Source organism: Hibiscus syriacus, unplaced genomic scaffold (assembly GCF_006381635.1).
Source record: "Hibiscus syriacus cultivar Baekdansim isolate YM2019G1 unplaced genomic scaffold, ASM638163v2 tig00110339_pilon, whole genome shotgun sequence".
In the NCBI taxonomy this organism is placed as follows: Eukaryota; Viridiplantae; Streptophyta; class Magnoliopsida; order Malvales; family Malvaceae; genus Hibiscus; species Hibiscus syriacus.
Genome location: NW_024062692.1, coordinates 495,433 through 567,521, shown reverse-complemented (window position 1 = coordinate 567,521; position 72,089 = coordinate 495,433). Strand labels below are relative to the sequence as shown.

Sequence of the window (72,089 nt, the reverse complement as noted above, 5' to 3'; positions counted from 1 at the left end):
CAAGCACCCACATAGAGCCTCACCCGCATGATTAAACAACATGAGTGACGGGGACCCTTCCTAATCTTGAAACTAGCAGAAGGCGAGCCATTAACTAACACTGATGTAGACACCGTTGAAACGCAGAGCCGAATCCATTTCTGCCATCTTACACCAAAACCCATCAATTTCATAACAAGGTCTAAAAAGCCTCAATCTACTGAATCATATGCTTTCCGAAAATCTGCTTTAAACACTATGGCCTTTATTTTCGTTTTCTTCAAATCATCCACAAGCTCGTTAGCGATAAGGGAACAATCAATGATCTACTTTTTAACGGTGAACGCAAATCGCGTATCGCCCCCCGACATCCCCAATGCACCCGACTAGTCGCTTTGATAGAACCCGAGATAGAATTTTGTTGACACTCCCCACTAGAGAAATTGGTCTAAAATCGTCGATGGACTCGGGAGAACTCTTCTTTGGAATCAGATTGATGTAAGAGTGATTTACTGATTTATCTAAAGAACACCACTGTGAAAAGAGGCCAGAGACTCCATAATATCATACTTCAGGTGACACCAAAACTTCTTAAAAAACTCAAGGTTGAAATCATCTATACCCAGCGCCCGAGCCCGTCAGCCGAACTAATGGCGCCCCAAACTTCTTCTTCTGAAAAATGAGCCTTTTAGCTTCGACTCGTCCCAGCATCTAGTTTCTTCAGTGGCACATTGAGCTCACAAATTGGGATCGTATTGATCTCATTATAGCTTTCCTGAAAATGATCATTAAATATCCTGGACAGCTGCACCTGATCTTTTATCACCAAGTCACCAACGCGAAGCATGGAGATGAAATTAGATTTGGCCCTCAGAGAGGAAGAGATATGAAAAAAATTGTGTTCTGGTCACCCTCTACAAACCATTTGAGGCGCGATTTCTGCCACCACTCCCTTTCGTCACGACGATATCTCGCCCAGAGCTTGCTTTTCAGAACACGGATTTCCTCTACTATGCCAGTGTTATTTGGATCAGACAGTAGACGATTCTCCAGCTCTTCAATTTCTCCAGCCCTTAATAGTGGGATGATTCCAATGACCCTCAACTTACGACACACCTTATTCACCAGATTCACGTACTCAGCATTGTCAGTCCAGTGAATAAACCATTTAAAAGTGCTCCGATGACTAATAAAGTCGTCCACCTTAAGTTGCACTGGGTTGTAATTCGATATACTTCGGGGCAATGTGCATTGAATTAGCTGAGGAAATCCCAAGAAGACATCAGGTGACACAAGAACCCTATCCAGATGACTAGTTATGGTAACGTCATCACAATGTCGTTTTGTCCACATTATCACAAGAAACCTATACAATTCAGTTCCTAAAATTATGTTGTTTTGGGCATTGAATTAGCTGAGGAAATCTCGAGAAGACATCGGTAGCTTGTTTTGGGCATTTATAAATACAATTTTAATAGTATCTATAATTTTATTTCCATGGCACTTCTATTATCATATAACTTTAATAATGTGTGCTCATAGTTATGGATTTTAATCCAACACATGTTTTGTGGCCGCCTTTTGTCTAAAAATAAAGCTAAATTAAGTTCCCAATAAACCCAACAAGAAGATTGTTTAAATGTTATTTTGATATTTCACTACAAGAAAAATACCCTTTAATGACGCGCATTGCGCGTCATCTATGGGTGCGGATGACACACACAAATGCCTGTCGTTGAAGCCACCGACATGAATTTTTTATGACGTGCAATTGTGTGTCATAAATCTATGACGTGCATTTATGACGCGCATGTATGACTTACATTGCGCGTCATTGAAGCCCCTGTCATAAATTAAGATGACACACATTTGTGCGTCATAAATTTATGACAAGCATGTATGACTAACATTGCGCGTCATTGAAGCCCCCGTCATAAATTAAGATGACACACATTTGTGCGTCATAAATTTATGAAACGCATGTATGACTTACATTGCGCGTCATTGAAGCCCCCGTCATAAATCTGCTTGACATATATTTTTGTGTCATAAATATATGGCACGCATGTATGACTTACATTGCGTGTCATTGAAGCACACATCATTAAAAACGATGACACATTCGTGTGTCGTGATTGTATTTCGTAAATTATATATATATATATATTGTAGATTGACAAATAATCAAACTAAATCACATTTAATGCCTCATACTACTAAATATATATATATCATATTATATATAAGCAATCCATTTGCATACAATATATTCACATTAAGTTATCAAAAATATTGTAATCATATGTCGATACAAAATATCACAGCATAATAAAGTTCTTCTAATATGCCATCGCCATCCGGGCGTGTACACAAAAAATAATTGAAAATAATTGTAACAGTTAAAACTAGTTGTAATATATTGAACAAACACATTCCTAATATGCACATTAAACTTATGAAAACACCTTCCTTGGTCCAGTATATTTATGCACAAACATGCACTCATGTTTCAACAAACCAAGTGACAGCTTACTTTTTGAAACTCTATCATATTTTTCAGCAACTTTGTATTCTCAATTCCAATGGAGTTGAGGCTTCCTGATTCTAGTTGTGTTTCATCAACCATCAAGTTTGAGTTCAAAAATGTTGTTTCCAACCAGACTCTTACGACTTAACCGATACTGCAAAATGAGCTCCATCATTTTTACATCATAAACTGGTTACTAGAGTTTTAGAACAATATTAAGGTGCAAAGGTACATATTAAAAACCAGAAACATATTGACTATACCTCTCCAACATCAGGCTCATCATTTTCCTCAATGTCATCCACATCTTCAAGCTCTATCTCAAATATGCCTTTGTTGAAATCATCTTGTAAAATGGCATCCCATCCGATCTCCACCTATATGAAACTCCAATAAACTCACCGGCACACAAAGCCAACAATTCTTTATTCCAAGGAAAATTCAATTCACTTACATCTAGTTCTATCAATCGGTCCACCACAACCATAAGCATTGTGCTTCCAACGAGTTCTCCAATTTCACCACTCTCTAATTTTAACATGTTCTCCACATATATCACAACCGCCTACATAAAAAGTGGATAAGCTTCAGATTCAATGTTCTTAACAAGTTTCAATAATAAAAATAGGCAGTTGCAAGCACAAAAGCAACAAAAGCATGATATAATTGTTTAGGAAATTGCATTGAAGAACTTTACTAAAACTAAATCGAACGGTGTCTTACATTGTCATCCATTTGGGGACTAGAATCGAATGAATACGCACAAATCATAACAACAATGACTTTAAATGACGGTATATACTCTGACCAGAACAGAAAAATACATAAAAATTTGATGATAAAAGGACATCTAAATTTCCTACTGAGAAAATTCAACTTACTCGGTTCTTGTGATAAATTGTTGGCATTACTTGCAGAACTACAGTCAATAATCTCAAGGGAGCAAGAGGGACATAATCAACCATAATGTTGGTGCAAAACAAATTAGACAGGATCACATAAGATGGATATGAAGAATATACAACTAAAATGCTTAAGTCGATATAATAATGTATATGTGAAGTGTATAGATACTTGTATGATCTACATCACAAAATTCAAATTTACAAGCAATTACATCAAATATCAAAGATAAAACCTGCCTACTAAGAAACAATATAGGGTATCGACCATAACAAAATAACAAACTTCACCTTTCGTGTCTTTTTCTTCTTGCCTTCGTCAATTTCTTCACTCTCAACATATGATACTTTCCTGACTGACTTACTAGAAGTACGAATTTCATTGTGTCTTCCCATGCTTGTTGCCATATTAGAATGAACATTAATTTTATGATGATTTCCACTTCTTCGTGTCATACTCTTGAAATCCCCATTGCTTTCACTGTTAGAATCCTCAACTGAGTAATCCTTCTCATCAAAAGACAATCTCCCTCTTCTTTGTCGACTGGAGGATTTATGTTCTCTAGTGGGTTTTACATTATTACGCCCAACTTTAATATGTTGCATGCCCATGGGTTTCTTTTCAAGATAAGAATCGTCTTCACCTGTAACATCTATTTCATCACCATTACTATAATTTTCTTCCTTAGAATATTCACCATCCCAGTCTTTATCCTGTTTAAGAACTAAATTAGTGGGGAGAAACATCAGGCAAATGATAAGGCATAAGCAACACAACCATCAAGGGTCAAGCTTCATGACCAACTAAGAATATAATTTATTATGGATAATCTTAATTATGGCCCTATAATTGAATACTATTACACAGTAGTATTCATCACCATTTCCAGTAGAACAAAAGAAGAGATTGTGAAACCCTGTTTTTTACATTCTACAAGAGGAAGAAATTCCTAACACTTAACCCCAGCATAGTAACGAATATGTTCTCTTACATGGTACAATTAAATTCATAGTATTAAAAAGCTCCATCTTTAAGTGGTTAAAATAGTTTCTTTTTTTACCAGAGGGTCATGACAGCTAAAAGTTAAAGTAAAAGATTGTCAAAAACATAATTTACACTTATCAAGCAAATACTTATGTCGACACTCGATCCCTAGTCCATGTAACATCAATCTACATGCTTCAAGTCCTATAATTCACATTCTAATATTTTCCTGGTTATCTTTCCCTTACGCCAAAGAAAGGATTGGATAAAATATGACTTTAGAAAAATTCAAATGTGAAGGAGAATAACATAAAAATCATAAAATTAAAACTAGAACAAAAGAAGTTGAGAAGTAAAACTAATTTAATAACCTTATTCCCTGCATGAGAACTTGCAAGTCCATAGTCAGGCTCAAAATCTGCATCATGAGGATCATATTCTGAAAATAAAACATCAAAAACTTGGCATCTCAAAATCAAGGGAACAAAAATATTGTTGCATATTTAATGGCTAGGATTATATATAGCCAATCAATAAAAAAAACATTGATTTATTAAGTCTTAGTGACTCAATAAGAAATGTTGTACTAAGAAATAAGGCAACAAATGAAGACAGGAAGGGAAGGTGTATTACTATCTTCTTCCTCATAATCTGCATCAACATCAACATTGTTATCGTCATCATCTTCATCATTGTAGTTACGGTAATTTAACACTCTTGAACTCCTGGACATATTGCTCCCGACAAAAACATGCTTTGAATGTGGTCTAATATTTAACCCAGTAGAATTGCCAAAGCCTCTATGATGCATTGTATCACCTTGCTCTTCCCCATCATGTTCATAGTATTCATCAGATAACATCTCATCTGCTAGGACATCAAAGTGACCCCTTTGAGTCTTGCCAATATCTTTTTGTGCCTCATCAACATCCGATTCTAATCTAGCATCCCTGTCATCTGATGAATAATACACTGAACCTTCCAAAATTCTTATGGTCTGATTTTGACTCCAAAATAGAATCAGATCCACCATGGCGATCCATAGACCGACGGTCCTTCCAAAAATTTAAACCCCAATTCCCGGGTACTGTTCTTTTTCCTACTGGCTGAAAATTAGAATTTAAAATACCAGCCCCATTATCAGTAACTATATCACGATGCAGCCTACTCTGCTCAAAATTTGAAATGCCAACCACGTCGCTTTGATATTGTGCATCCATGTTAATACCAAATTCTCTTTCACTATCAGTCCCGTCTATGTCCTCATTCTCTGCTGATCTCAGAACCCGACCAATGTTTTGCCCATGCCTTTTCTCTTCCAAGACACCATGTGAGACTGTTTCATTTGAATAGTTCCTAAAACATGCCATCCTCTCACATTAAAATCCAAGGCATATAACTCCACTCTTTAAAAACTTGGCAAAAAGATTAGGGAATGCAAAGCAGCTTCACAATCTTTGCTGAGAACCTGGATAGTCAATCAGCCAAATGCCAAAATTTTAGTCCTTCTGAGATAAATCAAAACACACAATTGACATAGGAATATAAAGGGAAGTGGACAACAAAAGTAAGGTACTGCTCAAAAAGAACTTCGAGACAAATGAAAATATAATCTTTCACGAAATAATACAATTTACTAAGAAAACGACAATCCCTACCCAGCTGAATAATTAAACAATTCAATGTCCAACGTTGAAACTCTTTACAGTTTGCAACATTTTCTGAGCAACTACGGACGTCAACGAGAAGAACTTAGTTAAATGCAAATTGAAAGTCACTATTGACGTTGCAAGGAGTGAAAGACCATATGAAAACTTCAAAACTCTTTACACATAACTGCAAATTTCACATAACAATTACTCAATTGTTTCAAATACAATTCTAAAGAACTAAGAAACACATAACTAGGGACAAGAAAGTGTGAAGTCAAACTTAATGAACTCAAAGTCACACACACTTGTTAAATGAATTCGAGCTCATGGATGAACTTTCTAACCAAAACTATCCACAAAATCAGAAAACCCTAACCCGAATAAGGAAAGAAAAGCCTGAACTGAACAAGCCAAACAATAGATTGGTCACTCCAAACACGAAAATGAAAAAAATCGAAAACTAGATACATTGATTAGCAAACCCTAAAAAGATTAGTACAAGCAAGAGTTCACAATCCAAGCTTCTAAATCCGCATCCTCGAGGATAAAATATTAAAAATTAAGAATCGCGTGCAAAAGAAACCCGATTATTGATCAAAAACAAAGAAGCTGACCTCTAAGAAAATAAAATGAGAGCTTTTCGGCTAATAAGGAAAAGAAACCATTGGGTATAATTGGAAAAGATGTGCAAGTTAACAATCACGAGCACCTTTTAAATCGTCGGGAACACTAAACACAATCGGCCGCCAAATATTTTGAAAACGAAGAGACCATTTTCACTCGGGTCACGTTGACGATGGGGTCGACATGGACGTACTCGTTGAAAAGAGAAGTTTTAGTGTGTCCAAAGAAACGGTTCCAAAGGGGAGGAAATGGAGGTCGGTGTTGGTCAAGAAAAGGAAAGCGATTTTAGGGGAAGATGAGGAGGAGATGTGGGACGAGGCGGAGGGAGATACGGTGGCGCGGTGGAAGAGACAGAGATAATCTAGTTCTTTGGAGGCGGAAATGGGCGGCAGAGGCTTGGATTTAAACTTGGGCGTAACAAGAAGAAGATAATCAGGATGAAAAGCAGGAGATAAAATGAGAGAATGAAAAGAGTAGAAAACATTAGACGGGGAAGAAGCGGGAAAGGATGAAAGTAATAGGGGAAATTAGAATACGACTCCTAAAGATGACACACAATTAAAAAGTGTACTCCGTGTTTTTGTAAATTTTTTGGATTATGACTATTAAGACACACATTATTGTAAGTCATTAATCGTTCAGATTTTAAAAAACATGACATTTCTTTTATGACACACATGTTTTGCAAGTCATAAATTAGCGTGTGTCATTAAAGGTATATTTTCTTGTAGTGTTTTTAATAGGATAAACTACATTAGATACCACTGAACTTTAAGTCATGTATCGTTTATGTCACTAAAGTTTTAATTTCTCAAATTATAGCACTGAAGTTTTGTTTTAACTTCAATTATGCTAATGGATCGTTAAATTTTAACAACACGATGGCATGAACATACTTTTTTGTCATTGTTATGATGTGGACAAAATGACATTGTTTTGTCGATGACTATTATACCCAAAACAACATAATTTTAGGCACTAAACTGTATAAGTGTATATATTTTGCCATTGAACTTTTAAATAGTTCCATTTTGGCACTACAATTTTTTATCACCGTCGGCAGCTAATCATCTCCCGTCACCTATAGTCTTTCGTGATAAGACAGGTACCAAAATGTTCGTATTTCACTCCTGTTTCTTCTAATATGGTTAGTTTTCCACGAAACTTGCTCAAAATCGATGAAAACTCACTTAGAAGTTCGACGTGCTAATACTCTGATCTCTTTCAATGACTGTCCGATAAGGCTAGTGTTGAGGTATGTTGTTCTTCTTCTCGAACTAATGCTTCTCACTATTCGGATTTTCGAACAACTCCATCAAATCTTGGAGAGTCTCAACCTAAAAATGGTAGATTTTTTAAAGTGGATTTCTTGGAAATTCAATCCTATGAGAAGAAAGATGAGTGAAATGTGAATGTTTTGGTAATGATCTTGCCACATAAGACTATAGATGATGAGCGTTGATTGGCTACTGATGGAAACCAAAAAATTGTAATGCCAAAAATAAAATTGTTTAAAGTTTAGAGGTAAAATCAATACACTCATAAAGTTCAATGCCTAAAATGATGTCGTTTTAGGCATCAATAGTCACACCAAAACGATGTCGTTTTGTCTATATCATCACATTATTTGGATTATAACTGTTCAATGTCATAATTGAAGTTAAAAACAAAATTCAATACTATAATTAAAAAAAATTAAAAAAATCAAAAGTTTAGTAATATAAACGATACATTATCTACAATTCAATGGTATCTTATATATTATATCCTTTTAATAATGTCTACGTACAATCACATTAAAGTTGAATAACACAAGTTTAAACTTTAAAACACCTAATCTTATATAGGTTGCGTTTATAATTTCGTACAGTTTATGAGTTTTGAGTCCATTTCATAGATGGAGAAAATTAATATATAAACAAACAAACAGTTTGTGATCCATAAAATTATGTAAACATAAAAAGAATGGAATTTTGGGAATCTATATTTTCAACAAAAGAGGCATTAGATGAGTAAATCATGGTCATCCACGTGTCAAAGACCCAATTCCCCTGGAAATCTGGTTCATTCCAGGATTGAAACCCAAGCATCCAAGGAGGCCTTGCTTGTAAGGTAAAAAGGTCTTCTTCTTCATCTCCTCCGAGACAGCCCGGTTCGCCGTGTAATGCAACTCGTGAGCCGAAACCGCTCCTCTCCGGGACACCGAACCCGTACCAACAGTTGACCGGAAGCTTGCGTTTCTTACGTCATCGGATTGATCTTTCCTCGACAAAAGAGCATATTTTCTTAGTGGATCTTTACTTGCTGCTCTCCCTTCCGATGCACTTCGGAACAGAAAAAGGTCCTTCAGCTTCCACTTTCGGTTCGCTTTTGTGAACGAAATGGACGAGAGAATGGAAGATACATAAGAAGATTTATGATTGCTTGCGCTGGAATCCACGGTTTTCTGGGAATTTGATGAATCTTCTTCTTCTTCTTCTTGCCCCAACGTGAAGTCGCATGCTCTTAATGGAGACAATGATCTTCTTTTCTTATGAACGGAGTTGCAGGCTGAAGAAACGGCACTGGACATGTGTACTTTCAACAAAGGCCGGATCTTTCCGCCATCGAAAAGCTCATCGGCGGACAAGAAAGCTCTTTCCAATGGCCCGCTGAAGTTGAACTCGAAATCTTTGCCATTATCATCATGGTGGTTGCTCCTAGGAGTTTCGTCCCACTGAGAATTGGGATAGAGAGAAGAAACATGAGTGGGACTGGTCGGAGCACTGAGGAAGAAATTGCCAAAGCGTTGAGGAGTTGAAGGAGCAGTCATGAACGGAGATGAACATGTGCTGTCAAAGTTGAAATCCACCGCCGGGACTGGAGCCACCGTTTCCATCTCCTTTAGCTTCTTGGGTTCTTAAAATTCGACCAACATGAACACAGAAATCAGAGGACTCTTATAAGAAAAAGAAGAAGAAGAAGAAGGAAGGAGAGGCGAAGGAGCGTATATTTGACCAAGTCCGAAGGGGAAAATTGGTTGAGTTATGACTAGTTATACAGCCGCCTTTATAGTCAAGAATTCCATGTGATGAATTTATTAACATTAAGCCTGGATTTAAATTGCAGCCATGAAATATTTCAATCTTTTATTACCTATTAAATAAACTTGAAAATTATCAACTAATTTGTTCAAGTAGTAAATAGCTTGATATCGGTTAAGTTTTGAGTTCGAGATCTTATGTATATAGAAAATTTTAATTGTTTTCTATTAAAAAGTTGTCAAAAGATCTTATGTATGCAGAAAATTTTAGTTCTTTTTTCTATTAAAAAGTTATTAATAATTTAAATTGTACGTTAAAAATAATATTAAAATAAATATTTGGTGTGGATTTACGTCCTTTAAAAAGCCCTTAAACCCTTTGCTCTCTGGTTGTTTCATTCAATCTTTAAAGTTCCATCAACTATGTAATTTAGTCCTCGCTATCGTCAAGCCCTTGATTGGATCATCGTGCGGGATTTCGAAATTGGAACATAAGTCATGATAAGCATTTTATGCCCTAGACGATCTTTGGAATGTGTCGTCCCCCTTTGAGGTGTTCCCTAAGCGATGTTACAAATAATACAATCCTTGATTATTAGGATTCTGACCGGTAACATAATTGGAAAAACCTCACCAACAATAATTGTCTAGGGACTTCCGTTATTAGAGTTGTAATCATCATTTTTCTCTTAACATACTTCATTACAAAAACCAAAATCGGTCAAGCCCAAACCTCAAAACCCTTCAAACCCAAACCTCAAGTCCAACTACCCAAACCCATTTTACGACCGATCTAGAGCCCAAAAGAACAAAACCCGACCCGGCCTAGCCTAGCTAGGTAGTTGCCTGAGCACCCCAATCAATAGCTTACCATTCCTGCAAAAATCATCTCCAACACTCCACACTACCCTGCAAAAGCAACAGAGAAGAAAACAAAATATCAATCTTTTAAATGCTATGTAAACGGGTATACAAAAGGAACCCATGCAAAAAATAGAAAGTGAACTCTCTCTCGGTTCTGAAAAAAAAAAGAACACTGTAATTTTTTTTGGAAGCAATAAAACAACAACTACATTTTAAGGTTTTTTATCCTTTTTACTTCGAATATCATTATCTGATTTTATTTTATTTATTTATTACATGTTTGTTTCGGGTACCAGCAAAAAAATGGTGACTAACCCTTGAGTTTCATTTCAAATAACAAACAAAAGACAAAGGTTCGTTAAATCGAATGATAACAATAAATCGGATTTTTTAACAGCAAATGTCAACCATTTTTTTACAGCAAAATAATACAAAGAAATAAAAGAAAATGGTTTCAAAGATTACCCGAGTCGTTCGTGTCGCCAGAGTCTGGAGGGGAGCCGAAGAGTCGGGGCTTTTTCCTTTGGATTTAGGGCGGTTTTCGACGTTTTTAGCCCCAAGTAAGGGCTAAGGATGGTTGATCTGGGCTTGGGGAGTTTCTTGGGGGCATTTTGGGTCGATTTGGGATTTTCGGCCATCGTGTGTGACGGGCGGAGCGGCGGCCGGAGGCGGCCGGACGACAGTGGGCCGACCGAGGTTGAAGGGGAGAGCTTCTCCCTTTTTTTTCTTTTTTTCTGTTTGGTTGAAAATGAAACAAAAAGAAGGATAAATAGTATTTATAAAAGGAATTAATGGTTTAATCGTGTTTTATCCCTATACTTTGCGCGTGTTTTTGCAGTTTGGTTCATGAAGGGACCAAAACTAATATTTTTCCTCTTCTGTGCATGTGTTGTTATTTTTTGGATTATTCACTATTTAGTCCCTATAACTTTAGTGTGTTTTTATATTTCGATCATCTGTAGGGACCAAAATTGTAATTTTCCCTTTTCTTGCATGTTTGTATTTATTTTGGGTAATTCTCTGTTTGGTCCCTTTAAGTTAACCGTGTTTTTACACTTTAGTCATTTGTAGTGACCTTTTAATTTTTTTAATATATGTGGATCAATTTTGTAATTTTACCTTTTTATTTTGACAGATTATTTTTAGGCTTAAATAATGGTTTATTTTCCTTTAAGTCCCTCTAATTTCATGCTTGTTTTGTATTTTTGTCTTTAATCTATTTTTTATTTTATTTCGATTTAGCCCTTGTATTTTTAATTTGTTTTAATTTAGTCCTATTTTATGTTTAATTTGTTCCTATTTAGTTTAGTAATTTCACATTTATGCAATTATGTCCTTATTTTATGTTTATTTTATTTTTATTCTATGTTTTACTATTTTTTATTTATTTATTATTTTTTATTTTTTATTAAGCTTATTAAATGTTTCTTTTTTTCATAGTTTAATTTATTAGATTTAGTTTTAAATTAGATTAATATTCGAATCAAGTTTAGCAATTAGGATGACACTCTAGCTTAATTAAGGAGCAATTCGAGTCGAGTTTTCGCAAAAGATGCTCAATTACTCGAATCAATTGCTCGATTCTAAAATTAATTAATAATTAATATTTTCTAAAAAAAACTTTAAGTTTAATAATTTAGATAATAATTAGGTTTTTAATTAGCCCCCTAACTTTAGAAATTATCATTTTAGGTCCTTAAGCTTTTAAGTCTTTTAGAACTCGGTATTTTTAGATCTTGACCTTTTTAGTCCCCGAACTTCGAAAAATGTATATAATTTTTGAAGGATTAAAAGAAAATTTGACTTATTTGATATTCAATGAACTCTTGTTTTACAATTTGCTTTTATTTTTAGCCGGATGAAAAGGCCTACACTTTTGAATTTTATTCAACATTTCTTTCACATTTCTACAATAAAAGAAAAGAGAAAAACATTTTCAAACATGACAATCTCGAGTGAAAAATGTCTTGAGGCTAGTGAGACTCATTCTGCCTTTATCGTAGAAAAGGAAAAAATGATGAAGCATTTCTTAAAAGCAAATAATCTGAGAGATCATAAGGACTAGAGGATAGAACTTCTAACACTTCATTGTGACATTGTCAGAAGCAGATGATCGTCTTAGTTGAAGGTGGCACACATCCCACCTCATAGAAAAGATGAAAGACAATCATGTTAGAGGAATTAATCACTTCTTGAGTGTTCATCTGGTGGTGGCCTCATGAAAGGAAGCCCTCAAGATATTCGATAACATTGTTGATTAGATACACAAGAGTGAAACCATTCGAAATTAAAATTTTGGCACGAAGAGAGCCATTAGTACCCATATTGGGCATTACCAAAACCAGATGTCGTTAAGATAACAAGATTCGAATTAAACAGACATGACAAATAAGCCTGACCGATTGGAGTTCCAAGGGCAGAATGAAAAAAAAACAGAGCTTACCTAGAGAAACCATTCACGCTTCAGTTGGCAAATGACTCTTGAGAAACAATTCTAACTGGAAAATAGAGTCAAAGACGTGTAAGGTGCCCAATCATCTACCTAATCGCAACGAGAATTTAAAGGAGGAAGCACTTCTTTTAGAATCGTGTTGAAGAATCAAGACAAAAGATAGAAGATGATAGGGACATGATTGTTCCAGGTGATTAGTTTGACCATGCTGATGTTGGGGGCAGACTCCATACAAGAGTGATCAAGTGAATGAAGATTGAGATCTCTATTTGGAAGTCAAAAAAGGGTTACTGATAAACATTTTTGCATATAAGAGAGTCATAAATTACATGTAGATACATATTCTATTCACATTTCATGCATCAAAGCATATCTTTACAGATTTTTCAAGAAAAAAAGAAAAGGAAAAATCAGAAATCAAGCCTTTAATGAAGGGAATTATATTTCGAATGGTAGAACCTCAAGAATTGAGGAACTCAATCCAAGAATAATCATTACTTTGATGTGGGGGCACGTTACCCAAAAAAACATAATATTTTCAAAAGAAAGATTTTAAAGAAACAAAACATGATTTTCTGGGGTTTCTTGATGATGGTTTTCAAAGATTTTTTAAAAGAAAGCTAAGCTCAATTTTTAGGGGTTCCTTGATGATAACTAAGAAACTAAGCTTGATTTTCAAGGGTTTCTTGATGAGTAAGTCCTTCGGGCCATCAGTAAGTCTTTCGAGCATGATGCTTAAATCGTTCATGTCATCTATAAATCTTTTGAGCAAGATGATAAGTCCTTCGGGCCATCCATAAGACATTCGGGAAGAATTTTTCAAAATGAGTTTTTAGAAACTAAGCCCGATTTTCAGGGGTTTCGTGATGATTTTCTCCAAAGAATTTTTAAAAGAAGCTAAGCCTAATTTTTTAAAAAAATCTAAGCCTAATTTTTAGGGGTTCCTTGATGACAACTAAGAAACTAAACTTGATTGTCAAAGGTTTCTTGATGAGTATGTCCTTCGGGCCATCAGTAAGTCTTTTGAGCATGATGCTTAATCTTCTATAAGTCTTTCGAGCAAGATGATAAGTCTTTCGAGCCATCCATAAGACCTTTGGGTAGGATGTTTTCAAAATGAGTTTTTAGAAACTAAGCATGATTTTTAGGTGGTTTTTTTATGATCATCTCCAAAGACTTTTTAAAGGAAGCTAAGCCTAATTTTTAGGGGTTCCTTGATGACAACTATAAATGAAAGATTTTAAGAAACTAAGCTTGATTTTCAAGGGTTTCTTGATGAGTAAGTCCTTCGGGTCATTAGTAAGTCTTTCGAGCATGATGCTTAAATCCTTTGGGTCATCTATAAGTCTTTAGAGAAAGATGATAAGTCCTTCGGGCCATCCATAAGACCTTCGAGTAGGATGTTTTCAACATCTCTGATGCTTGATTCACAATACTTCGAAACAACAACGCCCCACCAGAGGGGTTCACATTTTCTTTGCTCGATTCACAACATATCGAATCAACAACGTATCACTCGAGGGATCAACATTTCCAGTGGAAAGATCATGATAAGAAGAACCCATAACCAGAAGAAATGAAGATGAAGACTCAACCAAGAGGACAAAGCAAAGATGACATCAATTACAGTAAGGACTCTATGAATTTCAAAGAAAGAGAAGAATTGGCATTCCCAGTGAAGAGTTCATAGTGTGTCAAAAAGAGACCAAGATGAAAAATGGTGCATTTTTATCTTTGATTCATTCTCATTTTACAGCAATGAGCAAAGAGGGGCAGTTGTAATCACCATTTTTCTCATAACATACCCCATTACAAAAACCAAAACTGGCCAAGCCCAAACCCCAAAACCAACAAACTTTTTCAAACCCAAACCTCAAGCCCAACTACCCAAACCCATTTTACAACCGACCCGGAGCCTAAAAGAACAAAACCCGACCCGACCTAGCCTAGCTAGGTAGCCACCCGAACACCCCAATAAACACCTCACCATTCCCCTTCCATACTCCATACCCTGCTAAAATCATCTCCAACACTCCATGCTACCCCTGTAAAAGCAACAGAGAAGAAAAAAAATATCAATCATTTAAATGTTATTTAAACGAGGTATAAAAAATGAACACATGCAAAAAACAAAAAGAGAACTCTCTCTCGGTTCTGAAAAAAAAAAGAACACTGTAATCTTTTTTGGAGGCAATAAAACAACAACTACATTTTAAGGTTTTTTATTCTTTTTACTCCGAATATCATTATCTGATTTTATTTTATTTTATTTTTTCTTGTTTGTTTTGGGTACTAGCAAAAAAAGGATGACTAACCCTTGAGTCTCATTTCAAATAACAAACAAAAAAAGACAGAGGTTCGTTAAATCGAATGATAACAATAAATTAGTTTTTTTAACATCAAATGTTAACCATTTTTTTATAGTAAAATTATATAAAGAAATAAAAGAAAATGGTTTCAAAGTTTACCCGAGCCGTTCGAGTCGCCAGAGTCCGGAGGGGAGCCGAAGAGTCGGGGCTTTTTCCCTCAATTTTAGGGCGGTTTTCGACATTTTTAGCCCCAAGTGAGAGCTTAGGGGGTTTTTTGGGTCATTTTGGGTAGATTTGGGATTTTTAGCAACCGTGTGCGGCGAGGCGTGGCGGCCAGGCGACAGTGGGCCGGCCTAGGTTGGAGGGGAGAGCTTCTCCCCTTTTTTTCTTTTTTTCTGTTTGGTTGAAAATGAAACAAAAAGAAGGATAAGTAGTATTTATAGAAGGAATTAATGGTTTAATCGCGTTTTACCCCCAATATTTTACGCGTGTTTTTGCAATTTGGTCCCTGTATAGACCAAAACTAATATTTTGCCTTTTCTGTGCATGTGTTATTATTTTTTGGGTTATTCATTGTTTAGTCCCTATAACTTTCGCATGTTTTTACATTTTGGTCACCTGTAGGGACCAAAATTGTAAGTTTCCCTTTTCTTGCATGTTTGCATTTATTTTGGGTTATTCTCAGTTTGGTCCTTTTAAGTTAACTGTGTTTTTACACTTTAGTCATGTGTAGTGACCTTTTAATTTTTTTAATATATGTGGATTGATTTTGTAATTTTGCCTTTTTATTTTAACATATTATTTTTAGGCTTAAATAAATGGTTTATTTTCCTTTAGGTCCCTCTAATTTCATGTGTGTTTTGTGTTTTTATCCCTAATCTATTTTTTATTTTATTTCGATTCAACCCTTGCATTTTTAATTTGTTTTAATTTAGTCCTATTTTATGTTTAATTTGTTCTCTTTAATTTAGTAATTTCACATTTATGCAATTAGGTCCTTATTTTATGTTTATTTTATTTTTATCCTATGTTTTACAATTTTTTATTTCTTTTATTTATTTATTATTTTTTATTTTTTATTGAGCTTATTAAATGTTTCTTTTTTTCATTGTTTACTTTATTAGATTTAGTTTTAAATTAGATTAATATTCGAATCAAGCTTAGCAATTAGGACGACACTCTAGCTTAATTAGGGAGCAATTCGAGTCGAGTTTTCGCATAAGATGGATGATTACTCGAATTAATTGCTCGATTCTAAAATTAATTAATAATTAATATTTTATAAAACACTTTAAGTTTAATAATTTAGATAATAATTAGGTTTTTAATTAGCCCCCTAACTTTAGAAATTATCAATTTAGGTCCTTAAGCTTTTAAGTCTTTTAGAACTCGGTACTTTAAATCTTGACCTTTTTAGTCCCCGAGCTTCAATTAATGTTTTAATTTTGACATAATTAAATAAGTTAAATAGAGCCTCCATTTTAGATTAGATTTCAAGCTAGTCTTTTAATTTAGGGGATAATTCGAGTCGCCCTTAGCGTAAATGCTCGAGGGACCATCTTAGTTATTTGATTCAATAATTGGTTTAAAATCAAATATGATTAATATTAAAGCCTACATTTTTAGGTTTAAGCTTCTAGGTTCTTTTAATTTCATGATTTGACATCTTAAGCTAGAAAAAGCCTTTAATTTACCTTAGTTTAATTAAGATTAAATAAAAATTTGTTTGATCACATTCTATTTTCAAACCTAAGGCAATGTTCACTCATTAGGGAATTAATGGTACATCTCTTGCAAGTATGCTCAGGGGGTGACTACTGGTGATTCCCGAAATAGGTCAACAACCTTTTCAAAGACCGCATTTACGATTGGGAGCAAATCCTATCGGTCTCAATAAACGAATACCATTTTCAACTTTGCATCCGGAATTATTTCAAATTAAATAAAGATCGAATTCAAAATTTTCGATTTCAAAAACTATAGTTTAGGCTTACCCCAAGATGGTATTTATAGCCACTAAATTCCTAGAGATAAACATAGAAATTAAAACAAAAATAATTCCAAATATTTTTTCAAATTCAAACTTCAAAATTAAAAATAAATCTCCTAAGATATCTCTGTCTGTCGACCTTCTAGAAGGTACTGACAAGATCTTCTAGAAAACTGCTGTTGACTAGACCTTCTAGAAACTGTCACGTCAGACCGTGTCATACCTAGAGTCGTGCCCTTATCTCCAGTCGTGACCAAATAATAAAAAAATGCAGAATGCACCGTTTTTACTACTAATTCTGGAAAGTAAGATCATACACGAAAATAAGCATAAAACAACCAAATAGTAGCAATAAATCCATAAGATTGAAAATTTAGCAAACAAATATTATTGATTTAGAGCACTTATCACTGATCCCACTATCAAAGAGTTAGCTGCAACTCCTACTAAACAAGAACCTTTATGCATTGATTTTCTCCAAGGCGAAGCTCCATACCAATTAAAAACTGGCCTTATTCATCTCCTCCCTACCTTTCATGGATTACCAAACGAGAATTCACATAAACATCTCACAGAATTTCACATGGTCTGTTCCATCATGAAACTACAGGGAGTAAGTGAGGACCAAATCAAACTTAGAGTTTTTCCTTATTCCTTAGCCAATTTAGCTAAGGAATGATTATTTTATTTACCCTCAAATTCTATTACCACATGGGCTCAAATTACTCACCTTTTTCTTGACAGGTTTTTCCCTGCGGCGAAAGTAAATGAGTTACGAAGAATAATACTTGCAATCAAGCAAATAGATGGAGAGTCACTCTATGACTACTGAGAGAGATTTAAAAAGTTATGTGCTAGTTTCGCACAACATGGGTTAATTGAGTAAACACTCCTTCAATACTTTTATGAATGATTAACTCCCTTGAAAATGAAGATGATCGATGCTACTAGAGGATGAGCTTTAGTGAAATTGACTCCTATTGAGGCTAGGGATTTAATTTCCACGATGGGCTCAAATTCTCAATAGTTCTGCCCAACTAATTAACCTTGTAATACCCCAAATAATAGGAAAATGATTAAATTGAAAGGAATTAAAATATGGAGGACTAAATTGATTAAGTGATAAAGATGAGAATGAGTGGGAATAGTAGGCTATACTAAATTATAGTGAGGAAAGATTTAAAAGGGCATTTATGGGTATTTGGAGATAAATAAATTTTAAATTCATTTATTATGGTAGATATATATATATTAGAGAAATAAAGGGAGGATGAAAAAGGAAAATTAAACACTCTATTCTTCTTCCTCTTTCACATGAAAAAACCTTCAACCCTAGCTAAAGGTAAGTTTTCAAATTCATGATTTATTCCTTCAATTTTTGTTATTTATCAAATCCTTATATATGATGGAAGATTAACGAAGGTTTAGATAGGATCAAAACAAGGAGATAAAGGAAATAAAAGAGATTTTAGAAAAATGAGTTTTATCATGAGAAGTTAATATATAGAGGTTTGGTGAGGTTTGTTGGTAAAATTGACTTGTCATTAAGGTAAATGAAAGATTAGAAGCATTGGTTGAGTGAAATTACAAATTAGAAATTGTGGTGTGATTCTTAGAATCAAATGCTCTTGAGGCATATTGGATGTTTTAAGTGTTTAAATGAAGGAAATGAAGTAGGGTTAAGTAGAGAAGTGTTATATAGTATTGGTAAAGGAAAATGAAAGGAAAATTGGCCAAAGTTGGGTAAATTTCGGATTAAAAACTGGAACATTTGGGTAGGGGTATCGGTACCTAATGAAGTGGTACCAATACCATAGGCAAAAATTAGGCTAAATCGTCTGAAAAGTATCGATATTGATTCAATCAGTATCGATACCTAATGAAGTGGTATCGATACCATGGTGAGGGTATCGATACCGGGTAACATCGAACCTAATTTTGGTATCGATACCATATAGGGGTATCGATACCATATACATAGTATATGGTATCGATACCCTTAATTAGGTTCGATGTTACCCGGTATCGATACCCTCACCATGGTATCGATACCACTTCATTAGGTACCAATACTGATTGAATCAGTATCAATACTTCTCAGACGATTTAGCCTAATTTTTGCTTATGGTATCGGTACCACTTTATTAGGTACCGATACCCCTGCCTAGATTTTCCAGTTTTTAACCCGAAATTTACCAAACTTTGGCCAATTTTCCTTTCATTTTCCCTTATCAATACTACATAACACTTCTCTATTTAACCCTACATTCTTTCCTTCATTTAGACACTTAAAACATCTAATATGCCTCAAGAGCATTTGATTCTAAGAATCACTCCACAATTTTTAATTTGTTATTTCACTCAACCAATGCTTCTAATCTTTCATTTACCTTAATGACAAGTCAATTTTACCAACAAACCTCAACAAACCTTCATATATTAACTTCTCATGATAAAACCCATTTTCTAAAATCACTTTTATTTTCTTTATCTCCTTGTTTTAATCCTATCTAAACCTTCATTAATCTTCCATCATATACAAAGATTTGATAACTAACAAAAATTGAAGGAATAAATCATGAATTTGGAAACTTACCTTTAGCTAGGGTTGAAGGCTTTTTCACGGGAAAGAGGAAGAATAAGAGAGTGTTTAACCTTCTTTTTTCATCCTCCCTTTATTTCTCTAATATATATATATATATATATATATCTACCATAATAAATGAATTTAAAATTCATTTATCTCCAAATACTCATAAATGCCCTTTTAAATCTTTCTCCACTACAATTTAGTCTAGTCTACTATTCCCACTCATTCTCATCTTTATCACTTAATCAATCACTTTCCTATTATTTGGGGTATTACAAATCTTTCCCTTAAGAAAATTCGTCCTCAAATTTTAAAGAAGTACCTGAAATAAAGGGATGTGGAAACTTCTTTTTCATATCCTCTTCTCTTTCTCAGGTAGCCTCTTCCACCTTATGATTCTGCCAAAGTACTTTGATTAATGAAATCATTTTACTACACAATTCCTTGGTTTCCTTAGCCAAAATCCGTACCAGTTCTTCCTCATAAGTCAAATCTGCTCGAATTTCTATCTCTTCCGGAGTGAAAACATGTGAGGGATCTGATATGTACCTCCTAAGCATCGATACATGGAAAACATTATGAATTTTGTCTATATCCGAAGGCAAATCTAACTGATAAGCCACGGGTCCAACCCTTTTCAATATCTCATATGGTCCAATAAATCTCGGACTCAGTTTTCCTTTACGCCTAAAACGTAATACCTTCTTCCAAGGCGATACTTTCATAAATACTTTGTCTCCCACATGAAATTCTATTTCTTTCCTTTTTAAATATACATATGTCTTATGGCAATCTGAGGCTACCTTAAGATTACCCTGCACAATCTTCACTTTCTCCTCCATATCTTTCATCAAATCCGGCCCGATTAGATCTCGATCTTTCAATTCAAACCAATTTAATGGTGTTCGACACTTTCTCTCATCTAGAGCTTCATACGGGGCCATCTTTATATTGGATTGATAACTATTATTATAAGCAAATTCTGCTAAAGGTAAATATGTTTCCCATGATCCCATAAATTCAATCACACATGCCCTAAGCATATCCTCCAGTTAGAGTTTAAAATGCATAATGAAGTATTATAAATATAAATGGAGGTAACAAATTAAAAGAAAGAATCATGGCAAATGGTTTTGATAAAGGGGAAATGACATATGTTTGAACACCAAAGGTTATTTATTATGTCATTACTCACTAAGATATACTTATCATGTGTATTTCCACGTGTAGGTAACAGCAGATATTCATCAAGTAAGGAGTGAAATCGTAACCGCAGACATCATCTACTAAGGTTGACTCGCCAGTAACATTAGGACTTTAATGACCCTTTTTGGAACTTATTTGGCATGTAATCAAATATAATATAAAAATATTTTTGTATTATGTTCTAATGATATTGTATTTATGATGTTAATTATGTGAAATTTAGTTTGCAAGAAAATTTTAAAGGGTTTTCAAAACGAGTATACCGTATTTTAAGTAATGTGACATTCGTATTTGTATACGTAACCGTATATAGAATATGGGTGTTACAAACCTCCTCGAAGGGTTCATGAGATAAGTGCATCTTTCTTAGAAAGTAAGATAGATAAATTAACTAAAGTAGTCAACTCTCTTGTTGCAGGAAATATTGGAACCAATAGATTATGTGGAATATGTGCATTACTTGATCATCCAACAGACGGTTGTCTATTGATTCAAGATGACACATATACTCAAGTTAATGAGTATGGAACTTTCAAGGACCTCCCCAAAGGGCTTATAATCCCTACAACAATACTTACAAACCAGGATGGAGGGATAATCCAAATTTTAGTTACGCTAAAAAAAATCAAGGCCAAATCAAGCTTATCAATTAAGGCCACCTCCACCACCCTAATAGTCACAGAAGTCATCATTAGAATCAATCATCGAGATGTTGGCTCTTTCCTAAGAAAAATTCCAGATTCGTACTAAAGCCCACTTCCAAGAGATAAACAAGAAGATAAGCCAACTGGCTCAGACCGTAGGACGTTTGGAATCAGAGGGTAAACTTTCATCTCAAACCAAAGTAAACCCAAGGGAGAACGTCAGTACTATCACTTTTTGGAGTGGTACAGTTGTTGTGCCACTTGTTCTAGAAGATGAAGCAATCCAAAAAGAAAAGAAGACCATTGACTCTTGATCCCAAAAGAAGAAAGATGAGTTACAAACCAATCCAACACCATCTCCCTATGTTGTGCCACCACTTTTTCCATCAAGGTTAGTAAAAAGGGATAAAAAAGCTGAGGAAAAAGAAATATTATATGTATTTTGAAAGGTGGAAATCAATAGACCTCTCCTTGAGGTTATCTGAAATGTTCCAAGATATTCCAAGTTTTTTAAGGACCTTTGTACAACAAAGAGGAAGTTTACCGGGAACGAGAAGGTAAATCTGGGAGAACATGTCTTAGTTGTATTCAAATGAAAGTTGCCACCAAAACTGAAAGACCAAGGTATGTTCGCAATACCCTGAAAAAATTGGTAAAGTTGGGATAAAGCGAGTCACGTGTGATCTTGGCGCCTCTATTAACGTCATGTCTCTCTCTGTTTATAATATCATTACTAATGAGCATTAGAAGGATACAAAAATATCAATTTATATTACCGACAGATCTGTCATCTACCCAGAAGAATTCTTGTAAAATGTGTTGGTAGGTAAATGACTTAATATTTCCTGTTGATTTTTATGTAATTGATATGGAGAATGATTGCACCAGTACTTCTTCCGATATTCTATTGGGGCGTCCCTTTCTAAGTACAGTGCAAATAAAAATTGACGTGAGAAGTGGAACTTTAACCATGGAGTTTGATGGTAAGATCATTAAATTTGATGTGTATAAGGTAATGAAACACCCAAATAAAGTGGCGAGCATAAATTATGTTAATATTATTGATCATTTGGAAAATGAGTTTGTAGAAACTAATGTATATTTTGATCTATGTAGGGAGTTAGAAGATTACAGTGAGGAAATCATGGAGTTGGAAAATTTATTTAATGTTTATTCTGATTTACGTTTGATTCTTTCTAAGTCTAAAGTTTTGCCTTCTGTTTTGCAGGCACCTGAGATAGAACTGAAACAAATGCCGAAACAATTAAAGAATTTCTTTTTAGAATAAAATGATATTTCACCAATTATTATTTCGAATAAGCTTTCAAAGCTAAAAAAGATCAGAATGAAAACCTATGAGAATGCCAAATTCTACAAGGAGAAAATAAAAGAACTATACGATTGTAAAATTTCTCATAAGGAAGTTCTTAGTTACAAAAAGAGTATGAAGTGGATGAAGTATTTCTCTTAGAACCTATAGTCTGAACCAGGTCGTCGAGCTAACGACGTTAAACAAAAGCCCTTTATGGTAGGCAACCCATTTTCAATTCTGATTCTTTAATTTATTTTTATTTTTAACATTTTTATTTAATAATTTATTTCGTCCAATTTTTCTATTTTTTTATTTTTAGAACCCAATATTTTCAATCAAACTTAAACAAAATTTTTTCTAAAATTTTCATTCGAACAATGTGAAATGTGGACCCGGGAGCAATAGCAATCGCGCAAGGCATTGGAAAATCTGTTCCAAAGCCATGCGCACAGTTTCATTAAAAGCGGTGCACGTTAGCATTTCCCTATGAACGCTGGCGCATTTTAGCTAAACCCAAACACACCATTTTGCCGCCCATGCATGTTTCTTATATATCTGTCGCCGCCTATACATTTTCCCACTCTTTCTTTTCCTTTCACTGTATGCCCCACCTTTATCTAATCCATCCTTATAACTCTTATCCTAATCATATTAACCCTATTTTTAATTTTGAAACCAATTTCACTCCAATTAAAACATTTTTCCCCATGTGATATTATAATCAAAACCATAGATCTTTTCTTCCCCAAAACGTTACCCCCTTTTCTGTCAATCACCGTCGTCAGGCTTACCGTCGCTCTCCATCGCATCTATCGCTTTTCTCTTCAAACCAACCGACGTGTTTTTACCCAATCGCTATTGTCTACGATGGTACGCACGAGAAACCAACAAAAAAATGATGTCGTACCACCGTCAATCGTCCTCGGTGGGCATCGCCAGCTCAGCGTGTCGGCTTTTGTTGAAGTTCCCAGTGATTCCGAGCCACTTCCGTTGCAACCTACTCCTCACCCGACGTGAGACCGAGGTCACGCACCAAACAATCCACCTGCGTCATACCATTCGACGTTTACACCCACTGAACTGAGCATTGTTCACCGTCCATCTCCATCGTGCTCATCGTCTCTATTATTCCACTCTATGCCAATCATGGCCACTTCTTCCTCACATCCACGACAGTCGGTATTCCCTCGTGTTCCATGCATTTATCGGGTTAACTTAGGTTTCTGGTTTGCTCGGGCTTTTGAAATCATTATTCGACCCAATCACCCGCTTATCCTTGGCTCTTATATTAATCATTTAGCTTCCAGCATTGCTAATTTTGATGTTACAAGGTTTACTTATGCTTTTTCCACATATGCCTTGGATGAGCGATGCTTGGATTTAATGAGCTTACTTACAGGAACCTCGAGCGCACTATACTTTGTTCCACTTGGTGTCCTTACTCCTCGCAACAAGCAAGTCTTTGTTCGTCACAATACAACACAACCGCCACCTGCAGCACCCCACTCAGACATGCAAACACAAATGGATGAGGTATACAATTGTCTCAACACCATTGAGACAAACATTGTTGAAATCCTTTCATATCTTCGTCCGAGCGCCTCCCGCCACGACTGTGGTTGTGGCTATGATCGACAGTAAATCCAGGGAGTACTCTATTCTTTATCTTGCATTTTAATTTTATGTTTTGGGACAAAACGCCTTAAGTGAGGGGGAGTAGAGTCTAAGTTGAATTTTCGTTTTTCTATCTCTATGTTTTTATACTTGCATGTGTTGGTTGGATTTGCAGAAAGTTCCATTGAATTTCTTTGTCCTGTTGAATGTTTTTAGCATGTCATGCTTGTTTGGGAACACATAATTGTTTAGGTTAAGATATTCTTGATAGCGGATAGCTTGCGTTGTGATCAAGTTGGATTTCTTGTTATATTCCATGATTTCGTTGGTTGGATTATGCTTAGCTCAATGCATAAAAACACTTTGGTGAGATTTGAGCCTTTACGAGCATATAATTTTCCTCTCATTTTGTTGGATTGAGTGTGTCGAATTTGATATTGGCATTCTAGAACCTGTATTTTAAATACTATCGAGATTACACACGAACACGATGCTTAAAAATGATTTGGGCACCTTAGGATTAACCACTCTGTTTTCCCTACTAAATTGCATATCCATGCATTTTCCCCTAGTTAACCATTTTTGAGCCTATTCTCATTCTTTGTTTTTATCACATTTATAAACCCGAGCCTTTTTATTTTATCCCTCTTTTTTACCCTTTTCAGGACAAGTGAACAATTTATCCGGTGTATGATCATGCTCCAAAAATAGAAGAATTTTTGTGGTGTTAAAAAGGAAGTCATGTGCAAAAGAAAAAAGTTCTTTGTTTTCATCTTTTAAAAAAATAGCAGTTAAAAAACAGGAAAAAAATAAAAACAGAAAAAAAAAACATGAGAAAAAGTGGAAAAATAAAACAACAACAAAAGTGTAAAAAAAGTCAAATTCAATTCGAAAGGAAATGTTTTGTTTGATGGTTTGTGTCTTTTTATCTTGTTGTACTTAGTCGATTGATGGAGTTGAACTTGTTATTTGTTAGTTCATTGTCTTGAATTTTAGCCATATTATTAGCTTTTTGTTTCACCTTTACATAAGCTCTGTTACAACCAATAAAAGACCCTTTGATTTATGCATCTTGTTCTTATTAGTAGTGGAGATTTGATTTACTTGCAGACCTATGGTTATATCGTGTCTGTTCTTACGTTTGAGTGTTTCCATACCCCAAGCATATTGAGTGATTTAAGTGAATCCTGGTAAGGTGTTGAGTTAAGTAGCATTGAGATTGATGAATGACTGGATGTCATAATTATATTTACCTTGTTCCAATTAGTGTTGTTCAATTGATTGGTGTCTTGACTTGGATGATTATTGTGGTCTCTACTTACATTGTTTCCTTTGATGTGAGACTTGGCAAAGAAAGGTAAATGAAATTTTTTATTGATTTGATTAAAACATGCTTGAGGACAAGCATGAGATAAGTGAGGGGGAATTTGATGAGTGTTCTTAATTGATAATATTTGCTCGTTAATTCTTCGATCTTATAGATTTATTACTGCTGATTTTGTTGTAATGTGCTTATTTTTGTGTAGGATCTTATTTTTCAGAATTAGCAGTAAAATGGGCGCATTCTGTAATTTTTTTATTCGGTAACGATAGGAGACATGGGCAGGACTTTGGGCATGGCACATTCTAAAGTGGCAGTTTCTAGAAGGTCCAGTCAGTAGCAGTTTTCTAGAAGATCTAGTCAGCATCTACTGGAAAGTGGACGGGCAGAGATATCTTAGAAGATTTATTTTTACATTTTAAAGTTTGAATTTGAAAAAATATTTGGAATTTTTTCTTTTAATTTCTGTTTATCTCTAGGATTTTAGAAGCTATAAATACCTCCTTTGGGTAAGGCTCAGAACACACACTTGTTTTTAGATTAAGTAACTTTCAGAGATATCGGTTTTTATAAAACAAATTCTTCTTTCGTTTTCATCTTTATTTTCTAATTTCAAGTTTTATTTTAAACATGCTAAGTATGACTTCTGTCATGCTTAGCTAATTTTCTCATAAGATGAAAGGCTAAACGATGACTCAATTCAATATGTGAGAATTGAAAAGCTCTTAACATCTTCATGATGTCACTCTCAGTTTTCTGGAAACTTGGATAGGTAATCGATCTATCCTATAAAATCAAAACACTTTCATTTCAAAAAGTCGACGTTGGTTTGGATGTTGTTCTGATTAAAGGTTGGGAGGAAAGATCGGTGAATAGCAAATCCGACTTCCTGTGAACACACTTAGCGGCGGTCCACTAAGGGAAAATGAGACCAGGTTCGATTCTCATAGAGACAACATAATCCGAGTAGGGCTTTTCCTAAACTAAAACTGTTTTTGCACTAATGACGATTGTCGTAGTTGGTTCAATTAAAAGTTGGATTTTCAAAGGTTGGCTTTGGGAAAATCAGTTACTAAAGTAAAAAGCAAGTTACAAGGAAAAGGGCCTTGTAGACTGTAACCAGCATGAATCCCGAAGTAAAAATTCATTTTCGATGATCAGAAACAAATTGAGTTAAAGCGAGGATTGATGCTGCTTTTTACCATATTTATTCTCAACTTTACATTTTCTATTTTCTTTATTTTCACTTTAAATTATTTTTTTCTTATTTAATCTTTTTTATCAAAATCCCATTTTATTTTCTGCATATCGCCTGGTCAAAGCAATTCACACTGAAATTTGAGAATTTTTTAAGTCCATGTGAATCGACTCGTACTTCTCTTTATTATATATTTTTTTCTTATATATTATTCAGAAGAATAAATTTATTTTGACATCAAAACGACAGTTGTCACACTCTCTCCACTCCTATCTCTTCTCTCTCCTTACGAACAATGAAGATCTAAATATTGATCTATCGTTGTCTAATTATTTTCGTCCAAATCAGAATGAATGAACCGACAATCGTCACAACCATATTATTCCATTCAACAAATTAAAAAATGAGAAGGATGGTGAAGTCTTGGGTGTGGGCGATATTGATAGCAGTGATGCTCCAGTCCTTGCTGTTGTTTAGAAACAGAGGATGTTGCAAGGATCTGGAACTAAGAATGGGTCACTGGTGGGATGGTGGCTGCTAGTCAGGAGATGCAAGATGTTAAGGGACCTCAATTGTCGTTTACGGATGTTGTGGCAGGGGAGTCGGGTAGAGCGGTTGCAACGATGGCTGGTAAATATGTTGGGATGAAGTAGAGTTGAAAGATGGAGATATTGAAATTCCGGCCTAATGGCTCGTCGTCGATGGTGAAATTCACTGTGAGAGTCCATCATCAAATTGATTGTAACATGGCTAAGTTTGGGTGATAATGTCGAGGATGTTATTGACTTGGAAAATTAAGGCAATGATACTTCCCATACTGATACATTGTGGTGGAATAGAAGTAAAACTAGAAAGAATAAAGATAAAGAAAGTAATAACGTGCATAGCTCTTGGGATAATGAGTAGGTGGGCCTGAGTTATAGGCCTAATGCCACTAAAGTTTATAGGTTTGCGGCTAATGAACCAAGGTTGAGAAGTAGGCAACGTACAAATGGAAATAACAGGCAGTTTTTCGTGATCGTATATAGTTCGTGGGTGATTGTAGCTCCTACACTTTAAACGGTGAAAGACACTTATGTTAGGGTTAGTGATCTAAATGAGATAAGATAGATTACGAACTATTTGAGTTTCATTCGATCAATATTTAAATCGAATAGACTCGATTCGAGTTCCTAACGAGTCGAAGTAAGTTATTTGATATTCAACTCGAAAAACTCTTAGCAACTCAAAAAAAATAATATATTAAAATTTTAATTTTTGAAATTAAATTATTAATAGTATTAACCTTTATATGTTTTTTATAATAATATAATACAAGGCTTTCATGTAAGTATGATTCATGTTTGAACTCAAGTTCGAGCTTGAACAAAGCTCGAGCTTGAGCTTCAATCGAACTAAGTCTAAGAATGTTTTCAGTTCAAGTTTTTCAAGCTCGAGTCGAGCTTCAATTTTTTATTTCGAGTTCGAGTTAAGCTTGACAATTTTAAGCTCACAAACTTTCGAGTCGGGTCAAGCTCCACAATACTCGAACTTGTCTCGACTCATTTACAACCCTAATTAGGATCGTGAATAATCCTATTTACATGTATGAAAAGAGTAGTGGTCAAGAAAGCTTATGTAGATCAGATTTGTTGAGCATCATTGTTTCTTTTAACTCTATATTGATTGAGACATTGAAAGGGTTGACTAGTGTTGGATAAAAGATGATAACAGAAATAAACAATAATAATAATAATTTATGGCTGATTCGAACAGAAAAGAAAAATAAAGATGATAAGAAATCATTTACTCATCAATAGTCATGAAATTGCATGAATAGAGACGTACAGTTTCCTCAAGATAGATTTGTTCGTTCTTGCGGTGCTAGAGAATATTTGTCTACTGTCTCTCAAGATACAACAACGAGATAAGTACAACAATAACACAACTCTAAAGGTTAGCGAATTGTAACCTTGCCTTTTTATATCACTGAAACTGTTTGAAAGTAGAGAATCTTTTTGTGTGTGTCTACATTGTAGTTTTATGCGATTTAAATATAATATTCACATTGGAAATTTATTGGAAAGCTTGCATAATGGAACAACTAGTATCCGAGAATCAAGAAATCATTAGTGTATAATATTCTAGTCTATTAATTCATGATATTATCGTCTTGAGAATTAAGTTAACAATTACCTAAAATAATGCCTGAATTAAGTAGAAATTAAATTTAATTTAATTTTGTCTTTTTAATTCCAAATACAATTTAATAGATACGTTCTAATTTGAGGAAAGGAAAAAACGGATTGGGCTAAAATATTCGTAATCCTTTGAGGAAAGGAAAAAACGGATTGGGCTAAAATATTCGTAATCCCCTAAAAGGCCTTATCAATTCGAAAATTTCGCATTGTCTATATCGTGCGGTTCGCACCCAACCCCAGTTGGGATAAATTCAAACCGATTTGCACCCTCATACGTCTACACACAAAATAGAGTTTTAACTTATTCATTAAATAACCCTAAGTTGGTTTGTGTATATAATCATATCACACACTTGGTATCTCACCAATGTGGGATATAAGTTTTACATTTTCCTCCACATAATTCACAAGTAGCTTATTTTGAGCATCAATTTCTCATTCATCATTCAACTATTTTGAGCATATGATATAAGGTTGTAAATGTCTCATGGAGTAGAATATAAAATAAAAAAAATCCTCAAAGTTTCCAAAAGTCCATTTTTTCCAACAATCTCCCACATGAATGAAATTGATGATTTAATCAAAATATTAACTTGGTGTGGTGATAAAATCTATGATCGATAGTTGCATAGGATAGGTAGACATCAATCCTAGAACCTTCTCTTGTGAAATTATATTTACTTTACTAGTTGACCAGTAGACGCGATGTTCTTGAACTATTATGTTGTTTATATGAATGATGATATACATCATACAACTATCTCTCCGCCAATGTTTTTCTAATTCTCATGGATATGTTAATATGACCGTGAAAATCTCTTAATTATGCAAGAGTTTAAGAGAACTATGCCCTAGTAGTCTTCTTGAAACGATCTCATTTTACTCTCACATAGGAGACTTACGTTATTCATCTCATTGAACACACAATTGTTGTTAAAACATTGTTTAATTATCTTACTTTTCATCATTATTTACATCATAGGAACATACTAGAGATAGGAATTCTCACAATGTCCTCACAAGGTCTATGCAAGTAGGTTGTCCCTTTGAACCTAGATATTGGATCTTCAATCAACTAGGTTAGGTTTTCTTTACATAGCACCTTTAATATCCATGGGCTTTAGTCTTATTCTTTTCGATGTTTTATCAACTTGATCTCAATTCAACCTTTTGGTTAACGTATCTGTAATATTATTTTTTTATTTTAAAAAATCAATAGAGATAACTTTATATGATATTATTTGTTTATTAGGATTGTGGTCTCGACTTATCGTTATATATCATATTTTGTGCTCTACCAATTGTTGTTTGGTAGTCACAATATATACATATTGTGGAGACAAACTTTGGTCATTCTAGAATATCTTCTAAGAAACTCCGTAGCCATTCAACCTCTTTTCCCACTTTGTCTAGTGCGATAAACTCATATCCCATTGCGGATTTAGTTATAATCATTTACCTTTAGGATTTTCATGACACAATTGTTCTTCCTACGGTGAAGACATAACCATCTGTGCCTTTAATATCTTGAATATAATATATCCAACTGACACTTGAGAATCCTTTTAACACAACATGATCTTTAAAATAATACAATATGTAGATTCGAGTATATCAAAGATATCACAGTACCCTCACAATCACTTTCTAGTGATTTTTCTCTAGATTGCTTCTAAATATTCTTAAACTTCTCACGATGAAAGCAATATTTGATCTAGTACAGCTCATAAGGTACATTAAACTACCTATGACCCTTTCATAGTTCACTTGGTTAACACTTTCATCTTTTATTTTGAGCATATGTTGACTCATATCTATTGGAGTTCTTGTTATACCATAATCATCCTTGTTAAATCTCTTAAGAATCTTGTCTACGTAGTGTGAGCGAGTTAATATGAGACTTTTAAAGGACCTATTGATTTGGATGACCAAAATCGTATAAGCTAGTCTCATATCTTTCATGTTAAATCTTAAGTTTAACATGTATTTGGTATGTTTTACTATTTTATTGATGCTTCCAACAATGAGTATATCATCAACATATAAACATATGATTATATATCCAATGTCAGTAGTTTGGCATACACACATTTGTCACACTCATCAATTTTGAAGTCATTTATCATCATGACAATATCAAACTTCTCGTGCCATTATTTTAGTGTTTGCTTAAGTTTATACAAAGACTTCATTAACCTACAAAAAAAAAATCTTGGCCTAAAACTACATGACCCTTAAGATGTTCCATGTAAATCTCTTCATTAAGATATCCATTTAGGAAAGTTATTTTAACATTCATTTGATGTACTTCAAAATTCTACAAGGCGACAATTGCAAGTTAATTTTGGGGTATGTGGTTCCCCTGGCTTCAATGAATTTCCCACTATTCGAATATTTAAAACGACACTCCAATCCCAAAGCTAAGATCTTATTTAAAAAATATTAAAAAATAATAAATTAATTGAATAAATTTGATGATATTTATAATAAGTCATATCACTTGGTGAATGAGTTTATTAATAATAAGTCATATCACTTGGTGAATAGACTTTTCAACAAATCTCTTAATGAAAGGTCTTAACTTTTTTATTTATTTCCTCTCATCTATAAATAAGTTAGTTGAGTCACTTCTTAGAAACAATTTTTTAGAATTTCAGAATATGAAAACACTTAAAAATTTCTTCCATATTTGTTTTTTCTGATGATAGAGAAAGATAAGATTGTGTTCGACTGATCACCACAGTTGTGCTTACTGTTGGAATCGTTTGTTGTTGTATCCTGAGAGACCGACATCTAATGTTACTCAAAGCACAGAGGAGAGGACGAATATGTCTTTAGAAAATTGTTCATAGAGACCTCAACAAAATTTATCTTCTGTTTATCTGATCTTGCTCATTTGACTTTCGTTCCTCCATTTTAATTTGTATTTATTTTTCTTCGTTTAATTTATATAATAATATAGGTTTATTATTATCATTATTATTTGACTGTTTTTAATCTCGGTTAACGTTTTTTCCTAATAAAAAAATAAAGTGTTTGTATTTAATCTAGTAACATTGTAAATATGAGAATAAATCACAAGCAAATAAATTTTAAAAATAAATCACGTGATAATCAAGTAAGAATTATTTAAAGTTTGAATTCAAGATGTTAACATAGAACCGAATAATAACACTAATATTTTACCATTACATGATTAATTGAGTTAATGATTATGCTTTGACGTTACTTGATTTATTATCAATATACAATTAAATAAATAAAAAATGGATTCTGAATTTTCCCACGTTGATCACGTGGAAAATAAGAATGAAATGTAAAAAAAATCCTAGTCCATTTTGTCTTGGTTTCCTGGAAATGGGACACGTGGTTTGGTGGTGCAATTTAGCACGAAAGCCACCCAACTCCCTCAACCTTTTACCAAATAAATTCAACCCTTCCCCCTATCTCATCTTGGGATTATCCATTTCATCATACCTTGATTTAAATAATTATTCTAGTTATAAAATTAATATTTTTAATTTTAATTTAATCATAAAATTATATTAATATGAAATTTAATTATTTTAAACAAATAGTAAAATATTTTAGGGTAAAGTTTACATAGAGTCAGTAAACTATACTAAAATGATCTTCATGATCACTAAAGTTTTAAAAAATACAAAATGATTATTAAACTTATCAAACTATTACATGATAGTCATTGCACATTATAATATAGTGATAAATTTTGATAAATTTAAAGATTATTTATAATTATTTAAGAAGTTTAATGATTATTTTTTAAATCGTAGAATTTCAATAACCAAAAAGGTATTTTAATATAATTTAATGCTCATTTATATATTTTATCTAATATTATAATATTATAAGATAATATATGCTCAAAATTTTTCTTAGCAATTGACAACGTACACATGCTTTGCAAATACAGTTGCTCGAATATAAATTCTCTAAAGAAAATAATATTTATTTTTATTATTGAAACTACTAAATAAATTCAGTAAATTTTAAATGAAATAGACTAAGGCTAAAGAGATGATTATATAGATTAAAGTGGTAATGAATATAGGTGTAAATGAACCGAGATTGAACGAAAAAGATTATGTTCGTGTTCATTTATTTATTTTTAAAGGTGTTCATGTTTGGTTTGTGTACGTTTAAATTTTTATTATTGTGTTCGTGTTAGTTTATTTATTTTTGAAGGTGTTTGTATTTGTTTGTTTATTTATCTTTCACGAATATGCTCGTTTATATGTTCATGAACGTGTTCGTTTAGCATTCACAAACATGTTCGTTTAGCGTTCATTTGATTTTATGAATTAAAATGAGTATTGATATTAATTTACATAGTTGAAACGTTAATCTTTATTTTTCTTTTGAACATATATTTTTTCTGAAAAGGGGAATTTTGTATTCAAAATGGGTGGAATGCAAAACTAAACAACGTCATGAGTCTCGTTAAAAAACCTCCCTAGACCTAAAGGGAGGGAAAAGAGTGCACAGTTGTTAAAATAGGAAACCTACAATAGTACAAGGCCGCAATCAAACAAGCATACACACGAGCAGGGTGAAGAGCCAAACCCCAGCTTTAATACTGCCTCAACAGAGCACATAACTTCTTGCAGTAGAACATAACATCTTTGTTGTGCCCATTCTCACTGTCAGACTCCCAGAACTGCAGCTACTATCTTACAGTAGAACATAACATCTGTGTTGTGCCCAAACCCGAAAAGCATTTTTTGGACTTCCATGTGCATACAGCAGCCATCAGCGTAACAAATGATTGTCACTGAGGAAGTAAATTGCGTACAAAACATCATGGATAATTCCAAAACAGAGATATTGATAAAAACACCATTATGACAGCCAGAAATAACCATCCGTGGTCCAAGGTGATGTGCGTTTGACGGGGAAGACTCAATGGAATAACACAGAAGAACCAAATGCACCAACAACCAATGAATTAAAACAGGAGGCAGTATCTACAAATGCACTCTATAAACAATGCGAGGATTACTCATTCATAATTTTTGCAACTCGGGTCGTCGGTAAAACTCCTCCACACTCAAAATTGCATATGGCCACTTGAATTTACACCATGGCCCAATCCTGCACAAAGCTAATTCAAAGAGTTGATTTTCACAGCAAGGTTTGCCGTTGAACATTATGTTGTTCCTATATAACCAGACAGTCCAGATAAACTCGAAAAATGCCATATTCCAAATAGGCCTCGAGTCCCTTTTTAGGGATGGACTTGTCGAAGAGTATAGTAGAAAGCCTTTGATGCTTTTAAGGGCAACCAAATTGAATGACCATCGAGAGTTCCACTTATTCCAAACTCTCCACACCACTCTACAATGACATAATAGAACTAAAAGAAATGAGAATGCTTAATTTCGCAAAAAGAAAGAAGTTTTTTTCACGAGGTACAACTCAAAATTCTTAGTTATTTATTTTTACTGACTCGACCATAGACCAATTCCCTTTTTTATTTGGGAGTATTGAATACGCCCATAATTCTGAGCTTCATGTTACTCTTCCCAAGAGACATGTCATGTCAGATCTAGGACATCCCGATTCAATTGAATGGGATGACAATTTCTCATTCCTAATCTGTAAAATAAGAATTTCGATCAAATCACGAATCGTAGTATATTAGACCCTCTAATTCTTTAAGAGGTTTATCTAAAAGATTGACGATATAACTAGGAAGACGCTTCAAATACCATACAAGAGTTACTGGACATGCCAACTTTATGTATCCCATTTGATATCTTCGTATCCGAGAATCATCAAATTCAACTTTACATTGTTCACAAAATTTAGGGCCCTCCTTTTCATTTCCAATTACTCGATAATTTCCACAAGCGCAAATTCCACTTTTTATAGGTCCAAAAATTCTTTCACAAAATAATTCAACCCTTTCGGTTTATTGGTTTTGTAATGAAAAGTATAGGGTTTTGTCACCTCTCCAACGGTTTCTCCACTAGGTAGGATTTTCCTGGCCAAGCACTTATTTTTTTAGGAGAAATTGATCCAATTTGAAGTTGTTGATGTTTATATCGATCGATCATAGAAGAAATTTTTTGATTCATTCCGATTAAGCTTCCTTCCTAATCCTTTATCCTCTTATACTAAATACATTGCCCTGGGTGGATAGCGGGAATCGAACCCAAGTCTTCTAAATTATATAACAATTCAAATGCTTATCAATTAATCAAATTACAAGTTATTATCAATTATTAATTTATAATATTTGTTATTATATTAATTAATATAAATTAATAATATTTATATTAATATATTTCGATTTATAAATCTATATTTCTATATAAATAAATCTATATTTCTATATAGTATTATTAAGTCTCGCCACATAGCACACAAAGGTGGGAATCAATATTGCAAACTCCTCGCCTGGCTAGTTTCGAGATAGTCGGAACCCTTGAAAGTATTAATCTCCACACAAAGGCCTCGACCTTTGGCGGAGCAAGCTTTGCCCAAACCAATTTCCAGACAGGGTCTTTGTCCAACCCTTCACACACTATACTGTTATAAAAGCTGAGTTGAGTATAAGCCATCAACCGATCCTTTCTAAATTAGATGATCCGAGATCTCAGCACCTCCTTCTCCATCAATAATCACACACATAAACTCATCCCAAATAGGGATTTCCCATCCGAATAGAGATACACACAATTCAATGTTCTAGTGCCACGCACCGTTTACCTTAGACCCGAAAGCATTTATCTTACCCGGTTTCCTGACAGATGTAGAGAAGACCATAGGAAATGACTCTTTTAAAGATTTCACTTCGATCCAGTGGTCATCCAGGAATTCCACTAACTGACATCTCCAACAGCACACCAGGTATTTTCCAAAAATGTTGCATCTTCAGGCAAAGACGGCCTAGCGATGTTTTGCCACATCCAGGATGATATCCTCGCATTCACTAGCCAATGAACCAAGGAATTATGGTTAAGCTCATACTTCACCTTGATTACATGTCTCTATAAACTGGTGAAGTTCAAACCAAACCTCCATAACCATTTACTCAGTAAGGCGCGATTCTTCGGCTTTAAATTGAATAGACCTAAGCCACCAAACGCCTTAGGCTTGCACACTTGTTCCCATTTCACCCAGTGGATGGGTCTTTCATAATTCGAGCCCCATAAGAATATCGAGATCAATTTGATAAGGGTTATGCGATCACCAAAGGAAAGGAGTTTCCCTTTCAACCATCGAGTTTGGACTGGAATTTTTCCAGGATCGGGTTCCACAACTTAGCAGTATTTCGATGAAACTCCAGAGGAAGGCCCAAGTATTTTGTGAGAAATGAATCTGCACCACATTTTAGAAACGCAACCCACTTCGAACATTGAGACTCATCCACCCCTATTCCATACATTTTCGATTTCGACATATTAAGGGAGAGCCCAAATGCTAACTCAAACACCCTAAGGACCCTTTTTATGTTTCCTACCATTGCAATGTTCGCTTCCAAAAATATTTCAAGGTTGTCCGCAAATTGTAAATGAGAAACTCTCAAGCTCGATTGCCCGACTTTAATTCCTTGCAATAAACTGAGGGTCACCGCTTTCTGTAGCACCCCATTCAACGCTTCACCCATCAAGTTAAACAAGAGAGGAGACAGTGGGCATCCCTGCCGAAGACCCCTTTTACTTCTAAAGCTATTTGAAGGAGCTCCAGCACTGAAATGGAAGCGGTCGAAATGCACACTCGGATCCAGCTCTGCCATATTTTGCCGAATCCCATTTTCTTCAAAATTAAATCCAAGAAAGCCATATCTACTGAATTGAACGCTTTCCAAAAATCGGATTTAAACACAATAGCCTTCCTTTTGCTTCGGCGCACATCGTCTATGATATCATTGGCGATCAGCGAGCAGTCTGAAATTTGTCTCCCGGGAATGAATGCAAACTGGCACTCCCTAATTAGCTCACCCATTATGCCTTACAATCTTCTGAAGAGCACCCTAGCAACAATCTTGTACAAACTGGTAACTAGAGAAATTGGTCGAAAGTCTTCAATGTTCACAGAGTTGGATTTCTTGGGAATTAACATGATGTGTTGAAATGTCAAAGCTTGGAAAATGAAAATTGGTTCAAGTTAGGCACCTAATAATGCAATGTCAAAATTAGGTGCAACAATGTCAAAATTAGGTGCAATAATGTTTGAAAATTAAATGGGTAAATTATAAACTTTAGTCACTAAATTTTAGGGTATTTATAAGATTAGTCCTTAAGTTTCAACTATAAATACCCTAGAATTATCATTGTTTTCTCCTTGGTAGATCGAGAGAGGTTGTAATTCCTATTTTCTCATAGTGAAATTCTTCTACCGTTGCCCGTGATTTTTACCCTAAATATTTAGGGGTTTTCCACGTAAATTTTGTGTCTCTTTTATCTTTATTTTTATTTTCTCAAATTATCAGTTGCGATTTTGCTCTATCCGATAGTCGTCTTCCGCAACAATTGGTATCTGAGCTAGATTAGAGTGTGTAATATCTGCTTATTGTCTTTGTGATTGCCACCAAAAGGTGGATCCTCCAACATAAGAAAGTAAGAAGTTATTACTCATTCTTTGAAGGTTCCAGAGAACTATTCACGATAGTGAAATAGTGGGAGCTATCCGTAAACGAAGCAATGGCAACGAAATTTGATATTGAAAAGTTCAATGGGAGAAATTTCTCATTGTGGAAATTGAAGATGAAGGTCATCCTAAGGAAAGACGGGTGTCTAGCGGCTATCAATGAAAGGCCGGTGGATTTCGCAGATGACATCAAATGGAACGAGATGGACGACAATGCTATGGCAAACTTTCATCTAGCATTAGCAGATGAAGTATTGTCAAGCATCGAGGAGAAGAAGACAGCTAAGGAGATATGGGATCATCTCATCAAACTGTACGAGGCCATATCGCTGCACAATAAAATTTTCCTTAAGAAGAAATTATACACTCTCCGTATGCCAGAATCTACTTTAGTGACGGAGCACTAAATACACTGAACACCTTATTTTCTCAGCTTACATCCTTAAGCTGTAAAATAGGAGAACAGGAATGTGCTGAACTTCTACTTCAAAGTCTACCGGATTCGTACGATCAACTCATCATCAACTTGACAAACAGTAATGTCACCAGTCTAGTCTTCGATGACGTTGCAGCTGCTGTTCTACAAGAATAAAATTGGCGCAAGAACAAGGAAGACAGACAAGTAAATCTGCAACAAGCAGAAGCATTGACAATGATGAGAGGGAGATCAACAGAACGTGGCCAAAGCAGCAGTCATAAACATGGTAGATCGAAGTCGAGGAGCAAGAAGAATTTAAAGTGCTACCACTGTAGAAAGAAGGGTCACTTGAAGAAGGATTGTTGGAGTCTAAATAAAAACTCCAATCCACAAGGCAATACCGCAAACACTTCAGATGATGGAGATGCTCTATGCTGTGAAGCGTCAACCACCGTGGAAGGCAGAAAAAGATTTGCAGATATATGGCTCATTGATTCGGGAGCGACATATCACATGACCTCAAGAAGAGAATGGTTCTATCATTATGAACCTGTCTCAGGAGGATCTGTGTATAGTTGCAATGATCATGCCTTAGAGATCGTTGGTGTGGGAACCATCAAATTGAAGATGTATGATGGAACAATTAAAGTTGTTCGAGATGTGCGGCACGTGAAAGGTCTGAAGAAAAATTTATTATCCTACGGATTGTTGGATAATAATGCTAGCAAGATTGAAACACGGAAAGGAATCATGAAGGTGTTCCGTGGAGTGCTTGTGGTGCTGAAAGGTGAAAAGATAGCTGCAAACTTGTACATGCTTAAGGGAGAGACATTGCTAGAAGCAGAAGCCTCTGTTGCCTCATGTAGTTCAGATTCTGCAATGCTATGGCATAAGAAACTTGGACACATGTCAGAACAAGGAATGAAAGTCCTTGTGGAGCAAAAGCTACTTCCAGGCTTAACAAATGTATCACTTCCTTTGTGTGAGCATTGCATAACAAGTAAGCAGCACCGGTTGAAATTCAACACATCAAATTCTAGAGGCAAAAGTGTTCTAGAATTGGTTCACTCTGACGTATGGCAAGCACCAGTAACGTCCCTAGGTGGAGCAAAATACTTTGTCTCATTTATTGATGACTACTCCAGGAGATGTTGGGTGCACCCTATTAAGAAGAAGTCAGACGTGTTTTCAACTTTCAAAAACTTCAAAGCACGGGTGGAACTTGATTGTGGAAATAAGATCAAGTGTTTCAGAACAGATAATGGAGGAGAATACACAAGCGAAGAATTTGATGACTTTTGCAGGAAAGAAGGCATCAAAAGACAATTCACAGTGGCGAACACTCCTCAACAAAATGGAGTGGCAGAGCGGATGAACAAAACCTTGTTAGAAAGAACAAGAGCAATGTTGAGGGACGCAGGACTAGAAAAATCATTCTGGGCAAAAGCAATCAATACCGCCTGTTATTTGGTGAATCGAGCTCCATCAACTGCAATAGAGCTGAAGACACCAATGGAGATGTGGACTGGTAAACCAGTTGATTATTCAAACCTCCATGTATTTGGAAGTATTGTGTACGTGATGTACAACGCCCAAGAAATTTCAAAGTTGGATCCAAAATCCAGAAAATACAAATTCTTGGAGTATGCTGATGGAGTAAAGGGGTATCACTTGTGGGATCCCACTGCCCGCAAAGTGATCATTAGCAGGGATGTTATCTTTGTAGAAGATAAGCTACAAAGAAAAGAAGACAATGACAGCGCTGAAAAGTCAGAGATTACACAGATACATGTAGAAAAGGAGTTTGAACAAGGAGATTCTTCTGAAGCAGAACCAGCACATGATGAACAAGAACCAGAGAGTTCTGAAGCTCCAACAACTCGTCAATCAGATCGTGTGAGAAGACGTCCCAATTGGCACTCAGATTATGTTATAGAAGGAAATGTTGCATACTGTCTTTTAACAGAGGACGGTGAGCCATCAACATATCAGGAGGCAATAAACAGCTCAGATGCTTCACTATGGATGATGGCGATGCAAGAAGAAATCGATGCCCTTCATAAAAATAATACATGGGACTTTGTGCCACTACCACAAGGAAGGAAGCCAATTGGCAACAAATGGGTTTTCAAAATCAAGCGAAATGGTGACGATCAAGTGGAGAGGTATTGTGCAAGACTGGTGGTCAAAGGATATGCTCAGAAAGAAGGTATTGATTTCAATGAAATTTTTTCTCCTGTGGTTCGAATAACAATAGTTCGAGTAGTCTTGGCAATGTATGCTACATTAAATTTACATCTGGAACAGCTAGATGTTAAAACAGCTTTTCTTCATGGAAATCTTGAAGAAAAGATTTATATGCTCCAGCCTGAAGGTTTTGAAGAAGACGAAAAGAAGAACTTGGTTTGCAGGTTGAACAAATCTCTGTACGGTCTAAAGCAGGCGCCGAGGTGTTGGTATAAGAGATTTGATTCCTTCATTATGTTCCTTGGATACAACAGACTTAATGCAGACCCTTGTGCTTATTTCAAGAGGTCTGGTGATAACGATTTTGTATATTGCTGTTGTATGTGGATGACATGTGGTTGCAGGACCCAACAAAGATCATATTGAAGAATTGAAGGCACAACTGGCTAGGGAATTTGAAATGAAGGACTTGGGATCAGCAAACAAGATTCTAGGGATGCAAATTCACCGAGACAGAAGTAATAGGAAGATTTGGCTTTCACAAAAGAATTACTTGAAGAAGATCTTGTCACGATTCAACATGCAAGATTGTAAGCCAATTTCTACCCCTCTTCCTATTAACTTCAAATTATCCTCCAGTATGAGTCCTAGCAGTGAAGAAGAGAGGATGGAGATGTCTCGAGTACCGTATGCATCAACAGTGGGAAGTTTAATGTTCGCTATGATATGCACAAGACCAGACATTGCACAAGCAGTGGGAGTGGTTAGTCGGTACATGGCGAATCCAGGCAAAGAGCATTGGAATATTGTAAAGAGGATCCTAAGATACATCAAAGGGACCTCAAATATTGCATTATGTTACGGAGGATCAAACTTACTAATCAATGGGTATATAGATTCTGACTATGCAGGGGATTTGGATAAAAGCAAATCTACTACAGGATATGTGTTCAAAGTTGTTGGTGGAGCTGTAAGCTGGGTTTCAAAATTGCAGTCAGTTGTGGCTACGTCCACAACAGAGGCAGAATATGTAGCAGCTACACAAGCCAGTAAAGAAGCAATTTGGTTGAAGATGCTATTGGAGGAGCTTGAGCACAATCAAGAGTATGTCTCTCTGTTTTGTGCCAGTCAAAGCGCCTTGCATCTAGCAAGGAATCCAGCATTTCATTCAAGGACTAAGCACATACGAGTTCAGTATCATTTCATTCGTGAAAAGGTGGAAGAAGGAACGGTAGATATGCAGAAGATCCATACCAAAGACAACATAGCAGATTTCATGACGAAGGCGATCAACGCTGATAAATTTACCTGGTGTCGATCCTCTTGTGGCCTGTCAGAGACGTAAGTAACATGATGGTACAAGGTAGAAAGAATGGTGTGAAGATATGATTGTTCCAATCAAATCTTCAAGTGGGAGATTGTTGAAATGTCAAAGCTTGGAAAATTGGTTCAAGTTAGGCACCTAATATTGCAATGTCAAAATTAGGTGCAACAATGTCAAAATTAGGTGCAATAATGTTTGAAAATTAAATGGGTAAATTATAAACTTTAGTCACTAAACTTTAGGGTATTTATAAGATTAGTCCTTAAGTTTCAACTATAAATACCCTAGCTCATTTAGCTTCAAAATCATCCCAAAGCATTCTAGCTTTCTTCCAATACTAGAGAGATTTTAGAGAGTTTCTTGAGAGTTGTTTTCTCCTTTTTATCTAGAGAGAATTATCATTGTTTTCTCCTTAGTAGATCGAGAGAGGTTGTAATTCCTATTTTCTCATAGTGAAATTCTTCTACCGTTGCCCGTGGTTTTTACCCTAAATTTTTAGGGGTTTTCCACGTAAATTTTGTCTCTTTTATCTTTATTTTTATTTTCTCAAATTATCAGTTGCGATTTTGCTCTATCCGATAGCCGTCTTTCGCAACATGATGAACATTTGGTTAAATTCTTCTAACCTCAAATTACCACTGTGGAACTCCTCGAAAAGGTTGAGTACCTCATCTTTTAACACATGCCAAAAGTTTTGAAAAAACACAAGATTAAATCCATCCAGACCAGGAGCACGCAACCATCCACTGACTTTATTGCAGTCTGAATTTCTTCCTCTGAGAAAGGGATCTCGAGTAATCTTCGGGAAGACGGGCTAAGTTTCTTTAGTGGCACATCCAGCCTTTTAATTGGAATGGTCTCAATTTTGGTGAAACATTCATGGAAAAATTCTTTGAAAGCATTAGAAATCTGTCTGGTATCCTTGATCAGTGAATCCCCAACACGAACTGTAGAATGCGTTTCTTCCTTCCCCTGGCAATCGCAGTGAGATGGAAGAATTTGGAGTTCCTATCCCTCTCCTTCAACCACCTTAACCGGGATTTTTGAAGCCACTCCCTTTCCTCTTTACGGAATCGCTCCTATAAATTCTCCCTTAAGCCTCGGATTTCATTTACGAGCCCACCATTAGTATTTGAAAGCAAAATGGAATTTTCAAGAGCTTCTAATTCGCCTTCAAGCTCCGCAATAGACTCTGATTCTGTTTCGCTCTTCTCTTTATGCCAATGTTTGGTAGCAGTCTTAACCTCTGCCAACAACGCTCCCACGTCTTTGCCTTTGTACGCTCGCCCAATAGACTTAATCAGTTTCACATATTCCATATCATCCGACCAATGAGAGAACCATTTAAAGTATCCCCTACCCCTCGGTTCAGTGACCTCTTTCAGCAAAATCGGGTTATGGTATGAGATGTTTCGCGATAAAGTGCATTGTACCAATGTTGGAAGGTTACAGACAATTTCAGGAGCAACTAAAAATCTATCCAACCTGCACGCAGTTGGATGTTCCCCGCCTCTCATCCATGTAAATGGACTTCCATGACAGCAATGTCGACTAGTCCCATGCTTTGAATAAAGTCAAAAAAGTCTGCCATTAACCTGACATCATATACAACACCCACTTTCTTTTCACCCTGCTTAACAGTGTTGAATTCTCCTCCGATGATAGCTGGTATCCCTAATCCATCAATGAATTCATTGAGTTATACCAAGAATGCTTCTCTTTATCTATAAACGTTTGGAGCGTACACGTTCACTACCACAACATTCATCTGTAGGGTAGGACAAAACCTTCAAGCGCCAAAAATCTGCAATTCGGCGTAATTGTCTTTACTAAAAAAAAATCTTTATCCCATAAACTTATTAAGCCACCAGCAGCTCCCTCGGATGGCACTATTGTAGCTTCGCTGAAATTCCTCCATTTAATCCGGTTTAAAAATAATGTTATTTATTATGGACAATTTTGATTAATGTATGAGAACTGTCGTAACCGGTTTTTGCCCGGGCACGAAATTTTTACTTGGCGGAAAAAATATAATGAATAAATAAATGTTTTTGATTTTAAAAAAATATTTTGGTAGTCGCCATTGACCTTTTTGGGTTAGGTAGGTCAAATAAAAACAATCTTTTAAAATAGTTTTAAGAAAACATAATTTAAAAAATAAACTGATCTGCGTATAACCAAAAAAAATTAATAAAAAGGGATTTGTTGTCGATTACGTTTAGGGAAAGATTAGCACCCCTATAACGCTCAAAATTGGTACTTATTAATTATAAATTGTCTCTATTATTAGAAATTTAAGAATTCAAAGATATATTTAATTCATAATTTTGAAATTTCAAATTTATTACTATAATTTTAAGAAAAATATATTAACTTTTATATTTTTATAAATAAGATATTTATTTACTTAAAAATATCAGAAAAAGACTTCTAGCTACTTTAAGACAGTCATTTTCTTAATATTAAAAAATAAATAAATATTAAAATATTATTATTTTTTCTAAAAGTAATATAAAATTAAATTTATAAATAGGATTTTTATTTAATAAAACAAATAATAAATAAATAAATATTTTTATATATATATATGACTAAATAATAATAATAATAATTAAATATATTGAAAATAAACATATAAAATTAAAACAATAACTAAAATAAATGAAATTAAAACTATAATATTAAAATATAAAAAGTAATAAAACTAGTAATTAAATGAAAGTATTAAAATTAGTGACTAAATTATAACATTTTAAAATAAAGTGCCCTAATTCATAATTAATCATTTAAAATTATAGGGGCTAAACATGCTATTTTACCTTATTATTAATTTAATGACTAAAATAAATATATAAAATTCGGACATCAAATTCAATTAAATTAAAACATGCTATTCGGGATTAAAATATAAATTATTAAAATTAGAGCACTAATCTATTTTTTACCTAAAATTATCTATTATTTTATGTAAAGGACTAAAATACATAAAATTAAAATTATGAAATTGAATTAAAAGTCCCAAGATTTGATTTCGGTGACTAAAATATAAAATTACAAAGTTGGGATGGAATCGGGTATAATTAACCCATAAGCGAAATTACACAAAGGCCCTCACCAAAACTACGTCGTTTTGGTGAGGGTATTTAAACCCTATTATAGCCAGCCTTAAGGCCAATTTTTTCATTTCTTCTCTTCTCCTTTCTCTCTAAGGGAGAGAAAAAAATTTCTCTCTCGCCTCTCTCTAAGATTCCCTCACCGGAGGGAATCCAATCGCCAGCCGATAGCCATACGCCGCCGTCGATCCCACCGGCGACGGTGGCCGGAAAATACAAAATTGTCCCAAATGATAGATCCGAGCGATCTATACCCAAATCCGACCCTCATTTATCCTAAAAAGCTAGGGATTTTTGCAAATCTGAAGAAATACCTTTGGTATTTCAGTTTCTGTGGTGGCGCGTAGAGGAGCGTGGTTACTCCGGTGATGGCGTGGCGTCCTCAGTAAGTATCTCTCTTATTATTTTTCCTGATATTTGGTGGTTTTGGTTGTTGTTGGTTCTCTGGCTTGCTTCGTGTCTCTCTTTGCAGGTTCGGTCGATGGCTTTATAGCCATCACCGGCGCTTGCTTCGGACCGGATAATAAGGCAGAGTTTGGTGAGTCACCAAACCTAAAGTGGTGACTCACCCTAAAGCTTGAAACGTGGGCGGCTGGCGTTGATATTTCTGGAGTCTTCAGTGGGTGTCGTGGCAACGAGCGTCAGTAGCGTGGAGCGGTGGCAGTGAAGACGGTGGCCGTGTGGCCCTAGGGTATCATAACCTTAGGGTTTCTGCTGGGATCATCTTGACCGTTGGATCTAAACCAGATCCAATGGTGGACAAGGAGAGGCGGCTGAAGCTGAGATGAAAACCTTAGTTGGGTTTTAGGGTTTCTGGTAGGTTTGGGTTGGTCTGTTTGGGCTCTTGTAAATGGGCCTCGGGTTTGGTTGGGCTTGAATTGTAATAATAATAATAATAATAATAATAATAATAATAATAATTATAAAATAATTATAGTAATAAATAAAATAATAATATCAATAATAATATAAAAACAAATGGATGAAAAAATTAGTATCTTCAGCTGCCCCTCTTTGCTCATTCTTGTGTTAACAAGAATAGAGCAATGACGAAAAGATAATAAGTTTTTTTATCCATTTGACTTCACTTGATTATGATGGCAATGTTGAACAGGTTCTTCTTTGGGATTAGTTCTTCTCATTATGAACTCTTCTATTCTTCCATTGAGGATGACAATTTATCTCCTTCTGTGATGTAATCTAGCAAAAAGTTGAACAAATTCTTCTTTTTCAGATGAGTTCTTCTCATTATGAACTCCTTCTGAAAATGCTGATTTTTAAAAGAGGGGTTGTTAATTCAACTTTAATATGATGAATTAAGGCAAAGTTGAACAAATTCTTCTCACTATGAACTTCTTCTCCTTCTTCATATGAGTTATTCTCATTATGAACTGTTTCGAAAATGTTGATGATGATCTATCTCCTTCTGCGATAGAGTCATGCAAAAGGTTTAACAAGCTCTTCTCATTACTTCTTCTTCCTCTTCAGATAAGTTCTTCTCATTATGAACTTTCTCTGGAAAAGTTGATGCTGATCTATCTCCTTCTGTGATTGAGTCATGCAAAAGGTTGAACAAGTTCTTCTCATTATGAACTTCTTCTTCTTGTTCAGATAAGTTCTTCTCATTATGAACTTTCTCTAGAAAAGTTGATGTTGATCTATCTCCTTCTGTGATAGATTCATGCAAAAGGTTGAACAAGTTCTTCTCATTATGAACTTCTTCTTCCTCTTCAGATAAGTTATTCTCATTATGAAATTTCTCTGGAAAAGTTGATGTTGATCTATCTCCTTTTGTGATAGAGTCATGCAAAAGGTTGAACAAGTTCTTCTCATTATGAACTTCTTCTTCCTCTTCAGATAAGTTCTTCTCATTATGAACTTTCTCTGGAAAAGTTGATGTTGATATATCTCCTTCTGTGAAAGAGTTATGCAAAAGGTTGAACAAGTTCTTCTCATTATGAACTTCTTCTTCCTCTTCAGATAAGTTCTTCTCATTATGAACTTTCTCTGGAAAAGTTGATGCTTTGTTAATCTTTGAAATTCCTGTCAAATATTGAACATTGATAAAATGAATGAAAATGCCCCTATTTTTGCAAATGTCTAAATATGATGCATGAATGTTCAGTTCATTTTTATTTGATTTTGAAGTGGCCAACTCGGTCTTCATTCACTTAGTCAAAATTATTTCAAGCTGGTATTCTCTTTTTTGGAAGAGACACTATATTCTCTTTGCTTCATTTGCGTTAAAGTCTCAGAAGAAATGTTTCATTCACAAAATTCTTGTTGCGGTCAGAATTATGACCTTGTTGCCTTATTTTATCATGGATAACACCGGCTTTATTTGTTTGGACTTGTGTAGAAATCCAATAAATCTTTCTTCTTTGAAAAGAGAATCTATCATCTTTGAAGAGAGAATTTGTCATCTTTGAAGAGAAAATCTATCATCTTTGAAGAATGTATCTATCATCTTTGAAGAATGTAGATGTAGATATGTCAAACTTAATAGATAAAAAGAGAGCAGTATCTGTTCTGATTTAACTCTTGAAACACATCATAAGGAGGATTTATCCTAATTTCTTTCATGAATCCACATCTAATCAGATCTCGAACAAACCATTCAGACCATATCATGTTGAGATGCTTAATAACACTGTGATGTTCAACCTTAGTTGGCTCCACTAGTTTCTTGTTGTTAAAATTTCAGCTTCCCTTCTGTGGAAAGAAATCTTCATCATATATATCACTTCAAACCTTGGGGTTGAAGAAGACAAACTTTATTTTGGATCAATAAATGGAAACACTATATGATCACAACATTGGTTCAGCACCATAATTACTGGTTCGTAAAACATTTGACAACACATTCATCCTTTCCTGTGGCTTCTGCCCATAATTTATTTTCTGCTTTTTTGTTTTACTTGCTTCCAAATTACTCTATGATGGTAATAACTTGTTCGCTTTTCAACAATGATTGCAAATGTTGATAAGACTTACTTTGTATTCCATGCACTTAAAAGTATTAACATAAAGTGATAGCTAGAAATTTTATTTGTTTCAAAATTATGTTAATCCATTTGCAAGATGTTTATATAAAAGAATAAATTGAATTTCGAAAATAAATTGAATTTCGAAAAGATAAACTTGGAATCTATTAATAAATATATAAAAATGTATTCAAAGTCATGGAAAACATAGGAATAATAAAAATTTAAATGACTCAACAAATTATTAGCATAAGTATTTCTAAACTAATCAACTTGATATAATTTAGAGCACTGAGGTAAGCTTATGTCTGGAAGATCTTGAACGTTGCCAGAATGCTTGTAGATGTGAAGTTCCTCCCAAAATATCAAGCTCTTAAGAGGGTTTAATTGTCAGGTGCCTAATATCAACATACATTTGAGCCGCCTTTTCAGGTTTTCAACTCAAATCCTTTCTTTGGTTACAAGACTCCCTTTGCAGGTTTTAATCTTGACCCTCATTTTCTTTATTATTTTTTTTCATTTTTTTTATTTCGTTTTTTCTTTTTTTTTTTTTCTTCTTTTTCTTCTTCAAACATAATATTTCTTGACAGAATCTGAGTTTATTGGGTTTCTCAAAACTTTTTCATCCATTTCTGCCAAGATCAACGCTCCTCCGAAAAAGGCTTTTTTTTACAACATATGGCCCTTCCCAATTATGCATCTATTTCCCACGGAAATCTTTATGTATAGGCAAGATCCTTTTCAGTACTAGATCACCCTCTTGGAATTTTCTTAGATGTATTTTCTTATCATGAGACTTCATCATCCATTTCTGATACATCTGCCCATGGCAAATAGCTTTCAATCTCTTCTCCTCAATAAGGTTCAATTGATCACATCGAGCTTGGATCCATTCAGACTCATCCAATTTTACCTCTCTCAAGATTCGAAGTGACGGGAACTCAACTTCAATTGGTAGGACTGCTTCAATTCCATAAACTAAAGAAAAAGGCGTTGCCCCAGTAGATGTTCACATAGTAGTTCGATATGCATATAAGGAAAAAGGTAATTTCTCGTGCCAATCTTTGTAAGTTTCAGTAGTCTTTGTAATGATTCTCTTGATGTTCTTATTTGCTGCTTCAACTGCCCCATTCATCTTTAGGCGATATGCCACTGAGTTTGCATGCTTGATCTTAAACTGTGCACAAAGTTCAGTCATTATTTTGTTGTTCAAATTCATAGCATTATTTGTAATGATTCTCTCTGGTAGCCCATACCAGCAGATTATTTCTTTTTTATAAATTTGCAAACTGTAGACCTTTTAATATTGGCATATGAAGCAGCTTCAACCCACTTGGTAAAATAGTCAATTACCACTAGGATGAAACAATGTCCATTTGATGCTTTTGGTGTAATTGCCCCAATGACGTCTATTCCCCACATAGAAAATGGCCAAGGTGCTGTCATTACATGTAAAGGCGATAGAGGTGAATGAATCTTATCTACATAACTGGCATTTATGACATCTCCTTGCATAATCAATGCAATTTGTATGCATGTAGCCCAATAATACCCATATCTCATTATTTTTCTAGCTATGGAAAGACCACTTGCATGTGTTCCACATATCCCACCATGTACTTCCTCAATAATGCTTCTGGCTTCGCTATTATTTACACATCTCAATAGCATTTGATCATTGCTTCTTCTATACAAAGTTTCTCTATCAAGAAAGTATCCAATAGCCATTCTTCTTCTACACTGTAGCAATGTGCAGGAATTTCACATACTTGCATTTTGATTGGCATCATATCAACTTTTTTAGTTGCTTGAAACATAGTAGCTAATGTAGCCAAAGCATCTGCCATTTGATTTTCCTCTCGAGGGAGATAGTTGAATGTGACTCTCTTAAATTCTTTCATTAATTCAAGGATGAAATCTCGGTATTCCAGCAATTTGGGATCTTTGGTTTCTCATTCTCCTCGTAATTGATACACCACTAACGATGAATCTTCATATATCTTGAGAAATTTAATTTTCCTTTCTATGGTTGCCTTCAATCCCATGACACAAGCTTCATATTCCGCCATGTTATTGGTGCAAACGAACTCCAATCTGCTTGTAAAAGGATAATAAATATTTTCTGGGGAAATTAACACTGCCCCAATTCCTCGTCCCAAGGCATTGGATGCTCCATCAAAATAAAGCTTCCAGGATTCATCATTTGTTCTGACTTCTTCATTCATGGATATGCACAACAAATCTTCATCTGGAAAATTAAAACTCAAAGATTGATAATCATCTGATACACGACTGGCCAGAAAATTAGCTATGACACTTCCTTTTATTACTTTTTGGTTGACATATACGATATCAAACTCGGATAATAACATCTGCCATTTTGCCTGTCAAAGCTGGTGATTCCATTAAGAACTTTAAAGGATCAAGTCTAGATATCAGCCAAGTGGTATGATGTAATATGTATTGTCTGAGTCTTCGAGTAGCCCACACCAAGGCACAACATAATTTTTGTATTAGTGGGTATTGAATTTCACAATCAATAAACTTCTTACTCAGATAATAAATGGCTTTTCTTTTCTTCCAAACTCATCATGTTGTCCCAGTACGCATCCCATCGAATTTTCAAAGACTGTCAAGTAGAGAATTAATGGTCTATCAGGCACTGGTGATACTAAAATGGGACATTGGATAAATATTTCTTAATAATAATATCCAAAGTTTCTTGACATTCATCATTCCAAACTTTAGGATTGTTCTTTCGAAGTAACTTGAACACTGGATCACATTTGTCAGTTAATTGAGAAATGAATCGAGATATATAATTTAATCTTCCCAAAAAGCCTCGAACTTCTTTTTTTGTGTTAGGTGGTGGAAGATCTTGAATTGCTTTTACTTTATCTGGATCAATCTCAATTCCTTTTTTGCTGACTACAAATCCCAAAAGCTTCTCTAATGTTACCCCAAAAGTGCATTTAGTGGGGTTGAGCTTTAATTGATACTTTCTCAATCTTTGGAAAAGCTTTCTTAGATTTTGAATATGTTCTTCTTTGGTTCGAGACTTGGCAATCATGTCATCCACATATACTTCAATCTCTTTATGCATCATGTCGTGGAACAGAGTTACCATTGCTCTCTGATACGTTGCCCCTGCATTTTTCAATCCAAATGGAATTACTTTATAACAAAATGTGCCCCACATGGTTACAAATGTTATTTTTTCCATGTCCTCAGGGTTCATTTTTATCTGATTATATCCTGGAAATCCATCCATAAAGAAAAACCATGCATGTCCTACAGTATTGTCCACTAATGTGTCTATGTGATGTAATGGAAAGTTATCTTTCGGACTAGCTTTGTTAAGATCTCTGTAATCCACACACATTCGAACTTTCCCATTCTTCTTTGGTACTGGAACTATGTTGGCTACCCATTCCGGATATTAGGCTACCTGTAGGAATCCTACATTAATCTGATTCATCACTTCCTCTTTAATATGAAACAACATTTCTAGTCTCATTCGTCTGAGCTTTTGTTGAACAGGTTTATATTCTGGACTGATCGGAAGTTTATTGACCACTTTATTTGTACTCAAACCAGGCATATCTTGATAAGACCAGACGAAGATATCTTTGAACTCTTGGAGGAGATTCATCAATTCTTGTTTTATCTGGACTGACAAAGTAGTACTAATTTTAACTTCTTTCATTTCTTCATCGGTTCCCAGATTTATAGTCTCAATTTCTTCTTTGTGAGGTAAAATTTGTTTATCTACTTTTTTTATCAGTCTTAGCAATTCGGTAGGAACATCACATTCTACTTCATCCTCACACTCATTGATTTTCTCCAAACATATGGGCCGCTCTAAACTTTTCTCATGATTAAATTTATGAATAATCATGTAATTAACATTGTGACACCTGCAAATTTAAACCGGACATATTTCCGAAGGATATAGTAAATTTATGAAATAAATATAAAGAATGAGAAATAATGAATGTAAAAAATGTAAGGTATAAAGAATGATTGCCATTTGAGAATTTTAAGAAAACTTGTTATATTCAATATTAAGTGAACTTAACATAATTGCCCTTACAAGATAACAAAAAGTTTTCATATTCTTGGGCTAAAACATAAAGGTTAGTTATGAGTATTACTCTAAGTTAATACTAAAAACTATAGGGAGATCCTCAGCAGTCCAATTGTTAAGTGTTTCACCAGGAAGACAAGGGTGAATTCCAGCCAAGTATTTGTCAGTCTTGTGCTCATTTGTGATCATGTTGATAAATAATCCTCCCATAGCTTCTTCAACCATGCTTTGATCTTTTGGTCAACTTTTCTTCTTTAAGAGCATCAACCAGTTGTTTCTCCACATTAACCATTCCTTCTGATTTGAATGTAGAATTCAAGTGAGGGAAAGACATGCGTTCCCATGAGACTTCTTCTCCTTTTAGTCTTGCTCTTCTATCTTCACCTCTTCTTTTCATCTCTTTGTTCCTTTGCTGAAAGTTAGGCTTAAATCCAAGCCCAAAACATCTTTCTTCATCTTCATACTACAGGAACTGAACTTCCCTGAAGATTCCTTCCCAAACCTTTCCCAATTTTAGCTCATATGCCTAAAGTCTATCGTGCAGTCATTTTAGTGCAATCAAACAATCTAGGATGTGGAATTTTTCTTCCATCAGCAATAAAGGTTGCATTGACAAATTCCAAAGCTCGGAAAGAGCACTCGAGAGTATCATCATTGGTTTCAATATACGGAGCATCACTTGTTATAGAAGCAAATGATTTCTTCCTCAGCTCCTACACATATTAGTTGACCATCAACAACGAACTTCAGTTTCTGATGCAATGAAGAAGGAACAGCTCTTGTAGAATGAATCCATGGCCTCCCCAATAAACAATTATATGTAGGGTGGATATCCATTACCACAAAATCAACATTGTACACTATTGGTTCGATCAACAATGGTATTTTCATTTATCCCAGCACCTCCTTTTGAGTGCTATCAAAAGCTCTCACTATGTTCTGATAATTCTTCATGTGCGATTTATCCACCAGCATCTTTTGCAGTGTGACCATTGGCATCAAGTTAAGAGCATATCCATTATCAATTAACACTCCTGGCAAAACATGGCCATGATAATGTGTGGTAATATTCAAAGCTTTCACTGATCCCATTCCACCTTTAGGTGTTTCATCATCAGTGAACGTTATGTAATTATCAGCGGCTATGTTCCCCAAAATCTTGTCAAGCTTGTTGAGAAATATATCTTCAGGGATTAATGTTTGATTAAGAACTTTCATCAAGGCATTTCTGTGTACTTATGAATTCATCAACAAATCAAGAATTGAAATTCGTGCTTGTTGTTTATGTAGTTGTTCAACCACACTATATTCGCTATGTTTCAGAAATTTCAAAAATTCTTGTTCTTATTTTTTTGTTACGGGCTCATTGACGGTTGGCGGGGATTCATCATCAAATACCTTTTGGGTTATCACTGTAGTTTTTCCCTTTGCTTTTGCCTGTTCTGATACATTCGATGTCTCGGAAGAATAACACCTCCCACTTCTTGTAAAGAATCTGACTTCACTTACTGATTCAGAGGTCGAATCTACACTCTTTATTTTCTCTTCTGCTTTTTCCAGAGGAACAGATCCTCCTACCATTGAAACATTGGTAGTATAATTCCAAGGTACCTTGTGGGTATCCTTATATAGAAATAGTAGAGGAGTTGTGATAACCACTTTCGGTTTTGTTGGTGCAGGATTCACTGTAGATGATTTCACAATGATGATCACGGGATCACTTGTTCTCTGATTAGGTTTGGAATCTTCTGATGCGCAAACGTCATCTTCTCTTTTTCTTGGTTATTCTTCAAATAACTCTATCTCTTTGTCATTCATTAGTTTTTGCACCAATCCCATAAATTCAGGGCATATTTGAATTCCATGTCCCTTTTCTTGATGATATTCACAATAATTTTTGCCTTTATTAGGCTTTGGCTTGAATTGTTGTTGAATCATACCAGATAGGGAGAGTTGTTGAAATATCCAACCAAAGGGAGATTTAATTTCAAAAACATCGTTTTTTGCTTCCATTCCATTTTCTTCTGGATTGCGTTCACGTTTTTATCTCCATGATTTGGCAACGGATGATTTGACGTAACTGGTGAATTGAATTCCAATTTTCTAGTATTAATCAAATTTTAGACCCCCTTTTAAATGTTAAACAATTTTCAATGGAATGACCGTAATTCCGTCATGATAAACACAGTGCGCTTTTACATCATACCATGGAAGGAATGGTGGTTGCATAAGAATCAACGGATAGGGTCGTATGACATCTTCCTTTAACAGCGAATCATAGATCTCAGCATAGGGCACTAGTAATGGTGTAAAGGATAACCTTTCATTTTCCCTACGAGATCCTCTGGATTCCGTTCGATTAGTGTTTGTTTCCTCCTTCTTAACCTTTTCCTGGGTTATAGTAACACTTTTCGAAGTATCCTTATTGTAGGCGTTCGCATTATTAACTTTATTCTCCTTTTTTTCGATACATAGGTCTTTTGGAACCAGACCCCTCACTTGATTCCATTTTGCCACTTTTCATGACATTTTCAATGAGTTCTCCAGAAATGACCAGATCTGCAAAATTTCTGGTTGTATTCCCCATTAAATGGCCTAAATATGGAGCATTTAAAGTGTGGATGAACATCACTGTGGCTTCTTTTTCTGATAGTGGTGGCTGAACTTGGACCGCTGTGTCACGCCATCTCTGAGCGTACTGTCTGAATGTTTCATTATTCTTTTTCTCCAAATTTTGGAGAGCCATCTATCAGGAACCATATCTGTAACGTGGTGGTACTGCTCTAGAAATACTTTTGCTAGATCTTTCCAGGATCTGATGTGGGCTTTGGTCAATTGAGTATACCACTTTAAGGTTGGTCTTGTCAAACTATCTTGAAAGCAATGAATTAACAATTTCTCGTCTTTCACATGACTTGCCATTCTGCGAAACATGGTAATATGGGACGAAGGGCATGTAGTACCGTCATATCTTTCAAATTCAGGAACTTTGAACTTAATAAGGATGATTAGGTCCGGGACTAAACTCAACTCACTGCATCAAACCCATAGAACGATTCAGTTACCTCTACGGATTTTATTCTTTCCTCCAAGCTCTTGATCTGTCTAGTCAATTCTTCATTGGTTTTTTCTTTCTCATTTAACTTGTTCAGGTCTGGAATTAGATGCTCAGCATTAAATTCTTCTATCTTCACCTCTGACATAAGCAAATTTTTGCTTGAAGACGCGGGATCCACTTGTTGATTTTCATTAGGTTTGGTTTATTGAAGTGCCGATGTGCGAGCATGGATTTGCACAGGTGTGATAACAGATGATAAATTGGTTCGGGTGTGAAACCTAAAGGATATATAGGTTCCTGGTCAAAAGATACAGGATTTTCATGAATTTTTCCAATGGTAGCTTGCTTTTTTAGCATATCCTCTATTCTCTGCATCATACTTTCTTGAGAATTTTCAATACTAGTTTCAATCTTCTCTAACTTCATTCTCATTTCTGCTTGTTCTTTATTATGTTGTTCCTCGAGACATTGTACTTTAACCTCTATTTTCTTAGTTGCTTGTCTAATACCGTAGTGGTATTGAATTTCTCGTTTGGCCAGGATAACTGCGATTGAAAATCCTTTTCATATTATTTTTTCAAATTTTATTTAATGAATGTTTATCTTAATGTAAAAAAATATACATAAAGAAAATAATGCAATGAATAATGAATGTATGTAAAATGAATGTATGTAAAATGAATATATGCAAAAGGTATTGATCTCAAAAAGTTAACTGTCATAGAACAACTTCCATCGGCATACAAAAGTTTCTATATAATAGTTCATAACTACAGATACAACATAGCTTTCCTATTAAGCTCTATGATTTCCTTCATCAGCTATGACATCTTCTTTCCAAACTTAGAAACTGGATCAACATGATGCTCAATGATCTTTGCTTCAGCAGCTAACTCCCCAATATATCTGGCAACTTCGCTCATTTGTACCATGGTCTCGAATACCATACTGCTTCTTTCTTCACTTCTTTATTCATAGAAATTAGTATATTTTTGCCATTGTTCATTAGTTCATCGAGAGTTTGCTCTAACTCAGTGATTCTAACTTGACAACTATGCAAAGTACTTTCAAGATCTCGGATTCGTCTTCGTAGTGAAGCATTCTCCTCATAACTCTCTTTCAGATCACTAGGTCCTAGATGAACCTTCTCTTAGAATAATGATTCTTCAAGTTGCAAGATGTAAGCATTAAACTTTGTATTTTTGTTTTCTACACTGATCCAAATCCTCTTCAAGTTTGTTCGTGTTTCTTGTGTTCTTTGATTAAGCTTATGGATTTGCACATTCTTTTTTCTACATCGTTGCATCCAATTGTTGGCCACCTCTTGCTATACTTCGAGTCTGGTATTGAAGTTCTTTCTCGCCAAATCTCATTTTCCTTTTCAGCATCGAACTCTTTAATCCGTTAGCCCCTAACTTCAAGTTCAGCAATCATATTGTTCATTCCAACTTCAAATCCCTTTAACATGGTATTTTTCTCACCTCAAACCCCTCAAGTATGTTATTCTTCATATTTTCTAATTTTTGGCTCGATCCCTTTCTTTCTGCATTTCATTCATAATCTCGCGACTTTCAGCTTTGTGCCTTATAATTCGCTCCCTTTTGTCAACCTCAAAATCTTCCATTTTCTGTTTTCCTTTCTCAAGGCTTTTGAGTAAACGGCTATTCTTTCCATTTCAAATCTTCGACTTGGCATTTCTCAATGTTCAACTCTTTGGTCATCTGTGTTGTTGCTTTGCTCGATCCTGATGCTATTCGGGATTTTTGTGCTCATGGCAATTCTTCTTTAACGTCTAAACTCACCATCTACTTTTTCTTTGTTTTCCCTCAGCATTGCATATTGTGCTGAATGAAAGTCAACATTGACGCCCAATATAGCTTTATCTCGTCACATTTGTTCTAACTCTTTTGACCAACCTTCTCTTTCTGCTTCAAACTTAGCTCTTAGGATTTATATCTCTGATGGGACTACCCGAATGCGATCTTCCATAGAGATATCCTCATTTTGGTCTGGTAGAGGAATATTTTCATTTTTCCTGATAGACCTCATTCATCATAATCAAGGGTTAACATTACTTTTGTTGCTTTGGGTCGAATACAAAAAGTTGTTTTCCAAGCTTTAACGTCATCCATGATGTTTCTTTTGTAATTTTTTATATGAAATGCAAACTCAGACGAATGTAACCCAGTATTAACATGAACAAATTGATGACCCTCGTACTGCCTTATAACCAGAAGTGGTGCATATCCAATTCCTCCCCACAAATCGAGTAGCATCACCCAGTTGTAGTCACCACATTTGTAAAAGAACCACTTTGTATTTGCCACGGGGCATGCCAAACGATGTCATTGTTTTGCAGATTTCGAAGGGCATTTATCCACATGTCTTTCATGACTTCTTTTGGTCATTCTTGCTCCAGAAACTCTTTCAACGCTAAGTAGTTCGTACTAAAGCGACGGTATGAAACCTTTTATATCCTCCAAAAATGGCTACGGATCCAGACATATAATAATTGTGCATCCGAAAAAGCGTCCACCTCCCAGTCTCCTACAAGCGCTTAACGATCGAAAAGTCTCTGCTAGAATTGCAGAAGCATGATTGAACTTTTTTTTAACTGCTCGAACAAATCTACTACTGTAGCCTCAATGTATCCCAATACTTTCGGGAAAATGACCATACCATATATACCCAGATCCAAGAGATCAAATCGTACTTTATTATCTGGATGACTCTGAATGATTTCTTTGATGTTGGTCCAAGAAATGCCTTCGCCCTCGCCCTTTTTGTTTTGTACGGGCCACTACACATTCTCTCGTACTCCTACAATCTTTGCTAATTTAACTTGGAAAGGTTGAGTTTTGACTGACCTTGAATAAATTCGATTCTCCAAAGCCCTTCTATATGTATCAAAGTTGTATACTCTTCAATAGTAGGAACCAAGTCCTCTTTATTGAAAGTGAAGCAATTATACCCTAGATTCCAGAACTGAATCAGGGCTCGAAGCAATTCATCATCAACTTTGACATAGAGCAAATATGGGATGCCCCCATAACACTAATAGAACTGCAGCTTTTTGTTTGAGTCCTAACTCTCCCAAATGCCTCGCAGATCTTGAATATCATTTCTTTTTAGCGAAACTGGAGCATAACTTGCTAAATCTGGTACATAATCATCTTGCATACTATCTCCTCCTTGCCTTTGTAATTCTTCAGACCACTGTCTTACTTCTGAGTTTGGAACTATTTGATTTGAACACTTTTTATCCATAGATGAAGGTTTTCCAATGAGACGATTAACTCGATGATCAATAGCTTTAATCATGTATGATGCTATGCAAACAGCAAAAATAAAAGAAAACATAAAAAGGACATGAATTAGTTCAACTAATAAGGAAGGAAAATTTTAAATTAATGTCTACCAAATATTTCTATTTAAACATGCTTTCTACATAACATTTAAATAATACTATAATCTAAGTTCACATGAAATTTATTCAGCAGGAAAATAAATAAACTAAAAGGAAAAGGTTAATTCATTTTCTTTGTGTACATCTATTTTGGACAAAATTTCGGCATGGTTTCAGATTGGAAGAGTTTCTAGGGTTTATTATATGCAGAGTTTCAGTTCTAAGAGTAAAGGTACTTGAATTGTCCTTGTTGATGCCCCCTTGGGCTGCCAACCCTCAATCCAAGTCCACTATAGACTTAAGTGGATCGAGTTCAATTCGAGGGGACACGTTTCTCTATGCCTGACACGAAGAATAAATTCTCACGAAGATATAGATCATATGAACCCCAAAAGCTACTTTCTAGTCTGATACGGAGAATAAATTCTCATGAAGACGCCGCTTTCACTCCCACTTAAAAGGGACAAGCTTGATTATAAAGCTTATGTTATGCAATGCAAGTGTTGTGTGTAAGGAGAAATATTCAAACCTTTTGAAAAACAAATAAAAATTAAATTTAATATCTGAAAGGAATGAAAACATTAATAAAGAAGAATATAATATATATATATAATAGTATAAAACCATAAGTATAAAAATTTGAAAGAAAAGACTTATAAATTAAATAAATATGAATTTTTCATTTCTAATTGATACATACAATTTATAATTAATTTCAAAGATTGACCAGATCCCCAGCGGAGTCGCCAAGCTGTCGTAACCGGTTTTTGCCCGTGCACGAAATTTGTACTTGGCGGAAAAAAATATAATGAATAAATAAATGATTTTGATTTTTAAAAAATATTTTGGGAGTCGTCATTGACATTTTTGGGTTAGGTAGGTCAAATACCTAAAAACAATCTTTTAAAATAATTTTTAAGAAAATATAATTTAAAAGATAAACTGATCTGCGTATAACCAAAAACAAATTTAGTAAAAAGGGATTCGTGGTCGATTACGTTTAGGGAATGATTAGCACCCCTATAACGCCCAAAATTGGTACTTATTAATTATAAATTGTCTCTATTATTAGAAATTTAAGAACTCAAAGATATATTTAATTCATAATTTTTTAATTTCAATTTTATTACTATAATTTTAAGAAAAATATATTAACTTTTATATTTTTATAAATAAGATATTTATTTACTTAGAAATATCAGAAAAATACTTCTAGTTGCTTTAAGACAATTTTCTTAATATTAAAAAATAAATAAATATTAAAATATGATTATTTTTTTCTAAAAGTAATAAAAAAATTTAAAATAGGATTTTATTTAATAGAAAACAAATAATAATAAATAAATATTATATATATTTTATATGACTAAAAATAATAATAATAATTAAAATATTGAAATAAACATAAATTAAAACAATAACTAAAATAATTAAATTAAAACTATAAATATAAAAGTAATAAAACTAGTAATTAAATGAAAGTATTAAAATTAGTGACTAAATTATAACATTTTAAAATAAAGTGCCCTAATTCGTAATTAATCATTTAAAATTATAGGGGCTAAACATGCTATTTTACCTTATTATTAATGTAGTGACTAAAATAAATATATATAAAATTCGGACATCAATTTAAATTAAAACATGCTATTCGGGATTAAAATATTAATTATTAAAATTAGAGGACTAAATCTATTATTTTACCTAAAATTATCTATTATTTTATGTAAAGGACTAAAATAAATAAAATTAAAATTAAGAAACCGAATTAAAAGTCCCAAGATTTGATTTCGGTGACTAAAATATAAAATTACAAAGTTGGGATGGCATCGGGTATAATTAACCCAAAGCGAAATTACACAAAAGCCCTCACCAAAGCTACGTCGTTTTGCTGAGGGAATTTAAACCCTATTATAGCCGGCCTTGAGGCCAATTTTTTCATTTCTTCTCTTCTCCTTCTCTCTCTAAGGGAGAGAAAAATTTTCTCTCTCGCCTCTCTCTAAGATTCCCTCACCGGAGGGAATCCGGTCGCCAGTCAGCTGCCGTCGATCCCACCGTCGGCCACCGTCGTCGGCCGGAAAATACAAAATTGTCCCAAATGATAGATCCGAGGATCTATAGCCAAATCCGACCCTCATTTATCCTAAAAAAACTAGGGATTTTTGCAAATCTGAAGAAATACCTTTGGTATTTCAGTTTCTGTGGTGGCGCGTAGAGGAGCGTGGTTACTCCGGTAATGGTGTGGCTTCCTCAGTAAGTATCTCTCTTATTGTTTTATGATATTTGTTGGTTTTGGTTGCTGTTGGTTCTCTGGCTTGCTTCGTGTCTCTCTTTGCAGGTTCGATCGATGGCTTTATAGCCATCACCGGCGCTTGCTTCGGACGGATAATAAGGCAGAGTTTGGTGAGTCATCAAACCTAAAGTGGTGACTCACTCTAAAGATTGAAACATGGGTGGCTGGCGTTGATATTTCGGAGTCTTCATTGGGTGTCGTGGCAACGAGCGTCGGCAGCGTGGAATGGTGGCAATGAAGACGACGGTCGCGTGGCCCTAGGGTATCATAACCCTAGGGTTTCTGCTGGGATCATCTTGACCGTTGGATCTAAACCAAATCCAACGGTGGACAAGGAGAGGTGGCTGAAGTGAGATGAAAACCCTAGTTGGGTTTTAGGGTTTTTGGTGGGTTTGGGCCGATTTGTTTGGGCTCTTGTAAATGGGCCTCGGGTTTGGTTGGGCCTGAATTGTAATAATAATAATAATAATAATAATTATAAATAATATATATAAAATAATATAGTAATAAATAAAATAATAATAACAATAGAATATAAAACCAAATGGATGAAAAAATTAGTATCTTCAAGAACTATCCTTGCTTTAGATTTGAGCGCCAGCGAGTTCAAGGCCCTCGCCTTCTCAGTTCTGCCCAGACCCCTTATGTTCCACGACAACAGGGAAAATTTATAATAAACGCAGTAAATAGCACACGCACAATAAGCACTCACCGTGTTTAAAGCTCTGACCTGCCCTCTAGCGCCATCAATTTTCTCACAACCATGTCTTTTGAAGCTTTAAATTCAAACCCCAAGGACTTGCCCACATCGTAAGTAGCGGCTGCTTCCGATGAGATCTCGTTGACCATTTTTACTGCTTTCTTTTTATTCTTCCTTCTTGTGGGTTTGGATTTCCCTTTATTTTTTCCCTCTTCTTTGTTTAGACAATCATTAACATCCACTACAAATGTTTGAAGCCCATTTCCATACACGGGTGGCTACCCAATTGACTTAGACCATAACACTGGAGCCTACCAACCTGCTTAGACCGAGGCTGATCCACCAGCTCTGCTAAATTGGGTTCTACCTGATCATGGCCCACCCGATCTATAGAGGAAGGAATTTCGATATCGTCAACAATTTCAATAGCCAGCTTTTGTAAACGAACTCCTTTGAGCATATTCTCCTCAGAACCAGTCCAATCAGCCGAGTTAGATAATCTACTGCTTGACACAACTGGAACCTCAACCAGCCTAATATTATGAGGGCCCACCTCTTCTACCAAATCCTGTCTGTCTGTATTCCTTGCAGGCGAGCTAGCGCCCATGGGGAATCCCGTATGTGCTGTTGAGCACTCTCCGGCCTTCTGGAAGTCCTGGGCTACGCTAATATCTAATCCTTTATAATCCAGCAATCGCTTCGGGGGTTGGACTCCTCGCCATTATCCTCTGCTGCTGTCCATAGTATGGGTACGTTCCATCAATAATACATGATGCTATTTGAATTCCTCGGTCGAGATTCTGATTGGCGAGCAACATCCGTTGATGACAACCGTAATACTTTCGGGGATGGCATACCTTTTTTGAACTGATACTTACACTTTCGCTATGTCAAAACGATTCTACTTTCGAGTATCCTCTTCCACCATAACCACCTCCCCCCAACGCCTGTTGTGTTAGCACTCGAAACCTCGTTAAAATCCAAAAGGGCCTCCTTGAAGGATCTTCCAGCTTTCTCTGTTGCATCTCTTCTCCACACTTTAAGAACTCTAGGTGCTTTTTTCTGGACCTTGTTACTCGAGACTTTTTCTCTGAATACTCTGACACGAAACCTATCTTTAGTATTCCATCGCCTCTCTCGGATGCGAAACTTGCTTCACCAAACATACTAAATCTAACAAACTCGAAAGTTGATATCCTATCCTATCAGCCCTTTTAGCATTTTTGTAAGCTATGAATACATCTACCACATTTCCATATGCACTAAAGACACCCTTTAGGAGTGCTTGAGAAGTCCTCCTGCTGACGTTGTCCACAAATACTGAAAGTCCAATGTTCCGACGATTAATGCCTGACCGATCCCTTGAATAGCTTCTGGTTTTCGGTCTTCGAGTCTGTCATTCTCGTCTCGTCGAACTGGAAATCCCGGTCTCCAATTGCGCCTGTTGAGCTTCTCCTGCTCCCCGACCCTTCCCATTCTTGGCTACCCTAATTTTTGAATTTAAGAATAATTACAGTAATGCCCTTCTATATGTTTTTCAATTAAATTTCTATTTTTATTAAATAAAATAATAGTTTTTAATAAATATATTATTTCGGGTCGGATTGATTCAAATTTTATCTCAAAAAGTCCGTTCAGATTTGGATTATGGATGTATATTTTTCGGGTCGATTCAGATTCGGGTTGATGATATATAATTTTCAGTTTGAGTCAGGTTGATCGAAAATTCATCCGACCCGACCAATGTCCATCCCTTAGTTGAGTAATATTTTCAATACAATTGAGGATATTATAAATTAAATATTTTCAATTATAAAAAAATTATAAATTTACATATGTCTAAGTTCAAGTCAGTCTTAAATAGATTAACGAATGGCAGGACTACCCGCAAACATCAACATAAAACCCGAGAAGAATATATCTGGAATATAAATTCCTCCTCTTAGTTATTGATTAATCCTTCAATTTTAGGCAAAGAAGAAGAAGAAATAGAGAATGGGAAATTACAATTTTACAGTAACCAGTAGTTATCACCTCCATCCAACTCTTTCTCTGTAAAAATATAAGAAGAGCCTATGGCTATGGTGGATATTGTAAATTATACAAACACAATACTCTGCTACAAATACATAAAAAAGTTAAAAAGTATTAGCATTCCCGGTAGTAACAGTAGAATCCCAACAATAGTTGTCCCCATCAAATTCTGTCATCATCCACTGCTGAATCTCATCCTCCAATCCTTTTCCCCTATCCGTTTCCATGCTCACCTTATCTTTTTCCTCAGTCATCCACCTGTTATTAATTTCATGAGCACTGGTTATTTTTGGTGTAACTGTTCCGGTTGCTGCTGCTGGTGTTGAATTGATATCAGGGAAGGGGAAGTTGAGTTTAGCTCTTGGTCCTCGGAAATCGATAGCTGCTTTATCGTAAGGTAAGCTGCTTCCTCCGCCGTGTTGAAGGTTCCGAGCCACACCCTGGTGGCACGCCTCGGGTCTCGAATCTCCGCTGCCCATTTGCCCCACGGTCTTTTCCGGACTCCCCTGTAGTTTTTCTTTACTCTTTTAACTCTAATTTTAGTTGTGGGCGTAATTGTTGTCCCCTTTTTTTCGTCTTGCTGAGTTGGCGGGAAAAGATTGCACCCCAGACCGCCGTCGAATTTGCAGACGTGGCACTTATCCTGAACTTCACTCACTTGAAGTACCGTGTTCCCCCGATCAGCGCCGGTACAAGTAGAAGTGGAACCCCCGGGAGCACCAAAATCAAAAAAGAATCAATAGCGGCGGCGGCGGCGGAGGAAGTGGAACCAGTGATGAGGTTCTTGAAGGCGGAAACATGACGGGGATTTCTTGTTCCGTAGAAAGATGGTAAAGCGGGCAAAAGTATTTTTCCAGATTTCAGTTGGTTAAGGACGACAGAAAAAAGGAGCAGAGGGGGCGTTTATATACGGAGATTCGGAAGTATATACGTGGCATTCCAGCTGGTTACACCGTTTAAGACACGGCTTAGGAGACCTCTATTATGTCGGGCGTGTGCCAAGTAGATAGCAGAAGTCGCCATGGGTTGATGAGGTGGCAGATGACGTCATTATATGACATCAGGAAATAAAAGGAGAGTGATGTGTCAAATTGAACAAACCGACATTTGGGTCCACCAAAGCCTGGTACTTGGCAGTAAAGCGTTACCGTCATTTTATAGGAAGGCACGACTCATGCATCGCAGTTTATATCACGTGTTAAAAGGTGCGGTTTATACACCGTGCCTTGTTAAATGTATAAAAAAATCGAATGTTAATTTTATGTTATGATGATATTTGTGTAAAAATCAACTTTATTTATTTATTTTTTGGGTGTGCATAAAAAAAATTTATGCATTAAAATCTTTAAATATTATTTTACAAATTATTTTATAACTCGACAAATTTTAATTTTTGCATGAAATTACACAATACGTATAATAAAGTGTTGGAAAACTTTGAGTGTAAGTAATTTAAAATATAAATAATTTTATAAAAGTTTTATAATAGTATTTCCTTTACCAAATGATGATGATGATAAGAAAAATTTTATAATTTAAAAAAATTATAAATTTCATATATTTTTGAAAATTTTATTAATTTTTAAAATTAATTGTTTAAAAATATAAAAAAATATTAAAATAAAATTTTAATTACAATTGAGGGATTAAATGAATTATTATTCATTAATTATTATTTTTTAACAACAATTAATAATATTTATTCTTTTTTAATTACAATTGAGGAAGCAAAGAAACTTGGAAATAAAAGTCTGCATATAGGAAATATAAATTACAACCACAGACCTCTGCGAGATTGTAAATGAGCAATAACGTATGAGGTGTGTGCAACCTGTTGAACTTAGTAAATTTAGTGGAATTTGATTTGAACAACTTATTCTTTAACATTTGCTTTTTATCTTCATCACTACATCTTAATCATTTTGTGTATTTTGATATACTAGTTATAAAACTTTTATAAAATTATTCATATTTTAAATTACTTACACTCAAAGTTTTCATACTAATTATATGTATTGTGTATTTTATGCAAAAATCAAAATTTTTCGAGATATAAAATAATTGGCAAAAGAATATTAAAGATTTTAATGTAGAAAGTTTTTTTTCACACACAAAAAATAATTAAATAAATAAATAAAGTTGATATTTTTACACAAATATCACTTTAATAAAAATTAATTACATATTTAACATCATTTTAAAAATATTTATGAGAAAATGATGAGTTTCATAAAATTTTATTCTGATTTATATGATAAGTTTCATTTTAAGTATTTTATGAAATTTGTCACTATTTCTTGGCTAGTTTCATATGCACTATAACAAATGACATAGATCCTAAAACAATTCTCAAACACTTGTATTTTTCAAATTATTTTTTCCACCTGGATTTTTTTTCAAATTTTATTGTATACAATACAAACTTATTAATATAAGATCAAAAAAGACGAACAGATTGTAATTGAAAATCTTATTAAAAGTGTAACTTTTTAGGTTAGAATAATTTTTAAATTTGACAAGTTGCAATAAAAAACATTACATTCTTCCTAATATTTTTGGTTAAATTCCGCTCTTGTAATATAACTTTTTGATTACAACTGAAAAAATTATAAATTTATATAACTTTTTAAATTAAACATGATAACATTTTATATTAAAATTGTCTTAAATTAGACCACCACGCCCATAACTATCTTCCCTTACACTTAAATCTCCTTTTTTTTGCTTTTTTTTGTTGACCTATTAACATATTCCGCCTCTGTTTGAAAACTTAAGAATAGCATGGTAAAAAAAATACTGATATCATACTTCTATCTACTTAAACATAAACTATTGTTCAATCATATTGTGAGAAACCAAAAAAAAATTAAAATATTTTATAGGATTATAGTTAAAAAGTTAAAATTAAAATAATTTATAGTAACATATTGTTCAATCATTTCGTCTCCCTTGCAAGCTGAACTCGGGACATTTTTGAAGGACTTCCAACTAACGTGGTCCCATGGAATTGAACGATTTCAATATCAAACGGACTGTGAGGAAGCTTCTAAGCTAGTGTCTTCACCAACGGCTAACTCTAGCTCATATCACTTGTTCACTCCATTGCTAGCCTCATTTCAAAACCATGAATGCGACTTTCTTCTTATTCGCCGTAAAGCTAATGTTGCTATTGATTACTTGCCAAATCCACTATTAATACTAATGGTAAAGTATGCATATATTGGAAGCCATCTCCCATTTCACTCGTGCCTTCCATGGTCCTGTCTTTATTCGCAATTAGTGTTTTACGGTAATGTTTTCATTCTTATTAAAATAAATAAATATTAAATTATATCATAGTTTGATAATCCATGTTTAAAAGATTCGGAGAAATATCATGGAAGATTTGAAGAAAAAAAGAACTCAATCTTTAAAGATTAGGTTTTTATAGAAGAAAGTTGATAACAAATTATTCTTTTTACCTTTCGGCCATGCCTATATTTATTATTATCATACTACAATATGTATAATAATTAGGTTAAATTTTAAAAATATTTAAATTGAATTATTATTTTTAAAAAAAGAAAAAAAAGATTTTTCACCAAATTTAATCTTTTAAACAGAATTAATCCTTTTAAAGACGCGTGTATATAAATAATGAAACCCTCAGAGGTTGACATCCCCACAACCAATTACATATTCATTTTAGTTACCTTCATCCTCGGAATCTGCATTTCAACCAACACAAGCAAGTCGATAAAAAAACAATTCCGGCATTACTTACAACCCTATACATATATAAACTAATATTACAAGCTTTTTATTATTCAAATATCATTGTAAAAAAATTACTACCTAAAATAATATCCTTTTAGTTCATTTTTTATATTTATAATTTTCTCTGTCACACGAGCAAAAGATACTCCACGTCAAACGCGTCTTTAAAAGGATTTCCTATCAAAAGCGCCTTCTACACATGTTTTATAACTAGATTTTTAACTTCTACAACACTGCTCTTCCTTTTAAGAGAGCATCATGGACACAAGCAAGCTCTTCAGAGAGTTATGTGAACATCATGACATTCTATGATCATGGAATTATATTTAATAGCTCAAATTATTTTAAAAAAAGAAATAAAAAACAAGATATAAGAGATGTTTACCGGATCTAATGTCTTCGCCTACTTTTCCTCAGTTTTGCCATTGCCTCATGATCATGGAGCATATGAGAACCCACCAGTAGACGTGGAACACAAGTAGCATTAGCAACATAGTGTTCAGAAACTAGTACAAGAATTTGCGATATGACTCTGAAGGACGAAAGAACTCCATAAGATCATAGCTGTTACAGGCCAACCACCAAAGTAGACAATTGATCAGTCAGTCTGCAGCTCATGTAGTGAAACCAAGTCATTCACATTAAAGGCAAACCTTGAACTTTTGATGACCCAAAATGGAAAGATTATTAAACGTAGCACGAGCCAAGAAATGGAAAATAATCCGAAGCACACGCTAGCACCGAGATCCCTTCCCGTATATTTTAAAATTTTAGCTGCTTCCAAAAACACAGCACTTGCTCATAGGCAAGGACAATTGAACCATACGGAAAAAGCGTAAACAAGCCAATTATAATCTTTTCATGCTTGGATATCTACAAGTTCATATAATTTATCAAACCAACTTGCAAACGGGAGCATATTCAACTAGGGATACCATATATGCGTACAGAAAGCAAACACATTTTAGTATGTATAGAATAAAAGATAATAATAATATTTTAAAAAATGAAATACAAACAATACACAAGGAATAATATTTGCCTCTTTTATACAGAAACGACGGGGTAGATGCACTTCCACAGAAAAGGGTAAGTTACCTTGTAACATATGAGTATCCAATCAGGATTGTAGTATTACATGATGAGACATCATCACAGCAAAATCCTTCCTTCGAGTCTCCCAAGTAAGGAGTGCAGCAATGCTATAGATGTAGAACCCACATTGGCACATGTAGAAAAGGCTTAAGGAAAGCCTGAAAAAAAATGAAGAAATTAAAAGTAAGTTGTCAGCAGGTATAACAAGCCAAGTCCTCCGACCATGCAGGATCCAATAATTAAAAGAACAAAGAAAAACATGTTGAGGTATGTATCAAGAGAAACCACATAAATTTCAATAAAAAAAACGAAAAAAACAGATTTATTCCTTGAAGGTAGACAATATCTCATTATAAATTATTTTCCATGAAGATAAGATGTTACCGAGCAAGATACTTCAGAGATAAGATAACACATTCACTTGGTCACGAGAACACTTATACCCCCTCCAATTCAAATTAAAAGCACAAATGAAAGTACAATAAAACAAGATAACAAGCTTGACAGATGATAAGTACAAGTTTAAGTTAGGCTTATCTGCTAGTCGTGAACGTTAAGATTAGTATCATTGGGATGTTAAGGGAACTAAACTGGAAAACAATAACAGAACACAACAACAATAATCAGATATTTGATGCGACTTTGCTTTCAAATACGTTAATATGAGCAATCATTCACCATAGCTTTACAAAGAGGTGCACATTAATGAGTACCAGCTTTTATACAAACTTATTTGCAATTAATTTCGAGTGAAGTAAAAACGGAAAAATTGAGACATAAAATAGACAGATTTCGCATTTTTTAAGGAACAATAAAAAAAACGTTCTTTGGAATTAAAACAAAAGGAAATTAAGATAGGAAACAGCTTTTTCCCTTGAGTGCAGATACATCCCTTCATCTCAAGATAGAAGAGTAGTTTTAGAGCATTCAATCATTAAAGAAATGAACAATTATAGATTTGACCATTATCTCTGAGAGAATAATCATAAACAAGAGAAGAGCCTTTCATGAAATGCCAATTTAGACATAAGAAACATGGAGCATTGGAACTGAAGAGGAACATTAACCTTCTGACAGTTATGACAAAGACAATCATAACCTGAAAAAGGGGTGAATAACATTGCATACTAGAACAAGATATGAGATTGGTAAACACAACAGTTGGATACAAATTCAGGAATATAGGTTACTCACTTCAACTCTTGATTTGGCCAGTCCCTAAAGTACCCTTTTACATCTCTGAACCATGGCTCATAGTAGGTGATTTTGAGGACCCATGTTTCAACAGTAGCAAAGTATGCCAGCTTCCACATAGATTCTGAGCATTTTGCAATTATTGCCTGTGTAGCCTCAATATTCTTCCTCAAATGAGCAGATCCAGTACTCAATAACCAGACAGGCAACCTCTAAAGGAACAGCAATAAAAATTAAAATGTTGTATTAAGCTAGAAAAAAACAGTTTTTTCTCCTTGACTTCACCTCAAAACCACTTAGCCCAATTACTAGCATGTTTTTTGATGCGATGGATTTCTTTTGAATTATAAAATGGCCTATTTTTATTAAGCTTAATGGCAAAATTAGGGGAAATGAATGTTGGGGAAAAAAATTAAAGATTTGAAGATGTATCGAATTACAGTGATTGATAAAGTCGTTGATAGATGAAGACGATTTTATCAAAGTCGCCAGCAGACGCAGGCAATTTTGACACAATCACCGGCAACTACGGTCGACTTTATTCTTTCATTTTGCATTTTGGTACCAAATTATAAAAAAATGAAAGTGGAAAACAGAGTAATTTTTTTTTCATAAATCAATATTAAGTGAATTTTGGATGCCTTTAGTGAACTCACTATATCATTTTATTATAGTAATCTTATAAAATTTTATTTTAGTTCATGTACTTTTAATTTTCTTTCAATTTAGTCCTAAAGTACAAAAAGAAAAATTAAAGCAAATTCGATTTCAGTTACAGACGATTTTGTTACAACGTAGAAACATCTATATTTCCCTAATTAATTCAATACAATCCCTAAATTCTTTCACCAACGTCCATTTTTCCTTAATTTCGCCAAGCTTAATACATGCCAAACGAAATATTATAAAACCAAAATGGCAATTAAAATTTCGAAACAATAAACTAAGTACAGAATCAAAACTGAAAGAAAGAAAGAAAAACATAAGCGAAAAATGAATTTGTCAAGCAAGAACCTGGCTGCAGGGAAACAGAGCACGAAGTAAAGCAACGAGGAAATGCAAAGCTTCTGGCTTGGCATTGCTGCTCCAGATATACGACTCCATGATCGTACACCAATTTCAAAGAGATCACCCTCCAACTCTACAATTCTTACTTCAAAAACTCCAATTCACCGACTCCGAGGTTTCATTGAAGAGATTCTTTTCCCAGATAAAATAAGAATACTACAAATACAAAAAAAAAGAAAAAGAAAATTGAACTCTTGGTTTAGGCAACGCCAAAATGAAAAACCAATATGATGTTGTAGACCCATATTTTCGTCCACTCGGGCCCAATAATAAAACAACTACCCAGCAACTCTGTTCTCCCCTTCAGCCGCACGTCTCTCGTCTCCATTCCCGGATTTCTCGGCAACGTTTATCACCAACAACAAACTTAGTATTTTATTAGGTTTTAAACACCCAAAAATAGGGTTTTGTAAACCCTATAAATTTATAAATTACATGTAATTGAACACATAGAAATGGGGGAAATTACTCTCGATCTTCAGAGAAAAATAGCAATAAAATACAGGAAATTTTTCGGCGATCAAAGCAGAACCGAATCTAAGGTATTTTCAGTTTGTATTTCAGTTTCTTTAGCTTATTTGTTCAATTCGAATGCAATTAATAACAAAAATTAGTTTATAATTTTGTTAGTTGTTAAAGTAAATTCCATGAGTTCTAAAGAAAAATAATTAAAATAAGATAGGGAGTTAGGTTACCTTGCTTCGGTGTTCGTCGGAGTGGGGTGTCGCCGTCGTCGAGGGGTTCGAGTCTCGTGGCCGCGCTGATTTACGGTGAGCAGGTGTTGGCCACGACTTTGGGTTTTCGGATTATGTGTTTTGATAGGAGAGGAAGCATTCTTGGTCTCCTAGGAAGGTTGTGTGTCTCCCTCGGTTGAACGGAAGGCCGACCGGGGCTTAGCGGCCACCCAAGCTCGGTGGCTAGATCGTTCTCGCCCTTGGAATTGGAAAGCTCTGCGCCGCATGGAGAGAATAGGAAGAAGATGCGTGATGTTAGTTTAGTTGTTTTAGGTTATTTATTAAGTTTAGGGTTAATTACTTATTAAGCCACTCTAATTTAGCCACTTATTCCTATTCTAGTCATCAATTTTTAAGGTCAAATATCCATGTAGGTCCTTGTTTTTTTTGTAGTCTCAATATTTGGGCATTGAAATGAAGTTTACATTATTTCATTTTGAGTCTTTATCTTTCCATATTTATATCCTAGTCACCAGTTTACTTATTACCATTTTGTTTATATTTGACTTTAGTCATGATATGTGTAATTATTCTATTTTAATCACTGCCTTGTGTTGGGTTTAATTAGTATTTGCTCCTTTATGTTTCTGGTTATTTTATTTTAGTCTTCTATATTAGTTTTGGGTCATTTACATTTCTAATGCATATAAT

At 34.7% G+C, this 72,089-nt stretch overlaps 3 protein-coding genes, 1 long non-coding RNA gene and 1 pseudogene across 5 annotated transcripts; all 5 read right to left on the bottom strand.

The window, feature by feature from the left end:
* Positions 1-4,086: 4,086 nt before the first annotated feature.
* Positions 4,087-5,174, bottom strand: LOC120120523. Its single transcript, XR_005515909.1, has 3 exons — positions 5,027-5,174; positions 4,765-4,832; positions 4,087-4,122 (listed from the first exon to the last, which is right to left on the bottom strand). It is a non-coding gene; the product is annotated as an uncharacterized LOC120120523 (long non-coding RNA).
* A 3,414-nt stretch (positions 5,175-8,588) lies between these two features.
* On the bottom strand, positions 8,589-9,593 carry LOC120120450. Its single transcript, XM_039140082.1, has one exon. The coding sequence runs from the start codon at positions 9,545-9,547 to the stop codon at positions 8,693-8,695; it is 855 nt and encodes a 284-aa protein (XP_038996013.1). The 5' UTR covers positions 9,548-9,593; the 3' UTR covers positions 8,589-8,692.
* A 27,015-nt stretch (positions 9,594-36,608) lies between these two features.
* LOC120120535 (uncharacterized mitochondrial protein AtMg01250-like) lies at positions 36,609-37,133 on the bottom strand. Its single transcript, XM_039140164.1, has one exon. The coding sequence runs from the start codon at positions 37,131-37,133 to the stop codon at positions 36,609-36,611; it is 525 nt and encodes a 174-aa protein (XP_038996095.1).
* Positions 37,134-63,646: 26,513 nt separating this feature from the next.
* On the bottom strand, positions 63,647-64,458 carry LOC120120534 (annotated as a pseudogene).
* A 3,067-nt stretch (positions 64,459-67,525) lies between these two features.
* On the bottom strand, positions 67,526-71,612 carry LOC120120500 (LAG1 longevity assurance homolog 2-like). Of its 2 annotated transcripts, XR_005515906.1 has the most exons (5): positions 70,651-71,612; positions 69,637-69,848; positions 68,446-68,600; positions 68,001-68,121; positions 67,526-67,911 (listed from the first exon to the last, which is right to left on the bottom strand). XR_005515906.1 is itself a non-coding variant. In XM_039140140.1 (4 exons), the coding sequence occupies exons 1-3, from the start codon at positions 70,738-70,740 to the stop codon at positions 68,468-68,470; spliced, it is 435 nt and encodes a 144-aa protein (XP_038996071.1). In that variant the 5' UTR covers positions 70,741-71,612; the 3' UTR covers positions 67,526-68,121; positions 68,446-68,467. The 2 variants fall into 2 exon arrangements, 1 of the variants encoding a protein (XP_038996071.1); XM_039140140.1 differs by having other exon boundaries at positions 67,526-68,121.
* Between the last annotated feature and the right edge of the window lie 477 nt (positions 71,613-72,089).

Coding starts and splice junctions, on each gene's coding strand:
- LOC120120450 (XM_039140082.1), bottom strand. CDS start 9,547: ATGGAAACGGTGGCTCCAGTCCCGGCGGTGGATTTCAACTTTGACAGC.
- LOC120120535 (XM_039140164.1), bottom strand. CDS start 37,133: ATGGCAGAGCTGGATCCGAGTGTGCATTTCGACCGCTTCCATTTCAGT.
- LOC120120500 (XM_039140140.1), bottom strand. CDS start 70,740: ATGGAGTCGTATATCTGGAGCAGCAATGCCAAGCCAGAAGCTTTGCAT. Junction 69,849..70,650: donor CTCTGTTTCCCTGCAGCCAG/GTTCTTGCTTGA, acceptor CTGTTCCTTTAG/AGGTTGCCTGTCTGGTTATT. Junction 68,601..69,636: donor TGGCCAAATCAAGAGTTGAA/GTGAGTAACCTA, acceptor ATTTTTTTTCAG/GCTTTCCTTAAGCCTTTTCT.